The sequence below is a fragment of the Talpa europaea genome (assembly GCF_964194135.1).
Source record: "Talpa europaea genome assembly, chromosome: X".
Taxonomy (NCBI): domain Eukaryota; kingdom Metazoa; phylum Chordata; class Mammalia; order Eulipotyphla; family Talpidae; genus Talpa; species Talpa europaea.
In genome coordinates, this window is record NC_140081.1 from 84,462,947 (window position 1) to 84,535,035 (window position 72,089).

General features: G+C 42.0%; 2 protein-coding genes across 2 annotated transcripts; one reads left to right on the forward strand and one right to left on the reverse strand.

Moving 5' to 3' along the window:
- Positions 1-5,406: 5,406 nt before the first annotated feature.
- HPRT1 (hypoxanthine phosphoribosyltransferase 1) lies at positions 5,407-33,850 on the forward strand (the record flags this gene model as incomplete). The annotated part of the gene is made up of 9 exons (XM_084258600.1): positions 5,407-5,433; positions 12,096-12,202; positions 13,613-13,796; positions 22,980-23,045; positions 25,738-25,755; positions 30,200-30,282; positions 32,999-33,045; positions 33,210-33,286; positions 33,803-33,850. The coding sequence occupies 9 exons, from the start codon at positions 5,407-5,409 to the stop codon at positions 33,848-33,850; spliced, it is 657 nt and encodes a 218-aa protein (XP_084114726.1).
- A 37,297-nt stretch (positions 33,851-71,147) lies between these two features.
- PLAC1 (placenta enriched 1) lies at positions 71,148-71,771 on the reverse strand (the record flags this gene model as incomplete). The annotated part of the gene is made up of 1 exon (XM_084259025.1): positions 71,148-71,771. One exon carries the CDS (start codon positions 71,769-71,771, stop codon positions 71,148-71,150), a length of 624 nt encoding a protein of 207 aa, XP_084115151.1.
- Between the last annotated feature and the right edge of the window lie 318 nt (positions 71,772-72,089).

Below are 72,089 nucleotides of genomic sequence, written 5' to 3' on the forward strand. Positions count from 1 at the left end.
AGTCTTTTTAAAGGTATGTACATGTTTTTTAGATACAATGTTTTTTTTTTTAAGATTGATTTATTTATTTTATACAAGAACCGGGGTACAGGCCAGATGCGTGGGGTGGGGGGGTGAGAGGATTCACCGGAGACAGAGCGGGAACAGAACAGGCAGACTGACGAAATACACTGCTGAGGGGAGCAGCGGGTGCGACAGGAGAGGTCTGCTGCGCCATGTGGGACCCTCACAGGCCAGCCGGGATCAAACCGGCGTTGCAGGCTGCAGACAGCTTTACAGCGTGGCGCTCAACTGCCTGTGCTACCAGGGGAGGCCGTAGATACAATGCTTTTTGCACCTTTAGACTACAGTGTAGTATAAACATAATTTTTATATGCACTGGAAAACTAAAAAATTCATGTGGCTCTTCTTATTGCTGTGCTGTGGAGCCAAACCCACAATAACTCTAAGGTAATGGGGGGGGGGTGGAGAGATAAGGGAGGGGAGAGGGAAAAAGAGAGATTCATTTTAAATGAATTGACTCACTTGACTGTGGAGGCTTGGTGAGTCCAGAGACTGGGGAAGAGTTGCAGTTCCAGTACAAAGGCTGTCTGCTGGCAGAATACGTTCTTGGGTTAGGGAGGTCAAGCCTTTAAATGATTGGATGAAATCCACTCACATTGCGGAAGGTTTGCTTTACTCAAAGTCCACTGATTTAAAGGTTAATCTCATTGAAAACAACACTTTCACAGAAACAACCAGAGTAATGTTTATCAAATATCTGAGGATCATGGGCCAGCCAAGTTGACATGTAAAATTAACCGTCACGTTAGTTACTTCCAATAAATGGTTCAATTTTTCATCCAAGTTCTGGAATCAAAGTAAAGTTTAGGGAAGAGCAAGTGAAAAATGCTTGGGGTTGGAGTGTGCCTGCTCTAGTGTAGAAATGCCAGTGTAGCAAGGAGGGAGAGTGCTAGGTAATAGGTGCGATTTCCTGGGCATTGTAAAGATAATGAGCTTAACTCAGAGTGAACTGGAGAGACACTGGACAGTTTTGAGCAAAGGACTAACTAGATTTTTATAAATATTTTTATTTATAGATATCTGTTTTAAGAGGCAATGAGGCTATTTCAGTATTTCAGGCAAGAAATGGTGAGGAATGGACCAGAGCAAAAAAAGAAAAAAAAAAGAGGGAATTAATTTTGATGACAGTGAAACAAATAATCTGACATTACCGAGAAAGCTGCTGTAAATTCAGTTTAAAAGTTCAACATTAAAATTAAATATTTATACGGTGATAATTTTTTTTCATAGAAACACAGATTTTGGTGGCTCACAGCACCATAGTAAAAACATGGTTCTTATTAAATGAAGAAACATTTTAGCAGAACTATATTGCACTTGGGGCTTCCCTGGTGGTGCAAGGGGTTAAGTCTCAGCGCTATGAAGCTATCCTTAGCCACTGCAGCATGAGTTCCATCCCTGGCCAGGGAGGTGACCCACATGGCGCAGCAGACCTCTCCTGTCTTGCCCACTGATCCCCTCAGCAGTGTATTTCAGACAATCTGCCTGTTCTGCTCCCCACTCTGTCTCTGGTGAACTCCCTTACCACCCTCCTGCCCTGTACCTCTGGCCTGCACCCCAACTGTTGTATGCATAAATAAATAAATCTTTTTTAAAAAGAACTATATTACACTTTGTTGTGATACACAAATAATTTCTCATCGTGTGCAAACAAGCAGACTACATAATTATTTCTGGAAAGGCAGAAATGCGGAATGTATTCTTGGGTTACATCCCATCCATGCTTTGCTTCTTTCTGCTTGCAGATATTCTAGAAAAGAACAGTGGCATACCTAGGATAGCTGACACCCAGAGTAGACAATTTTTAACAAAAAGTGCACAATTATATGATAAAATTATTTTGCTAATGACAAAATTATTTTTGTAATAATTATTTTTTGTAATAACCATTTTCTTGATTTCTTCCTTATTTTTAAAACAAGCTTTTAAAAGAATTCATTTCAATTTTAAATCTATCGTCCAAATTCAGTAAACTCTTTTATACATGAACCAGATTTTTACTTACCAAGCAAAAGTATTATCTTGCAGATAGTACTCTTTTAAATTTTATTTTATTTTTAAAGATTTATTTTTATTTATACAAGAACCGGGGTACAGGCCAGATGCACGGGAGGGTGAGAGAATCCACCAAAGACAGGGTAGGGAACAGAATAGGCAGACTGATGAAATACACTGCTGAAGGGATCAGCAGGCGAGACAGGAGAGGTCTGCCGCGCCATGTGGGTTGCTCTGGAACTGGCTGGGATCGAACCGGTGCTGCAGAGGCTGCAGACAGCTTCATAGCACTGCGCGCAACTGCTTGTGCCACCAGAGGAGGCCCTGTTTTAAATTTTAAAGACACTCATAGCAGCACCGTCCACAATAGCCAAGCCATGGAACCAACGACAGACAACTGGATAAAGAAATTATGGAATATATACTCAATGGACTGCTACTCAGCTATCCAAAAAGCAGGAAATAGTGCCTTCTGGGACAAAATGGATGGATCTTGAAGTGATTACATTAAGTGAAATAAGTCAGAATGTGAAAGACAGACACTGGATGGTTTCACTTATTTGTGGTAAATAAATAATGAAAGAACACACACTGACAAACTACAGTAAACATAATTCTTAGACCGAAAAAGCTGCTGGTTACCAGAGAGGGAAAGGGGAAGGGAGGAAGGAATCAGGGGAGGAAGGGCTAGGACATTGGCACAGGAGGTTTGATGCAGGGTGAGTGAAGCATGTATATGTATGAGGTACAATAATGTACTCCAAAGTTATATAGATATGAAAACAACTGTCAAATTGATATTAAAATAAACTGTAAACACAAATAAAAACTCCAAGTTCCAATAAAAACTCTATTCACATAGAATAACAGTACTGAAATAATAATACTCTTCTTTGTCTTTATAATCACCAGGCTATCGCTGTTTATTTCAAATCTCTATTAAAATACAATATATCATCTTCCAGAAGTTGGAGGAGGAAGTGTAAGTCAGAAGCAAGCTGAAAGGATTCTAAACATTGGGGACCTAATTTAGAAACAAATGAGGGTTGCTGAGTTGGGATAACTTCCCAGTAGAACACAATGTTTGCTAAAAGATAAGTAATAAAAATGCTGATAGGAGTTTCAAAGGCCAGACCCAATAGAAACACATTCTTGTGTTAACAAAAAAATACATAGTAATTATTTATAGCAGCACTGTGTATAATAATCTAAATGTGGGAACTGACCAAATATCCATCAACAGGACAATGAGTAAGTCTTAGAGGCTGGAAGGATAGAGTGAAAAATAGTTTAAGACAAAAACATGGACTACCTAACTTTGGTAATATCATTTATTGAGGCTAGCACTATGCTAGGCAATTTTTGCATTAGAAACTGAGGCACAGGATCCTACCCAAGGTCACAGCACTAGTTAATGGTCAATTTAAGATTTGAACTCAGATACTTTGAGTATCTGAGCCTAGGACAATGGCAAGGTCCCTGCCTTAGAAGCCACTGTGCTCACATTCCTCAAGGCTGCAGTAATGTGTTGCTTAAGGAAGTATTTTTGTGCCTTTTGAGAATGCTGATAACATCAGTGCCTGATGAGCACATGAGGATTGTTTTAAATTGATAATACAGAAGAGAGCAACTATGCAGAAATATCATCAACAGTCTTGTGATTGACTGCCCCTAGACTGCCTGGTGCCCTCCCAGACCTGAGAATAAAAAAACCTCTCTCCATGCCCAGCAAGTCCCTGTATTGCTCTTTCCTATATAATCTTCCATCACTCACCAGTCACTTGGGGAGATGGACTTTTCTGGACTATACTCACCCTGCCATTCTCTGGGGTGGTGCACATTGCCAGTAAAAAAGCTTCCTTTGTGGAGGGGCTTTCCTGGTAGCCTAGGGGTTAAGTTTTTTCCCTATCATGGCTATGGTCTCAGTTCAGTCCCTGGCCAGGGAGCAACCCACATGGCACAGCAGACCTCTCCTGTCTCTCCGCTGCTCCCCTCAGCAGTGTTATTTCAGTCAGTCTGCCTGTTCTGGTCCCCACTCTGTCTCTGGTGAATCCTCTCACCCCTCCACCTCTGGCCTACACCCCAGTTCTTCTATGTAAAAATAAATAATTAAAATATTTTAAAAAATTCTGTTAAAAAATGTTCCTTTGTGGAAACAATTTGGTTGTTCAGAGTCTGACTTCCTGGTCAGTTACACTTTCAGTCCAAGGCTCATTACAAGTATAGCCTGCTGTCTCTCTGTGATAGATAGTGACGACAGAGACTGGGGAAGTATGGAGAACATACATTTTTTTTTTAAAGATTCATTTGTTTATTTATACAAGCACTGGGTACCGTCAGAAGTGCAGGAGGGTGAGAGAATTCACCAGAGCCAGAGCGGGGAGCAGAACAGGCAGACTGACGAAGTACACTGCTGAGGGGAGCAGCGGGCGGCAGGAGAGGTCTGCGCGCCATGTGGGACTCTCCTCTGGTGGCCGGGGACCGAACCGGCGCTGCAGAGGCTGTGGGCAGCTTCGCAGCCCATTGCTCAACCGCTGCGCCACCAGGGGAGGCCCGAGAACTTACATTCTTAAGAGCTCAAATTATAACCGTTACCATTTCTTGAGCACCTACTGTGTGATTGTGCACCACCCTCAGCACTGTACCATATATACATACCTATCGAGATACATATTCATACGTACAGACATGTAGGATCTCCTCTCTCCCTAAGAAGGATCATGCTCAGGTCAACAGAGAGGCTCATGGAGTCTGATTTGCACAAGGTCAGAGTACAGTTAACGGGATCATTTCCTATATGCACACTGCTCTGGCTGACCTTAGGACTCTAAGTCCCAACCCACAGAATCCTTCAAGGGTTTTTGGAGGAACTGGGTTACGAATCAGGAAAAGGGAAGCTGCAGTGCAGCGCCTGGTCTGGCGGAAGGGACGTCCAGCGAGAGGAGCCATCTGGTGACTGGAGCCCCAGAAGCCGGTCCCCGGTTTAGGGCCGCTATAAAGAAACGCGGGGGACGCTAGGTGGAGAGAAAACTGGGGGAAAGAGGGATAGAAGCTGCGTCGCAGGAGACGCCACGGCTTGGGGAAAAAAAATCGCCACGGCCACCTCGCGAGTGGAAACCGGTCGGCGCCGGCAGCGGCGCGGGGGCGGGGCCTGGGCAGCGCGGGGGCGGGGCCGGGGCGGAGCCGGCTCCGCCTCAGCGACCCGCGGTGGCGTAGAGCTTTCGGGCGCGACTGTGGGCTTTCCCGCCGCGGCGCCTACTCCTGCGACGCCTCTGCCTCCTCTAGGACTCCGCCGCCGGCTTCCTTCTCCTCAGACTGCCCTCAGGCCACGCGACCGCTATCTCCGTTATGGCGACCCGCAGCCCCAGCGTCGTGGTGAGCAGCTCGGCCCGCAGCGCCAGCAGCGGCCCGGCCCTGAGGCGCGGGGGCCCGCAGGACGAGCGCCTGCTGGACGCGCCGAAGGCGGGGGACGACCTCAACTCCCCGGGCTGGGCCTGAGGTCACCCTGGGGCGGCGGGACGGGGGAACGTGGGCGGGGGTTTGGCGGGGCGAGGTTTGGGGTGCGCTCCGCCTCTGGATCGCCGGGGGGCGAGGAGGGCTGCGTGTGGGCAGAGAGGGAGGCAATGGCGTTGGGATTTGACATGTGCTCTGGCGAGCGGGCGGCCGCCGGCCGGGGTCGGGTTCGGGAAGAATCTGGAGGCTGAGGGTGGGCGCTGGCTCGGGAGAGGCCCTTCTCTGGCGTCGGGATGGCGGCGAGGCTCCCTGGGTAGCTGGAGAGGCGGCTGGCGTGGAAACGCCACATGGAGAGCATGTGAGGACCGGCCCTTTCATTGGGGTCTGCAAATTCATGAGGAAGACTTGTGGGCACGCGCGTGGCCTCATTGAACCCCCTGCCCCCCCCCCCCCCCCCGCGGTCGCAGTCGTCGTCGCCATGCCGAGCTTGTTTTACACTCAAGAAAAATCATGAAAAGATATTAGGTAATCTCCCCACCGCCCTGAGGAAGCCAGGCCTCGGATTCCCTTGCGCCTAAGTCCGGATCCCTTGCTCTTTAGGCTTCAGGGGACAACAAACGTGTTCCTGCTCCTTCCCGTCAAGGACATTCGTACCGTCAACAGCATTCCTATCCTGTCTGCAGCTTCATTGATTCTTTTTCTTGTTTCTCTAACAGGCCGAGCCGCCCCCTTTCTGATTCTATTTGCTAAAGCATCCCCTCCCACCGCTTAGCCTGCAGAGTCTCCATCCTCATCGTCCTTGCTGTTTTAGCAGTCATCTGATGACCTGTTGATTGTCGCTCGCACTAAAGCATAAACTTTATCGCAGGAATCACAACTGTAACCTTAAGCATAGCACCGGTTGCCAGGCTCATAAGAAATTCTCACTAATGGTTTGTTGAATGAATAACTTAAATAATTAACCACTCATGCCCAAGAAAGGGAGGATTCTGTTGCATACTGGGCTTTGTGACAGTTAAAGAGCTGTGGACCAGCAGTGTGGCCTTTGGCAACTTACTTTACCCTTCTGGGCTTAAGGATGCGATCTCATGCTATTGAAAAGATTGTAAGACATGCTAGGGTAATAAACCACCTCTAAACTGTCCTTAACTGGGAATAGCTATCCTTATGTTTACCCACACCGTCCTATTTAGTTCTCAGAACAACCCCATTATTACCAGAGAGGTGAAATCTCTGAAGCCTTAGAGAGATGAAGTGACCTGTTAACACGTGTGTGTGCGCCTAGCTCCCACGTTTATTAAAGAGGGGGCTCAGACTGAAACCTTGGCAGCTCTCAAGAGCCTTTGCACTTAAGTGCTCTAGTAGAAACTCAAAAAACAGTGGTAGTGGTTTTTATTTAGTTACTGAGGAAGTTGGAGGTACTTTTCACTTTGAGCTATGATGCCTGCCCTAGTATACACTATTATTGCTAGAACTGGCTATTATTAGTTTTGCTTGAACATCAAGATAGTCTTTGTGTTTTTAGTTTGCAAATTCCTGTTCCTTTTTGTATTTCCTTCCCAGAAATTGTCTGCATGTTAGTAATAACAAACATTTAAGTAGTGCTTACTACCTGCTGCTCTAAGCCCTTTACATATATTAAAAACTGGTATGATATGAATGAAAAAAGTGATTTAGTAGAGAATTTAAGTGACTTGCCCAAGATCACTCGGCAATGCTAGAATTTGAATCTAAGTTATCTATCCCAGAATCTGTTCTTGATCTCTCCACTGTCAAGTCCATAGTGACAATAGTAGCTGTTTTTTTCTTTTAAGTGCTTACTGTATTTCAGGCATTGAGGTTAATATTCTGCAGACATTATCGAACATAAATGTCCTAAAGTTACACAATATGGACCCTGTGAGGTAGATAAACACTAGTATGACCTTGGAAGCACAGATTGATAAAGTAATTTGCCCAACATCTCCTGGAAGAACTGAGCTCCAACATCTGCCTACTATAACCCATGCTGTTTGTAACTATCATAGTAAACTGCCAGGGTAAAGTTGACATGCTTGAATTAAGACTAAGTTCTGAATTTTTGCAAATTAATGTGAGAAGCATCAGAGATGCATTATGTAAATACAGTATTGTCTAAATTTCACAATGGTAGTGCTAGAAATGTAATCCTATACTAACTGGTCTTAAATCTTTGTCAGTTTTTAAAGAATTGATGAAATAATGCATTTTTTTTTTAGTCCACAACCCTACAGTTTTTATCAATAGGGCTTTGATTGACATTAGTCAGAATAGACCAAAATTATTCTTTGTGGCCACCAAGAAGTGGAGTTCAATTTGGAGGTTTCATTCTGCAAATTTTGTACTGTGACACCCATATTGTAGATCTGTTTTGTATTTTGTCCATTGTTTGCAGAAAGTTCATAGGCAGAAGGTGGAAAAAAGACAAAAGGACCAACCAGATCAGCAGAGAAGTCTCAGTATTTCCTTTTAGTTTGCTGTAGTTCATTAACCAGTGGATCATGTCATTTTTCCTGCCTGTGGTGAAGAGATGCTAAAGACGTACTAGTGTACTCATGCTTTTCTGTAATTTTGTATTGTATGGATTCAGTAGGATTTTGATGCTATAAAAGTGCACCACCATCATTAATATTGAGACTCTATTGCTATTTTCCTACCATTGGCTACCAAATTACTAACATTAGAATAATTTGCTACTAATCAGAATTCAGATGAAAACTTCAAACTGTTATGAAACAACTATCTTCAACTCTGTACTTCAGATAATTGATAGGTATTTTTTGTGTTCAGCATGAACATGCCTATTATTCCACTGTGCACACTAATGTAAGGAAAGGTCATAGTGCTGGATAAATTCATGTCCTTGCACATCTAATAGTTATGGACCCAGTTAACTAGATCAGCTAATAATTTATCCCTGCCTTGAATAGTTAAGAAGGCTGGTTTTAATTCTTAAAACCCTTGGATTCTTCTAAGCCCTTTTAATTCTTTAACTCTTGGAATTGAGGGCAGGCAAGTTACACATGTAACTTGTTTTTAAGACTGATATAAAAATGGAAGTTGAAAATACTAAAATAATAGTATAGTTTTCAACTTCCATTTTTATATCAGTCTTAAAAACAAGTTATATGTATAATGTTAAAAATAATTTAACATTTGGAAATAGATGTATCAATAATTCATAATTTTGGTTTACAATTCCCTGAGTTACCACAAATTATCTAAGAGGGAGGCTTATTGCTTGATATGGTGATTTTTGAGAATTTTAAGGTATCTGACTATAAAAGGAAAAAAAAATACCTACCAATTTCTGCCCTTTGTAGAAACTTGGAAGTTTTGGTTATGAAATAAAACAAAAATATGTTTTGTCTACTATTGTACATCTTTTGATTCACATAGCTCATCTAAGACTTATTTTCATTTAATTCTGTTTGAATCCACAAACATTGTCATTTTTTTACCACAGACTTAAGCAGTCCTACTCACAGATTGACGTTGCAAGTGCTGTCTTAACTTGGGTTAATTTTCTTGCTTACTGTAATTTTAGATAATATATCTTTGAATTAGAAATTTTGTATTTAGACCACAAAAACTTTCACTTATGAAAACCATTGTTATTGATGTGACACATAATTATTAAGAATTTGTAGTGTCAGTTTTACTGGAAAGAAAAATTATTTCAGTAATTTATGACAGCGAAAGTATTGACTTTGATTCTAGGCAAACAGAGAAGGTAGATATTGATGTTATATTTTTTCAATGCTCTTTCATATTAATAAATGTACCTGCATAGATTTTAGCATTAACAAGTATATTGTTGATAGGTTACCATTTGAGAGGTGTGTTGTGAGGCTTTGAGGATATGCAGGCAGATTTCTGAACTGTCTGGGTAAATGGTAGGTAACTTACTTGAAACATCCACAAGCAGACGTAATTAGATAATGAGCCCCTCTGTACCCTTGTCCACTTTTGACAACTAGTTCTCCGCAGCCAGTCATGTCTTTCTGACATTAGGACCTCCGTGCGTATGCCCTGCTCACTTATTATGGCAAAATTGTGAATTTATCCCTAAAGTACCTCAAGCGATGCAAGTTTTAAGAATTTTTATTTTTGCCTTTTGGGAAATTGTATTAATCTGGTTTTTTTTTGTATTAATCTGTTTTTTACGCTTGTAATAACAAACAGACCCTTTGACATTAAACATGATCTATAAATCTAATAGTATTATTGAAAACAAAAACTTGCGCATTGGAAATTCATTTGGTTTGTTGACAGAAATAGAATCCCTGTTTGGGAGTATGTACCTGCTGGTGTGTCTGTATTAGAGTGCCTGGGATGAACTCTGGACAGAGTTCACATTGCCTTTTGATGAGACAGACAAGACCCTTGAAGATCTTAGACTGCCTACAGAACCTGTAGCTAAGCACTACGCCATTTTCACAGAAGCAGTGCTCTTTACAGGTGTTTCATATTTCAGAGTCCTAGGTGATCTTTATGCTTGTGGCAAGAACAGTGAGTAATTGGGAAGGAGGGGCATGAGTAAGCTGTAGGGAAGCCTTTTTGGTGCTGTGAATTTTCTTGATTTTCAAGCACTATGAAATGGTATGTTTTCATTCTTGGCAGGTAGTAGATATATTCTGATGAGCCTGACATGAGTGTTTATTCTCTCACTTTATAGGATTAAGCAGGCCTATCTTCTTTTCCCCAAACTTGAACTACATTTCAGTTTATAGTTTACTAAAGTTGTACTCTCAAAATGCTCCTAAAAAGTGACACCAATATCTCATTTCCTTTCTTTTTGTAGTAAATGTGTTCTGATATAAGAATGATGTGAATCTTTAGCAGATATATTAGCACTTCGTTTTAGAGGTTCTGGCTTAATCTTTTTCCCCCGTATAGATTTTTTTTCCTGCTTATGAAATTAATGCACATTTGTTTAAAAACAAATCAGTATTGACTTCAAAGTTCTCTGCACCCCACGTGCTGGGCTATGCCTGGGGGCATATCCTTGTTCATCTAGTTAAATAACTGCCAGCCTCCTGGCCCTATGCACAGGCATAAGTGGTGTGCAGGTATTTCCAGCCTGACATGAAAAATACCCAAAATTCCACGAAGTCTGGATAACTCAAAACAGAGCTTTTGGGACTAAAAGAGAGACAACATGAACCTCAATTTTCTCAGAATGTAATTAGGAATTTCATGAATAACATAAATATTAAATGTGTGTTTTTAAAATTTATTGAAAGCCAAGCTACTATCCTTAAGCACTTTATACATTGCTGCCTGAAAGACTTGATCTTGAATATTGACTGATACATTGAGATCTAATTATGGTTTGACTAATATTTCTTGAAAACTGCCAAAGCTTATATCATCAGTTTCTTGAATGTAATTTTTAATATATTTAGTCTTGAAGATCAGGTGAGATAGATTATTATAATTCTGATTTTTGAATGAGCTTTGACTAGGGTAAATGGGAATTATAAATCAACTATAATAAAAAAGTAAAGTTGACAAATGGAAAAAAGCCAATATACAAGTGTGGAGAGTGGCAAGTTTTCACTTACCTTAACTAACCGTAGTTTGGTACATTCCACCTTATTCATCCTTCCTTCCTTTTTTCTCTCCCTCCTTCCTTTTTTATTCTTATGTATTATACTATTTTGTGTGTATATTTGTTTTAATATATTTACTAATTTCCCTATACTTTTTATATAAAAATATAAAAGCATATAATATAAAAAATAATTTATAAGAGACTTGACTTTTTGAAAAAGCAGTATATCCTCACTGGAGAAAATTTGGAATGTATGGTATAAAGAACTAAGTAAAATCACTAACTCTTCTCCCCAAGATTATAGTTTTTATGATTTTATTTTTGTGTCTGCATAGATGCATATGTAATATTTATAAAACTGTACTCATAGTACATTTTGCCACCATAGGTACCATATCATCAGTGCTATTAAGTATTTTGTATGCCAGGAACTGAGCATTCCATGACGACCAATATGTGTTCCTACACAGTCTTGGAGTATCTACTATAAAGGCACCTCATGTGTTGATCATAACAATCTCAGACTTTTACTTAGCCTTTTATTGGTGATTTGAGATGAGAGAGGTTATTTGGATTTGGGATAGGAAACAACAGTTTTTCTTGTTCAGTGTGATATTCTAACTTGTTAAGTTATGGTGTGTTAAAAATATTTTAAGTTGTCAAATACGCAGAATTGGACTGAATAATATAATGAATATCATACTCATCACCATGTTTAAAATATCAAGATTTTGCCACATTTGTCTTAGCTCTTTCACATTTTTTCTTTTTACTGAACTAAAGGAAATTTCGTATCATGGAATTTGACTTTGACAACTTTAACTATTAATCTCTAAAACATGTAGTTGATTTCTTGTATAACTATAGTTCATTATCTTTCCTACAAAGTTATAGAAAGTTCTTTATATCTCACGCTAAAGTTCTCTGATGGGTTAATGTTTTTCAATACTTAAATCCGATCAAGGGTTTGTGCCCTGAAATCTCATACTGAAACATATTTCTCTTTCAGATTAGTGATGATGAACCAGGGTATGACCTAGATTTATTTTGTATACCTAATCATTATGCTGAGGATTTGGAAAAGGTGTTTATTCCTCATGGACTAATTATGGACAGGTTAGTAAGATCTTAAATTGAACTTTTTTTTTTCTGTTAATTTCAAGTGTCAGCAATTGTTTTGAGTAGTTGATATCGGAACATAAATTAGGCCAGCTTGTCAAATAATAGACACTTTCTTCTTTCTATTTTAAAAGCCCTTGTTACTAAAAAAGGGGAGTACTGGCTTATTAATTACCCAGTATAAGTCATGGTATACTGGGAATCTGTGGGGGAGTAGAATAAAGTAAACCATGAAGGGAGATTAGAAGAATGAACTCTAGTCATTTTCTTTGTTTTCGCAACCTGAACAAGGTACTGTTGTTAGGGCAGAATCACATGAAAACAAGGTCAGATTTTGATTATTTGGCACATCTAGCTTGAAAATTTCCCCTTAAATGAATTGCCATGAAAAGACCTTACTTGGTATTTAAATACTTGCATGTGTGTCTTGCTATTTTGTTCTTGATTTTTAAATTATAATATTGTAAAATATTGTAAATAATATTGTAAAATATTGTAAAATATAATATTGTAAATTATAAAATTGTAAAATATGACTATGGAGGCTATAAATGAGAAGGGTAAAGTTCTTGCCTCTCAGCTCTATCCATATTTCCTCTCTACGTACTGGCTATGCACATGTACTATGTGTAAATATATAGATACAGTTTAACACATAAATATATACTATCATATAGATCTAAAATTTATTGGACTTTGTTCATAGCAGTACATCCATAGCTGTACCTTATATTTTCTTTTTTTATATACAATCTTTTTTTTAAATAAAAGATCTATTTATTTATTTATTTATACAAGCACTGGGTACAGTCAGAAGCGCGGAGGGTGAGAGAATTCACCAGAGCCAGAGCGGGGAGCAGAACAGGCAGAAGGACTGAAGTACACTGCTGAGGGGGGAGCAGCGGGCGGCAGGAGAGATCTGCGCGCCATGTGGGACCCTCCTCCGGTGGCCAGGGAGCAGCCGGGAATCGAGCCAGCGTTGCAGAGGCTGCGGGCAGCTTTGCAACCCAGCGCTCAACCTCTGCGCCACTGGGGAGGCCCTGTCCCTTATATTTTAAAGGTTGCATAGCATTCCACTTTCTGGATGTACCATAATTCATTCAACCAGTCCCCTATTGATGGACATGTAAGTTGCCTCTATTATTTTGCTTCTACAGATCTTTCTAGAAGGGAACAAACATCCTTTTACATGTTTGGGCACTTCCAAGGGGCAGGTATTCATTGGATGTTTTAATACTGTGAAATTACCCCCGAAAGGTTGCATTATTTTATATTTCTGAAGCAGGAATATACTTCATGAGGTCAAAGAATATGTTTAGCGGCAGTTTGATGCATAAGGATGTTTGTTATAAAGTCTAAATATCTTCCTATCATGATATCAATTAATTTCTGATTTTATCTCTATAGGACTGAACGACTTGCTCGAGATGTGATGAAGGAGATGGGAGGCCATCACATTGTAGCCCTCTGTGTGCTCAAGGGGGGCTATAAATTCTTCGCTGATCTGTTGGATTACATCAAAGCACTGAACAGAAACAGTGATAGATCGATTCCAATGACTGTAGATTTTATCAGGCTGAAGAGCTACTGTGTAAGTATATTTAATTTTTTTTAAATAACAACTGTAGGTTTTCCTGCAATTTTTTAGAGACTCTAAACTATACTTACGTGTTCATTTCTCTTGGTGACAGTGAGATTTTCTGATGCATTTATTTCCAAGTGAATATTACCTTTTTTCAAACTAGATACATGTATTATATTTATTTTAAAGGTTTTTGTTTTGCTTGGATTTTTAATTTTTTAATTTTTAAAATTTTTTTTTAAAGATTTATTTATTTATACAAGAGCTGGGGTATAGGCCAGAGGTGCAGGAGGGTGAGCGAATCCACTAGAGTCAGAGTAGGGAGCAGAACAGGCAGATGGACCGAAAACACTGCTAAGGGGAGCAGCAGGCGAGATAGGAGAGGTCTGCTGCACCATGTGGATAGCTCCCTGGCCAGCCAGGACTCAAACCCATGCTGCAGAGGCTGTGACAGCTTCACAGTGCAGCGCTCAACCCACTGCACCACCAGGGAGGCCCTTTAATTTTTTTTTAAAGATTTATTTATGCATACAAGAGCTGGGGTGCAAGCCAGAGATGAGGTGGGTGAGAGGATTCACCAGAGACAGGGTGGGGAACAGAACAGGCAGATCCATTAAAATACACTGCTGGGCCTCCCTGGTGGCCCAAAGGGTTAAGCACCACACTATGAAGTAATCCACAGCCTCTGCAGCATGAGTAGGATTGCCAGCCAGCCAGGGAGAAACCCACATGGTGAGGCAGACCTCTCCTGTCTCACCCACTGCTCCCCTCAGCAGTGTATTTCGGTCAGTCTGCCTGTTCTGCTCCCCACTCTGTCTCTGGTGGATCCTCTCATCCCCCACATCTCTGGCCTGTACCCCAGCTCTTATATGCATAAATAAATAAATCTTAAAAAAATACACTGTTGAGGGGAGCAGTGGGTGAGACAGGAGAGGTCTGCTGCACCATGTGGGTTACCTCCCTGGCTGGGGATGGAACTCCTGCTGCAGTGGCTGTGGATAGCTTCATATTGCTGCATCTTAACCCTCTGTGCCACCAGGGAGGCCCCTTGTTTGGATTTTTTAAAATCCCTTTCAGGAATTGCTATTGAACTCAGGGGTTACTTTAATGACTATACTTACTGGTGACAAATATCCTCTCAGGATTTATTTGTGGAGGGTATCATAGTCATTTGGACCCAAGACTTTGACCTTTTCAACATTTTCATCAGTCCTATTGGTGATTAGGCAACCATTTAAGTACTATCAGATATTTTCCCTAGCCCATTAATATCCTTTATGTTCATGTATCGTGACAGTATTTCATATGTATAAGCTCCTTTTAATTTTTCAGTCTTGCTTTCATTAAAGACATGTTTAAACACAAAATTGGAATTTTTACTTAGAATTAAATGCGTATGTATATTTTTTTGTTGGTTTATACTAACATTTAATTCTAGTTAGTATTGCTATCACTATAGTTGCCCAGCCTTTCATGTATTCTTAGGTTGGAAATATGTACTTACAGTCCATGGTATGATTTCTTTTTGATCTAAAGCACCACCCCCTCTCATATATCATTCTTGTTACTTTATGACTTCTACTTCATTCCTCTGAGGATTTGCACAGAATGTTTTTTCTTTGGAAAGAAAACTCCTTAAAAAATGAGGGGAGTTTAGCTTTAATATTTTGTTTTTGAAAGTATTTTATAGTTATAAGAGTAATTTGAATTAGTGGAAACACTGACATTTTCATTCCGTTTTCTTTTTTTAGTTTTTAAACTAATAGTTTTAGTTTAAGATCTTACAGGTTTATTAAGCTTAACTCTTCAACTGATAAAAATCATGAATCTTAAACATAAGCAATTAGGTTAATTTTCACATAGAGAAAAATATATCAGTTCTGTTTTAGTGAAATCCTGAGTAGATTTACTACTAAACAATAAAAATTAAGATCATTTGTATACTTTCTGTTGATTTGAAGTAACGTTTCTACCCTATTTAATATTCCTTAGCTTGTCATGGAAAATATTCACATAGGCATATTAAAAAAACAGGCAAGTTAATTTCATTAAATTATAAAAATGAAATTTAAGGTTGTTTGCAACATTAGTAACATTGATGTTAGTACACTTTTACATGCTTATTTTGACCAGTTTGAAATAGTGAATTAAATGCTGACTGATCTGTAGTCATCAAAAGAAATGCTGCGTGAACTATTAAATGTTCCCAGAATATATAAAGAACCACAACAGTTTCTCTTAAAAATAAAATTTGAATATATTTTACTTAAAATTTGAATATATTTGTTATAAAAGCATATAAGCACAGAAAATTATAAAGGAATTAAGTTACCTTGATTAAATTTCACTACCATTTTTATTTCTGATAGCTCAAAGAATTTTTTCTCTGTATACATGCACACATGAATTATAGATTATGTGCTCTTTTTGAAGTGTTTTTGCATAAATTAACCCATTTATTATAGGCTAGCAATGTTTCAAATGGTGAAATTTCTATTGGTCTTCACTTTCCTCATTCTTCTGATGGTAGACTTTACTGTGACAACAGAAGTGGTGAGTAGGTCCAGGCACCGTTTTCATGCAGGAAGCACAGTGACAGAACCCCACAACTCACCTCTTTTGACTTTGCCCCAGAAGGAAGAAGTGTACTTTGCATACTGGCTGATTTCAGTTTTTTTCACCATTTTCCTCAGGGAGGCACTGTAATGGGTCCTGTTTTTACCAACAATTCAGACCTTCTTTAGTGCCTTTATCCATGTCTCCACAAACTAGGTCCAAGCTCAGAGAGCTATGTAACTCTTAACAGGATAGATAGGAAAGGTGTTATTGCTTACTGCCTACCTGGGAGATTGCCTAAGAATTCCAAATACCACATTTCATTAAATCCAAGATACCACTGATTTTAACACTTATCATTACTTTTTTAAAGAATTTTTTTTTTAATGCATACAAGAACTGGTGTATAGGCCAGGGGTGTGGGAGGTGAGAAGGTTCACCAGAGACAGACTGGGGAGCAGAACAGGTGAATTGACTGAAATACACTGCTGAGGGGAGCAGTGGGTGAAACAGGAGAGGTCTGCTGAGCCATGTGGGTCAGCTCCCTGGCCAGGGATGGAACTCATGCCGCAGTGGCTGGTGAAAGCTTGATAGTGCTGAGATTTTAACCCCTGTGTCACCAAGGAGGCCCTTACTTTTTGTACCATTATCTTCTTGTAAGAAAGAAGGCATTGTCAGTTGTAGTGGTAAGTTGCCTTCAATTGCAATACATCCATTTCAGAGATATTAAAATGTGAATGAGCATCTTAGAACAGTCACATGTAGTACTATATAGTCAATGATCTTTTCTATCCCTAAGGGTCTGTGATATTCAGAAAAATGAAATAATTCATAAATAAGCAAATGTGTTCTCCCCACTGTAAGTTTAATTCTATGATAATTTTTTTCACTAAAATAGTTTAATAAAGAAATGAAGCCTCAGGAAGAGAAGTTGTCAGAGAAGTAAATTTTTGTGGAAATATTTTTGTGTGGGCCTTACACAAAAGAAAAATTAGCCTGGTTTGTAGTGTGTCCAGACTAAATGGGTTATATTGAAGTGAAATTGTTCTGATTATTTGCACTCTTATAGAAAACCTTTTTTCCTTAGTTCCAAATTATTACTTCCATGTGCATTGGGGAACCATGAAGTACACAGAAGTACTTAGTGAGTTCCCCAAGATCATACAGGTCTTTGGTCTGAACACAAGCCATTAACTCTGTGTATTCCCTACTAGTCAGTTGTTTTGCCTGCAAATAGAGTTTATTTTGCTGGGCCTCCCTCATGGCGGAAGGGGTTAGCACAGCACTATGAAGCAATCCGCAGCCTCTCAGCACAAGTTCGATCCCCAGCTGGCCACATGGCGCAGCAGACCTCTCCTTCCTCGCCTGCTGCTCCCCTCAGCAGTGTATTTCAGTCAGTCTGCCTGTTCTGTTCCCCACTCTGTTTCTGGTGAATCCTTTCACCAACATCCCCCCCACCCCCGCACCTCTGGCCTATACCCCATTTCTTGTATGCATAAATAAATCTTTAAAAAAAAAAGAATTTATTTTGCCAATTATGGGATATTTTTCCCTCAGTCATAGTCAAGGTTCATAAAGCTATAATTTTTGGTCTTGATTGCGGAAGTCACTTGATTTAGCTGTTTAATATATCAGATATGTACATTGCTTCATAGTAAATTTTTAAGAAGGTAGCTGAGTGATTTATTAAAGAAAAATGCAGAAAATATTGCATTTCTTAGTGTCTCATCTTACAAAGTGTCAGTATCTTTCAGTCTGACCTTTTTCTCCATGTATATTTAGTGGCTTTGAGGTAAGCTTTTTTTTTCCCCAGGAGAGTTGAAGTTAAATCCAAGTTACCACTTGGTTTTATTGATGAAAACTTATTTTTACAAACCTATGTCTGTCTGTCACAAGTGTATTGATTCATGCCTTTCTCCTGCTTATTTAATTGAAACTAAAGAATTTGTTTAGTTTAAACTGACAAGAATGAGGATGTGTATTATTCATGGTATAGGGAAACTAACAGAATTAGGGCTAAAAGTACACTTTCTAGCCCTGACCTGTGGGTTTTCACTCTGATGTAGCTCTTGTTAGGCAACTGAGGTTTTATAAAAACTCACCAATACTTAGAACATAAAGGTAGTGTTTAAGTTTGTTTCTGTGAAAACACACACTTTGTAAAGGAAATTAATTCACTCAGGAAACACAGATAGGTCATCTTGTATAAGCAAGGTACTATCTTAGGCCATGAAAAGTGGTACTATTGAATATATTTATTTCATAAGCTCCTAATCCCAAACTAGATCTGGAATGAAAGGATGAAGCTAGGATGCAGTTATTTCTGAAGGTCTGTAAAGGCAGCACTATTAAAGGCAGCACTAACCTTTCAATCTTAGTACTAGGTTGTGTTGAATAGTATCTTTGATTTAATTAGTGTGGTGCTATTAGAGAGACTGTTCTATAATGATGGAAATTTTCTGTATTTGTGCTGTCTAAGAGAGCTGCTAACCACATGTAGCTTGTCGAGCACTTGAAATGTCTTGTGCAACTAGTTTTAAGCAATTTAAGCTTAAATTGCCATTTGACCTAGTGGCTACTGTATCAGATAGTGCAGGGTTAGATTTAAAGACCCTGCTTCAGCACCATGCTTTTAAAGACTGATAAATAGCTTTTTTTAAAAAAAAAAAAGCAGTATGTTCTTTTATAAGAACTCAAAGTACAAGTGAATAAATTAATTTATTACCTGGGTGTATCTTCTTCCAGGCTTATTTTTTCTGCATATATATATTTTTTAAGATTTATTTATTTGTTTGTTTATTTATTTATTTATACAAGCACTGGGTACAGTCAGAAGCGCGGGAGTGTGAGAGAATTCACCAGAGCCAGAGCAGGGAGCAGAGCAGGCAGAAGGACCGAAGTACACTGCTGAGGGGAGCAGCAGGCGGCATGAGAGGTCTGCGCGCCATGTGGGACCCTCCTCCGGTGGCTGGGGAGCACCTGGGGATCGAACCAGCGCTGCAGAGGCTGCGGGCAGCTTCGCAACCCAGGCTCAACCGCTGCGCCACCGGGGAAGCCCCCCTGCATATATTTTTAGAAAATCAGTTGTCTACCAATTTTCATCTGAGATTGCAGTCTGCTTCTAAATATGATTCTAATATTCTCAATTTTGTTGATATTTAATCAGAGCACAGGAAAACTGTTAAAGATCAGAGGGTGGTTGAGATTATGGTGTGAAGAGAAATGTGATTGAGTGTGGTAGACTTGGGGTCTCACTGGATGTAGAGGGAATGGCTATTCCTTGAAGTTCCACCATTCTAGTGTCCTGAAAGAATGATCTAAAATTCATTGCAAAAAGCAGGCTAAATAATGCTAAGCCACAAAGTGCTAAATCTGAACTTCCTACCTCTGTAATACGCCTAGTCATGCTCTCTTAGTAACCCAGCTTTGGTGATTGGCCTCAGTGGCTCCTTCTTTTACAGTCTCAACTTGCTTGTTCCAAGCAGTTCTTTTGCAACCCATTTGTTACATGTTTTCACAGAACTTTCTTATTCCTATACTAACCTCCAGTTTCTTGTTGCTATCTAGAGATTTTCAGAATTCCTAGGGATAAGCAAATAAAGTTCCTTGTTACCCTTCTCATTTTCCTCCCTAACTCAAGAAAGGTAGACAAAATGAAAATACAGGTATGTATTTGTAAACCCAAAAAGCTTCTCTGAGATTTTATGTAGTGGACAGTTAGTTACTCTGGAGTTAAGGACAGATGGGCTTTCTGGGAGGAATGAGGAGATGAGACGGGATGGTAGAGAAGAGGGAAGAGCAACACGAAGGTGGGTGGGGGACACTCCCCTCTCCTGTGCTAGTTCATTACACTACTGTCGTCATCTCAGTAGTGTAATGAAGCAAGTATAAATTGAGAAACTAGTTCTAGGCTGAAAGGAAGGGGGGTTAAGGAGGAAAGCCAACCCTTTTGGTGGAATAATTGATCCATGGATGCCATTTGTATGCAGTTTGGGCACTTAACACCTTTATTCTAGCACAGTGAACTGTAGCTTTCTGAAATGAATCATCTTTATTAACCTCCATTTCTATTTCCATGAAAAAAAGCCTTGAAATAGACTTAAGATAAAAACTTGGGGTGAACAGAAATATGGAACTTGGAGCTTCAGTGTTTTGCATGCTGGGAGTTCTCATGTCTGTTCCTCTGTTAACCTGTAGCCTTTGAATCATAAGGGTTTTTTCCCCATGATGGCTTACACTGTAGTTCTCAGACCTTTTCTCCTCACTTCTTTTTCCTCTGTAAAAAAGTTTCAGTTGGTGTTGACCTGTAATACCAAATTTCTACAGAAGATGTCACTATTTAACTTCATTTACAGTGTAAATCATTTGCTGTAATTCACTGATCTAAAGCTTCAGGTTTTGTATATTTTTTTGATACTAATCAATTCTGTATGGAAACTCAGAATTTTAAGTTAATTAAAATTAAAGGGTGTTTGTAATTTTCTTAAGATGAGAACTAACATGCAAGGGTTTTTGCTATCAGAAGTCATACTTACATCTTACATTTAGTTTGCAATACTGAATGATTTTGGATCATTTGTGTTTTTCAAAAATAACACTGCATACAGTGTTATTTCATATATAACAAAAACAGCAGTATATAAAAGTATTTTTCACCGTTCTCAATACTCAGCAGTAATTGTTATTATAAACTTTAAAAACAATGAACAAAAGCAGTTTCATAGGCAGCACATTATTCATAGGCAGCACTTGGTGTTTGTTTTTTGTTTTTTTTTTAAAGATTTATTTATTTATTTATACAAGCACTGGGTACAGTCAGAAGCGCGGGAGGGTGAGAGAATTCACCAGAGCCAGAGCAGGGAGCAGAGTAGGCAGAAGGACCGAAGTACACTGCTGAGGGGAGCAGCGGGCGTGGCAGGAGAGGTCTGCACACCGTGTGGGACCCTCACAGGTGCCACAGAGGCTGCGGACAGCTTCGCAGCCCAGCATTCAACCGCTGCGCCACCGGGGAGGTCCCTGTTACTTGGTGTTTTTAATTGGCATTGTTTATGTCGGCATGCATAGATTATTAGATTCTTAATAGGTGCATAGTAAGTTTTTCAATGTATGGATGAACTTAAATTTAAGTAGTTCCCTGTTAAAATATAGGTTAGTTATCTCCACTTTGCTATAAACAATTGATAGAGTGAACAGCATTGTATGTACCTCTGCATTCTTGTGAGTCTTTTCATAGCACTAATTCTTGGAGGTGGGATTACTGGGGCAAATGACATGAATATTTTAATGTTAATCGATACTGCTGTATCATTTCCAAAAGAGGTTGCACCAGTTTTATACTCTCATCAGCAAGTGCTTATTTTCCTGTACTTTTGCCAACTTATATCATTAGGCTTATATTTTGCCAGCATGCATGGGTGAATAGTAGAATCACATTGTTTTAGTATTTGTTTCTTAGATATTTTATGTTATGTCTGTGAATTGCCTATTTGTATCAATTCACCATTTTCCTGTCGGGTTCTTTTTGTTGGTTCCCAGTGTATAATAGGATTATTTGCTACAGCTCTTTTCTTTCAGTTTGGGTTCATGTCATGCCTAGGTTTTTACCCTTTTTAAGGATGTGAAAATATTCTACATTTTTTTCCAGTCTGCTTATGGCTTTATTTTTTACATTTAGATTTTAATTCATCTGGAATTTATTTGTGTATATGCTGTGAGGTAGGGGTCATACTTTATTTTTTCCCCAAATGGATAACTAGTTTACCAAACACCATTTATTGAATAATTCATCTTTTCCCTACTGACTTCAAATACCATCTTTATCATATACTAAATCCTCCTATATTTCTGAGTCTATTTCTGAACTGTGTTGTGTTCCTTGATCTCTTTGTCTACTATGCTGGTGCAGCAGTGTTGTAATTGCTGTAGCTTTATGGTAGGGTTTGCTCTCTGGTAGGGCAAATGTAAGCTCTTCCATTCATCTGCTCTTTCACCCTGATTTTCTGTCTTGAATCCAGCACAGCCAAATTATGATCATTATAACCACCAGTTACACTGGTTATAAATTATTTACCTTTCAAATTCCTATAAGGGTTTCTACTGGATTCTGGTCATAGCAGAAAACTGGGAACCTAAGAAGTACGCCTTAAAGGACTACTGATTAGACCTGATTTCCTAAGACTAAGTTGAAGATGACTTGGACCTGAACTAGACTTTTGAGAGAAATGTCCTTGGGGTTGATGGTGATAAAGATCAAACCCTGCAGCTTGCTTGACTCCAGGACCAGAACCTGATACCTGTCATGCTAATAACTTCCCTCATGGTTCAGAAATGACCATGCGTGAAGATGGGTCACTGCTATGATACTACACACTTGAAAAGGGTGCACCCTATTTTTCCTTAAAGCATAAAGTCAGTAGTGGCTGATTAGGACTTTTTAATTTTCACTAATCTCTAGTTGAAAGTTACTAGTTGTTCATTTCTAGAAACATAATTCTTATAATTTGTATCATTTAGAATATCATAATTCTGTGACATTAGTTAGCTAACTTCTTAAATATTCTAGTTCCCTTTGATAATATGAGGTGTGGTACATATAAGGATATACATATTTATATCTTTCTTTTCTTTTTTCGCTAGAATGACCAGTCAACAGGGGACATAAAAGTAATTGGTGGAGATGATCTTTCAACTTTAACTGGAAAGGTGTGTATCTTGAAGAGGAAGAAAGGGGCACTTATATCAACATTCTAAGGGTCTATTAGTAACATTGTACTTTCAATCAATCACTAAAGGGTAGTTTTCATAGTTACCTGTGCACTTAAATTGGTGTTATTTGACCCTGGAAGCAATCTAGTTTACATATGGTTCCCTAGGTCATATAACAAAGAAGCAGCAGAATCCAACCTTAAGCTTAAATGTTCATATTGTCATGTACTGCTGTCTGCCTCTGTGGGGATCTAATTTGGGATCCTTCCGAACAGTTAAAAAAATAAATTCATATTTTATTTTTTTTAAGATTTATTTATTTATGCATACAAGAGCTGGGGCACAGGCCAGAGATGGGGGGTGGTGGTGGAGGAGGATCCACCAGAGACAGAGTGGGAAACAGAACAGGAAGATCAACTGAAATACACTGCTTAGGGAGCAGCAAGCGAGACAGGAGAGGTCTGCCTCACCACGTGGGTTTCTCCCAGGCTGGCCGGGGATCAAACTCTTGCTGCCATGCTGCAGAGGCTGCGAATTGCTTCATAGTGCGGTGCTTAACCCCTTGCACTACCAGGGAGGCCCTAGACTCATAGTTTCTTAGAAGTAGAGAAGCAATGGCTAAAAGTGTGGGTTCTGGAGCCTGTCAGCTTTGGTTCAAAATCTGGCTCACTGAGTGCTTCCTAATTGTGTGGCTTTCAGTAGGTTATTTAACCCCTCTCTCTCCCTTATGTAAAGGTGGAGATGATAATGGCAGCCACTGAGAGTTAAAAGGATTAAGTGAAATAATTTGCATGTAGAACTCTTACAATAGTTTATTGCAGTTAGAATACTCAATATATTCAAGCATGCTTTTATTTTAAGAAAATTTAAGAAATCTTGCAGAGTTTTTAAAATATATCAGAATTCTTCCAATGTAGACAGTTGATTGAAGTTAATAGAGAAGAAGGACTATGGTGTAGGAGTATGGGTACTTTGTTGGTGGGTGTGCTGTGATGACTACATCGAGGGGGGGAAATCCTCTACTTTCAAAATATTAACAAGGATATAAACCAACAGTACTTCAATAAAATAATACATAAAAAACAAAAACTTAAACTATAAGAAAAAAGATTTTTGAATATTATTCTTCTGATATATTAAAACTGACTTCTTAAATATCTCCTACTATACTGTATTACTATATTATCTCAGTTAATCCTCCTGAGGTTAATGCCCTATAAAGAAGATATTATCCATTTTCTGTAAATAAGGAAGTAAAAAATCAAGTTCATGCAGTTAGGTATCAGAGCCAGAGTTTGAATCAAGAAAGGTCTAACTCTAATCTTGTACTCCTTGCATGCTACTGGCATTCATTTGAACAGTTAACATGACTTTTCAATGTATTAATATATTTTCAGTTTAATTAGAATTGAATGGGGCCTCATAAAATTAAGAGACATATTACTCATTTGCTGTATACCTTTGGATTGGCCCTTTTTTGTGTGTGTGTGTCTTTTATTTTCTTGAGCTCCATTTTGAATAAAAAGTATTTTTTTTCCTGCTTGCACAATAGGCTTCTAGTAGGCTATAGTTGTCTATAGTAGCTGGTTCACTAAGCATGTTCTGGTATTTCTTTCTTACAACCAAATGAATCAATCTTGTGTGCTCTACCTTAGTAATCACTGACTTAGAAGAATATGTAGAACAATGAAATTCTGATGCTTATAGGGATGTGACAGAGAAATGAGAACTACAAATAATCAGTAAGCATGAATCTTCTTGTGTCAGTGATTATAACCAATATGTGAAATGCTACCTCATTCCAGTAACTAGCATAACAACAGCTAGGACACTGCTTTATTTTGGAAGTAATTGTTAGACTTTATTTTCTCTAAGATTTCTTCCAAGTATAGAATTCCGAGAAGTAGAAATTGGGTGAGGAAGCATTGGTTATATTTCTTTAGTTTAGTCCAAGAATGTGAACATATCCAGAAAACGCAAATTAGTTTCAACTTAATGAGAAAATAGGCTTTGAATTGGATTCCATATAGTAAGTTGAATGCATAATAGTGGAATTACTGTACAAATTACAGTTCTTAGAATGTTGGGGTTGGAAGACATAGTAGTTGAAGTTACTTGTTTGACACTGAGACCCAGAGAAATTTGATGACTTACCCAAGAGTAGATGTCTCCTTAAGTAATGAATATTAATTGTTAAATGACTGTATAGGTCAGACTTCATTTTTTTAAAGATTTATTTATGTATGCATACAAGAACTGGGGTACAGGCCAGAGGCGCGGGAGGTGGGAGGATCCACCAGAGACAGAGCAGCGAACAGAACAGGCAGATTGACCGAAACACACTGCCGAGGGGAGCAGTGGGCGAGCCAGGAGAGGTCTGCTGCACCATGTGGGTTTGCTCCCTGGCTGGAGATTGTACCCGTATTGAGTGGCTGTGGATTGCTTCATAGGTTGCGTCTTAACCCCTTGCATCACCAGGGAGGCCCCAAACTTCATTTTTAAAAATCCCATTGTGAGAATTTCATATTAATGAGTTCTAAATCCTAACAGATGACTCACTTGTTTAAATCAAAGTTTGATATAGTGAAGTACCCTAAAACAAGAGTTTGGGTAATTCCTTGGAATATGATTTGATTTATAATTGGAAACACTGTCACTGTACTGATTTTTGTTTCTCTTTTTCTCCTAGAATGTCTTGATTGTTGAGGTAAGTTATACCTACTTTTAATATAGTGTTTATGATTTTCTAACTTAGTATGCACAGTCATAAAGGTAAGCCAGGGAAACAAATTCCTGTCCATCAGCTTTAATGGTGGATTTATGTTATGTAGGAGTGAAATTGTTTGTTTGTTTGTTTGTTTGTTTTTGTGAAAAATACTAATTTATGTGTACTGGTGATAGAAAAATTTTGGTATATTTTTTACCCTTCTCTTTTGGGCTTGAATTTTTTTTTTCTTTTAAAACATGTTGTACTAAGTTGTGTTTTACACAATATTTATTGTTTATGTTCTATTTTCTATTTGCTATTATATCCTACAGTATTTTACATGTAATAGCAGCCAGGTTTTTGAGCATTCACTTTGTGCCAGGCACCATTCTAAGTGTTAAGGAAATAAGCAGAGGCTAAGCAGTTTTCCCAAGATTGGCATCTAGTAAGTGGAGTGAAGATTCAAAACTTCACTTCCTTTTCCTTACTGGTTCTCAAAGTGTGATCTCTAGGCCAAAATCAGCCCAGAACTTGAAGAAATGTAAATGACCTATTGAATCAAAATCTCTCCAAGAACAGCAAGATACACTTTAACCATCTGCATGATGCTGATGCACACTCAGGTGTAAGAACCCTTGATTTATTTACTCTTGAGGTCTTATAATCACCTTCTCATTAGGGTCTTCCTTGACCACCCTATGTAAAATCTCTTGTCCCTTCCCCCGCCCCCAAACTTCCTGTCCCTCCCTCGTCTATGCTTTTTCCCCCCTGATCACTTATTGTCTGGCAGCCTCTATATACCTCTATTTATTTTTTGTCTGTAGCCACCCTTTTCAAATCTTATAGCTTTATGTAGCTATATGGAAGACTATAAATTTCTAAAGCACAGCTCTGATCATGCCTCTTGCTGAGATGTTATTTCCCCCATTCTTTAGTCTGAGTTTTTCAGTGTGGCCCCATCATAACCTTACCAACCTCATTCTTCAGCAGCTTCCTTTCATGATCTCTATACTTTGTACTCTTCCCAGAGCCTGTACCCCCATTTTTCTGCCCATGGTTTTTTTTGCTTTTTGTTTCCTTTTTTTAAATAACAATTTTTTTAGATATAATTCACATATACCATTCCCCATTTACATTATACAGTTCAGTGATTTCTATTCACAGCATATCCACAGTTCATTGAAGGACATCTTCATAGCCCACTCCCCATTCTCCCTTCCCCCAGCCTTTTAACACCTGCCAGTCTACTTGATATCCGTAAGATTGACCTATTCTGGAATTTTGTATGAACAGAATCATACAATGTAAATGGCTTTTGTGACTTGCTCTTTCACTTAGCTCAGTGTTTTCAGGGTTCTTCCATATTGTACTGCTGAATAATAGTTCATTGTATGGGTAGACCACATTTTAGCTGTTCACCAGTTACAGGCACTTAGGTTGTTTCTGCTGTTTCCTCTATATTTTTTTGCACTTGCTGTGCTTTTTCCCCCTCCTTTATCTCATATTTGAATCCTCTCATATCCAGCTCAATAGCCAACTCCACAAAGCCTTTCTTACTACTTCTTGCCTCCTCAATTCACTTGGGCCTTTTGCTTTCACTCTTTAATTATGAAACATTTTGAAAGCAGGAAAGAATATGCCTAACAGCCATGTACCCACCACAAACCATAAATATTTTTGTCATTTGCTTCTAGTCTCAGAGTGTTCTTTAAGAAAATTAAACATCGTAGTATAGCAAAAGCTCCATTCTTTACCAGAAGTATGACAGCTGACATTAATGTTATTTCCATATATATGTATAATAGTTCCCATGCATGTCTTTATACTTCTGTTGTGTGTGTTTTTGTGTGTGTGTGTGTGTGTGTGTGTGTGTGTATATATATATAATATACATATATTTATCGCCAATGTAAAATGTATTTTGTTATTTAAAATGTATGTACTGCTGCAGTATACGTATTCTTTCTTGTAACTTGTTTTCACTCAAAATTAGTTTTGAGGTTATTCATCTTGAGATATATTAAGTTAGCCTTAAAATGTAACATACCATTTCAGTGTGCAAATCAACCAATTTTTCTCTACAAAATAGGGAATTTGCTTCCAGTTTTTCCGACTACAACAGAGCTTCTAAGAGCACACTTTTGTGTGTGAGTTCCTTCCAGATATAGGCCAAGTGCATTGTAGAATTTGTACATTTTCAATTTTACTGTTATTGCCAATTTACTTATCAGAGTGGTTGTATGCTTTATACTCTTACCAAAAGAATAAGTTCTTATTTTTTTTTCTGTAAAATGGCTTAAGGCTTAAGAGCAGCAGTAATTCCCCAACTCATTTTTGCTGTTGTCTTTTTAGAAACATCAGATGAAAGATTAAAAAATAAATGACATTTTCCCCAGAGAATTTATATTCATGAACATACTCAGGAACTGGTTGCTTTTTTCCAATGCAGATGATTCATTCATTCTACTTCAGCTTGATTCATTTTCCCTTGGGTACTGCTACCTAGAAAATGCATATTGATTTTCTCAGTTTCTGTGAGTCAAGAGCCTGAGTACAGGTTAGCTGAGTCGGCAGCTCAGGGGTCTAATCAAGCTGAATCAAGGCTGTGACATCTAGCTTACCTGTGACTCCCAGTCCTCTTCCAAGTTCATTCTGGTTGATGGCAGAATTTAGTTCCTATATTTGTAGGCCTGAGAGTCCCATTTTCTTTTCTTCTTTTTTTTTAAAGATTTATTTATTTATACAAGAATCGGGGTACAGGCCAGATGTGCGGAAGGGTGAGAGGATTCACCAGAGACAGAGTGGGGAACAGAACAGGCAGACTGACTGAAATACACTGTCGAGTGGAGCAGCGGGTGAGACAGGAGAGGTCTGCCACGCAATATGGGTTGCTCTGTGGCTGGCGGAGATTGAACTGGCACTGCAGAGGCTGTGGACAGCTTCACAGCCCTGCACTCAACTACCTGCGCCACCAGGGAGGCCCTAGAGGGTCCCATTTTCTTGTCTATTGGCCAGGGATTGCTCTCAGAACCTACCGGCTGTCTTCCTGTCCTAGCACATGGCCCTCCCACATGTCGGTTGACTTCACCCGTAGGAGAATCTTGTGTAACACTGAATCATGGAAGAGGCGGTCTGACCCATTTTCACAGATCCATCTCACACTCATGGGGAAGCAAATAATGGGTCTGTACACCAAGGGGCAGGAGTGTTCGGGGCCATTAGAATTCTGCCTGCCACAGCCCAGAAATCTGCATTTTTGACAAGTCTTAGCCCTAGTGATTCTTATGACTCATAGATCCTACTTTGTAAAGCACTGCTTTATACCATCTATAGAGAAAATTTTGAAGAACTTGAATAGTTTCCTACTTTTAACTAAGTTGGCCAAGAGTCACTTTCATGTAAGATCATTTTATATTATAAAACCTTATTAATTTGGATACTTTTAATATAAAGCATTATTTCTCAAAGTATAATCTGTTAACCTTGGAGAGTTGAGGGATGAGCATCCCAATCTTGAATTTAAGGGAAAAAAATCTAAAACACCTTTTACAATGTAGGGTAGATTCACAAATCTAATAAAACACATATGCATATACTTGCACATATATTTTTTTAAAGATTTATTTATTTATTTATACAAGCACTGGGTACAGTCAGAAGCATGGGAGGGTGAGAGAATTCACCAGAGCCAGAGCGGGGAATAGAGCAGGCAGACTGACGAAATACACTGCTGAGGGGAGCAGCAGGCAGCAGGAGAGGTCTGCGCGCCATGTGGGACCCTCGCCTGGCGGCCGGGGATCGAACCAGCGCTGCAGAGGCTGCGGGCAGCTTCACAACCCAGCGCTCAACTGCTGTGCCGCTGGGGAGGCCCATACTTGCACAAATATTTTTATTTATTTATTTTTAAAGATTTATTTATTTATTTATACAAGCACTGGGTACAGTCAGAAGCGCAGGAGGGTGAGAGAATTCACCAGAGCCAGAGTGGGGAGTAGGGCAGGCAGAAGGACCGAAGTACACTGCTGAGGGGAGCGGCGGGTGGCAGGAGAGGTCTGCGCGCCATGTGGGACCCTCCTCTGGTGGCCGGGGAGCAGCCGGGGATCGAACCAGTGCTGTAGAGGCTGCGGGTAGCTTCGCAACCCAGCGTTCAACCGCTGCGCCACCGGGAAGGCCCATACTTGCACATATATTTTTAAATTTGTTGTCATTGACCTTTTGGTGTCTACAACATGTAGTCCTGAGGACTGACATTCCTGTTTACTGAGAGCCAGATGATTTAAATTCCATAATATCTCAGTGTGAATTATGATGAGAATTACTGCTGAGAAAAATAGCATTATTCCAGTTTATGTGGGGTTTTGATATTTTGTGTTTATATAATGGCTGAATTTAAAGCTATGGTGGTTTTATTTACCATTTAAATATTTTTTTTCTTTTTTGAAAGGATATAATTGACACTGGCAAAACAATGCAAACCTTGCTTTCCTTGGTCAAGCAGTATAATCCAAAGATGGTCAAGGTTGCAAGGTACGTATGACATTTTGACATAGTATATATTCTTCATCTGAAAAAGAATTAAGCAGTTGCTTTTTTGTAAGGGTAAATATTTTCTTTTTAAAAAGTATTGTAATCTCAAATAAGACTCAGTAGACATCTTTTGCAAATAATTTTGTCTTGTGCTACTAAATCCCTTGCATAATATTAACAGTTGGTTTTTGAGCATGTTTTTTTTTTTTTTGTGGAACATTTTTATTTTATTTTATTTTTTTTAATAATAAATTTTATTTTTATATTCCCCCATACAACTGCACATGCCCCATTCTGACCCCAATCCCTCCCCTCCTGGCCCCCACCCCCTAAAAAGTGTCTCTGGTTCATAGTTTTCTGTTGATTTTGATTTTCACTTTCTTATATTCATTTTCCTGGTCCCTTATTTAAGTTTTCTAGATTCCTGCTATGAGTGAGACCATCCGGTATTTTTCTTTTTCTTTTTGGCTTATTTCGCTGAGCATGATCCCTTCCAGCGCCATCCATGTTGCTGCAAATTGCATGTGTTTATCTTTTTTGAATGCTGAGTAATATTCCATGGTATATATGGGTTTTTGAGCATGTTAATGATGATATCAACTTGTCCCAGATAGTATGGCAGAAGATTTGGGACCTTCTTAAAATTGTGAGACCATAGATTTCAAAGAGGAGTTTGAAGATGGTAGGCAATGTTTGTTATATCTTGTTTTATATCTGAATCAAAAGTTTAAAAGGGGGCCTCCCCTGGTGGCACAGCGGTTGAACGCTGGGCTGCAAGGCTGCCCACCGCCTCTGCAGCACCCGTTCGTTTCCCGGCCGCCGGCGAGGGTCCCACCAAAAAAAAAAAAAGAGAGAGAGAAAGTTTAAAATGCCTGTGTCCTTTTCTTTCTTTCTTTTTTTTTTTTAAGATTTATTTATTTATTTTTTCATATAAGAATTGGGATGTAGGCCAGATTTTCAGGTGGGAGAGTATTCACCAGAGACAGTGGGGAGCAGAACAGGTCGATCTACTGAAATACACTGCTAAGGGGAGAAGCAGGCAAGTCAGGTGAGATCTGCTGTGCCATATATGGGTTAGCTCCCTGGCTAGGCATCAAACTCAGCCTGTAGCAGTGATAGGACTGAGACTCAACCCCTATGCCACAAGGGAGGCCCCGCCTGCATCCTTTTCTTCTAAGCCAGCTTCACCTCCTGGCCTACCTGTGGTTGGCTTTTGCTTTAGTAGTTCAACCTGTATTTATTTCTAATTATGGCTTCATCCCACAACAGCTCGGGAGTAGTATTATTCCTACTTTACAGATAAGGATACTGAGGCATAGGGAATTGCCCAAAGTCACAGAGCTATTATTCTATACAGAGGAGAGTTTTGACCCAGGTAACCTGGTCCACATTGCCTATGTGGTTTTTCAAAAATTTTTATTGACGCCATCCTAGTGGGTTTGATACATGGTTTTGATTTGCATTACTGTGATCATCAGTAATTTTGAGCATCTTTTCTTGGCTTATTGGCTCTTTGTATATCTTCATTGCTGTGACTACTCATCTAAATTATGGAAATTGCTTCAGAGATGATTTAGAATATTGCCTTAGCAGATGAAGCTTTATTAAGCATTCATATTTATGGGCATATGAGGTGCTAAGTCACCTGAACTTTTAGTGAGGTTTGCACTGAGATTAGACATTCCTTTTCTTTGGTGTTCCTGAGTGAGCTCAGGCAGAGGAATGGTTTTTGCTGTGAGTGGTTTCTTTCTTTCTCAATGGAAATTGAGTCTAAGTGTAACCTCTAATTAATGAAAGAGAATCATAGGGGATTTGATTAGATGAGCCCTTGGAGTCTTAAGTTTAGGCCAGTGGTTCTCAACTTTGACTGCACGTTGAAATCACCTGAGAATTTAAAGAAACAAAACAACCTGTCTGTGTCCCATCCCCAGCGATTCTGATATAATTGTTAGGGGTGTGGCTTGGGTATCTGAGTTTTGTTTTTGTTTTTTAAAGTTCCCAAGTGATTCTGATGTACAGCTAAGATTGAGAATCACTTCAGGTACTTTACAGCTCTTTCAATATATTTATCTAGGAAGGAATGAAATCATAAGTTTTATTGGGACGGCCTTTAACACATGTAAAGGCGTTCCAAAGCACTGTCTATAGCTTTTTTAAATGGCTGAAAAATTTCAGCAGAAGGCATTTAGGCTGCAAAATTAGTTTTTGTTATTGTTGACTCATCTTCCCTCAACTTCCCTCAACTGCTCTCAAAAATAAATACTAGCTCCTTTATTTAGCATGCTAGTTATTTTTTAACCCAGATTTCCTTTTTGTAAGCTACATCTGAAAAGTCTTAAAGGGGGATGTTCACCCTTTGTGGCTTAGGGAGTTTATTTCCAGGGATTTGGGACTAAAAGCACTTATCTTTTCATTTTGCTCACTTGGCTCTCCCCACCCATTTATCCTCCTGATTATGTCTGCCTTTTGATGGTGGGTTGGTAATCAGTGTGCAGTTCTTAGAACAATCCATTGTGTTTAGGTAGAGATCAACCAAGGGCCTCATCTGTAGTGTGAATTCACTGCTGCCCCTGTCCAGTGATTTAGCTCTCTGTTTCCTACTTTCTTTGGGTGTGTTAAAAATGCAGATGAAACCATGTTGCAGAACATTAATGTTCTCTTTTGCAATGCCCTGTAATGTCTCCATATGTCACATGTCACATTTTGAAATTAACAGCTTGCTGGTGAAAAGGACCCCTCGAAGTGTTGGATATAGACCAGACTGTAAGTGAATTACTTTGTGTCAATCATTTAACCAAACACAAACAAGTTTTATATGAAATGGTTTAGTTAGTTCAGAGACTATTTGGAGAAAAGGCACATTTGCAAATACTATATTTGAAAGTGATGTTTTCTATATCTAAATGATGTATTTTGATTCTTTTTAGTTGTTGGATTTGAAATACCAGACAGGTTTGTTGTAGGATATGCCCTTGACTATAATGAATACTTCAGGGATTTGAATGTAAGTAATGTTTCTTTTTCTCACTCTCATTTTTCAGAACCCATATAAAAATTTACGAAAGAGAAGAATTGTTTTTTCTTTCCAGCACCTCATAATTTGAACAGACTGATGGTTCCCATTAGTCACATAAAGCTGTAGTCAAGTGCAAACATCCTTAGAGCTGGAATTTGGCCAGGCTAGGGTGACACTTCTTGCTGGCTGAAACAGTTGAACAGCTTTAATATACAATAACCATCCCTTTATTATTTCAGATGATAGATATGGTCAGATGTAAGAAATGAATGAACTAGTGGAAGTCTTTTAATTCACTGTCCTTCAAATGCCTGCTTCCTATTCTGGAGCAGGAGTCCCAAGGATGAGGTTATGAACATGGGTGAGGAAGATTAAGATTGCACAAACCTCTTTTAATAAAACCCTGCAGCATAATACTATTTGTGTAAGATATGCAAAATACTGCTCTTGCCTTTCATTTCAGAATACACTTTTCTAATGTGAATGTCTGGATTTTTTTAATAGCACGTCTGTGTCATTAGTGAAACTGGAAAAGCCAAATACAAAGCCTAAGATGAGAGTTCAAGTTGAGTTCGGAAACATCTGGAATTCCATTGAAGTCACCAGTGAAATTATCAAACGTTCTAGTTCTGTGGCCAGCTGCTTAGTAGAACTTATTGCATTATTGCATGTATCTTCTAAAAATTTTATCTGTTACATGTTTTAGAAATGTCCTTGCTGCATTCCTCAACTCTTTATTTGCACTATGTGAGTAATGTTACACTGTAGACTATCAGTTTCCTTTGGGTGGATTGTTGTTTGACTTGTGAATGAAAACTCTTTTAAGCTACACCACTATTGAATGAAAATATTTAAAGAAACATTTAAAGAGAAGATATATTAGTTTTTTAATTGGTATTTTAATTTTTATATATTCAGGAAAGAACAGAAGTTATTGAATATTGTTAGTTATACTACTGTGTGTTTCAAAAAGTAAGAAGCAGTCAATTTTCATAACAATGACAGCATCTATGAGGTATTGTTATGTTGGATAAACCTTACGTCCTGGAATTATTTTAGTAGTGTTTGAGTTGTATTAACTGTATTTTCCTGCTTGTTCAGATTATTTCCAGTGAATATAGGTAATAAATTCCAAAAAATTTAACCACTTTTTGGATTCTTCAGTGTAAAAATCCTTAAAATAAAGGCTGTCTCTCTTTTTTATATTATTTTTTAAATTTTTTACATCATTGTTGATTTTTAAACAATATTTACTTCCCCAACCCCAAGGCTGTCTCTTCAAAAGAAACTATGAATACATATCATTTCTTTACAGATTAAGTCAGTGTAGAGTTCTGTTGGTTACCTTTTCCTTGTCTGTTAAGTTTTAGAAGCTAGTTTAATTGTAATCTTTACCAAGTACAGCAAATAATGATTATCTGGTAGAATGGGTTAGGGGAGTTAGCGAAATTCTTACTTCAGAGGCACTAAATATCACGTGGCATACTTTATTACATTTTACTATGTTGACATAACTTGACTTTCTCTTGCAATTTTGTTAAATTGTTTTGATCACAGTTTCATCTGCATCTCACAGTTTGTTTTCAGACATGAACTGTTAGCTTCTTTGTGTAGATAATACTGTGTTGATTTAAAAGCAACAAAACCTTTTGTTTTCTGGGAGTTGGAAGAAACATTTTAAACCAAAACTTTTGATTCCTTCTATGTTTGAGTAAGGTATGAAGTAGCAAGCTTAGTAAGTACTTCTTACATAAATGATGAAAAGTTAAAAAAAAATTTTGAGAATTATACCTGAATTACCTAGAATTAGAGGCAAAGCTTATATATATATATATATATATATATATATATTTAAGCTTTATTTATTTATTTATTCAAGCACTGGGTACAGTCAGAAGCGCGGGAGGGTGAGAGAATTCACCAGAGCCAGAGCGGGGAGCAGAGCAGGCAGAAGGACCAAAGTACACTGCTGAGGGGAGCAGCGGGCGTGTGGGACCCTCCTCTGGTGGCCGGGGAGTAGCTGGGTATCGAACCGGCACTGTAGAGGCTGCGGGCAGCTTCGCAACCCAGCGCTCAACCTCTGCGCCACCGGGGAGGCCCCTATATATATATATTTTTTTTTAAAGATTTATTAATTTATTTATACAAGCACTGGGTACAGTCAGAAGCGCAGGAGGGTGAGAGAATTCACCAGAGCCAGAGCGGGGAGCAGAGCAGGCAGAAGGACCGAAGTACACTGCTGAGGGGAGCAGCGGGCAGCAGGAGAGGTCTGCGCGCCATGTGGGACCCTCGCCGGCAGCTGGGGATCGAACTGGTGCTGCAGAGGCTGTGGGCAGCTTCGCAGCCCAGCTCTCAACCGCTGCGCCACCAGGGGAGGCCCAAAGCTTATATATTTCTAGGCTAAGCAATAAAAACAAAAACTACCCTATTAATTATGAATAGCTAACATTTATTGAATTACTGCATGAGCAGTGGAAGTGCTGAGCACTTTTGAAACCTTTTGACCACCCCTTCCAGGTGGGTTTTTTTTTTTTTTAAATCATCCCAATTTTACATATGAAGAAATACAGGCCCACAGTGGTTGTATAATTTGCCCAAGATCACATAGCTAATAAGTAGCAGGTGAAGAATTTGAACGCTGACAATACTATTTCAGAACCTGCCCTCTTAGTTCGTTGCCACTTAATTTTTTTTTTTTTAAGATTTAGCTATCTATGCATACAAGAACTGGGGTACAGGCCAGAGGTGCGGGGGATGAGAGGACTCACCAGAGACAGAGCTGGAAACAGAACAGTTTGACTGAAATACGCTGCTGAGGGGAGCGGCGGGCGAGCCAGGAGAGGTCTGCTGCACCATGTGGGTAGCTCCCTGGCCGGGGATCACACTCGTGCTGTAGTGGCTGTGGACAGCCTCACAGGTTGCGACTTTACCCCCTGCACCACCAGGGAGGCCCGCCACTTCATCTTTAGTGCCTAGCCTTTTGTGTGGAAATTAACACACTGATAGCATAGAAGAAAATATTAAACTCATTGAAGGTAATAAGTCCAAATGATTTGTACGTTAGTTTTTTGAGGTCACAGCTGACCTTTAAGAAAGTAAACTGACTCCCTCTGGCAGTGGGAAGCATCTTCAAAGACAATTGCAGAGTTCTGGGATGAGATCTTCACATTTTGCTTCTGGCTTCTTTTATGATCTTGTGGGCAGCCTGAGACAAAATATCTTTCTGGCTTGAAGGATTATGTGTAGTCTTTGCCATTTTTAAATGTGAATTTTATAGACACTTCAAACAACTTGCAAGAGTAATGATTTTTTTTTATGGTTTTTCATTTATTATTTGTAACTTCAAGCATTACTGATAAAAACTGCCAAATTAAATTCCAAGTTTTCTCTTTATACAATATGGGCGTACTTCCTAATGAGCTTCTTCATTATGATGCATGGCTGAAGTGTGACTTTCAAACTTGGTAGCTTTTCAGTAGAACTTCCTTTTACTAATTTTTTTTCTATTTTCATCACACCGTATCTGACAGCTATGAACATAAATCATAGGTCCAGTTTTATTTCACATGGCTTTCTCTGCAACACTTGCCCCACATCTTCCTGTTGACTCCTGTGTCCTCTTGTTATGTCCACATCCCTTTTTGAGCATTTCCCTATTTCCTGGCAACACAAGACATGACATGCTCATTATGTATTTTCCCTGCTCCAGTCTGGAACCACTAGCCTTGCTGGCTACTGGTTCAGGAGCTCTTTAGCCCTACTGGGAAGGAAAGAAGAAGGAGGGCATTTACAAGTGAGAACTTAAAGAGGAAGTGGGTGAGAACCTGGAGGAGACTGGGAATGGAGGCTCGCAACTCCTGTCTGGCTGCCATTCTTTGCTGACCCGGAGTTCTGAGTTCAGTAAATAGGAGCAGAACTGCACTTCAGAGCATCGTCTGTGTGTCAAGGAATGTGTCACTCTAGTGCTATAGGCCAAGAACAGCAGGGCCTTGATGGCTGCCCATTTTGTCAGTGGAATCATTTCTTTGCCTGCTAGAATTGTCCTGTCATTAAGCAGGACTATCATCTTGCCCTCTCAATCACCTTGAGACATCCCAAAATCATTCAGCCATCATGCATAGCACACCTTTCACTGCTTTCAGGTTTTCTGGGGACCACAGTTCATGGAGAGGGAAGAGAGCTCTCATGACCCTATTCAGAGGGTTAAGAGGGACAGAAGGGGAACATCCCTGTTACAATAAAAACATAACCCCCTAAATACCTATTGAATCCATCTACTTCTCTCTAGCCCTCTAGTACCACCCTAAATATTGACTCTCCTGGACTTAGTCCAGTGTCCCTCGTTCTTAAACCCTGAATGACTGGCTAACCCTGGGCCCCAGTTCAGTCTACCCCAAACTCAGTCAGACCCTATCAGCTAACCCTAGGGCCTCAGCTGAGTTTTTTCCGCACCACCATCCTTTATAACCCTTTCATCTTCTCTGCCTCCTCCTGCCCTCTTAAACTTAGAAACCTTACTTTGTTTATTAATATCTGCTAGTGTCTGTAAGTACTGCATGTAATCATCCACTATGCAAATATGCAATATTTGTCTTTGTCATTCTGACTTGCTTCACAACATATAATTCCCTCAAACACCTTCCATTTTGCTGTAAATGACAGCATTTCATTTTTCTTTAACACTAAATAGTATTTCATAGTATGGGTCTAACACATCTTCTTGATTCAATCTTTTACCTGTGGGCCTCAGCATTTTTAAGACAAATGATGATTAAAAAAAGTGTAAAAATTGTAAACTGGGGTTTATAGTGGTTATAACTATCATTATGTAATAGTTTACATTATGTATAGTTAACATATATCATTTTGGGGTACATTTTTACATCTCCATATGTACACATGCTTCCATCATCCTTGAAACCTCCCGTGCCAATATCCTATCCCTCCCACCCCTTTGTTCCCTCTGATAACAAGTGTATTTTTCACAGTCTAAGAATTATTTTTGCTGTTCTCTGCCAGTTTTTCATTATTTATATTCCACAAATCAGTGAGACCATCGGATACCATTCATTTTCTGATTTATTTCACTTAGTATAATAATATCAAGATTGGTCCATTTTGTCCCAAAAGGTACTATTTCATCTTTTAAAATAGCTGAGTAATATTTCAATGAAACAATGGTCTTGTGAGTTTGTTAGATAGTGATGTGTCATGTAAAGTGAGAAGGGAAAGTTGGAAGTTTGATGTTTCAGGCATGAAGTGTGACAGATAAACTATTGATCTAAACAGACTATAAGCTAAAGAAACGTTAAGTAATGGCTACGGAACAACCAAAAGACCTGTAGTCATGAAGACAATAGGAGAAATAACATGAGTCTCTAAAAAATATGTATGTTAACCTAACAGAAGGCAGGACATTTCCAAATATTGGCAAATTAGCACACTCCTCAATAATCCATGACACAAAGAAAAAAAAATATATGAGAAACTATATTTACAAACACCATACTTACGGGTCTATTTTGTGATTTTACAATTTTCAATAGTTTCTCTTGATGATCTACTATTGAAGGTGAGGATTTAATTTTCTTTTTTTTTTTTTACAGATTTATTTATTTATGCATACAAGAGCTGGGGTGTAGGCCAGAGGTGTGGAGAGGCGAGAGGATTCACCAGAGACAGAGTGGGGAACAGAACAGGCAGACTGACTGAAATACACTGCTGAGGGGAGCAGCGGGTGAGACAGGAGAGGTCTGCTGTGCCATGTGGGTTGCTCCCTGGCTAGGGATTGAATTCGTGCTATAGTGACTGCAGATAGCTTTATAGTGCTGAGACTTAACCCCTTGCACCACCAGGGAGGCCCAGATTTAGTTTTCTTACACATAAACCCAGTTATCTTCCCTCTGTCCCTCCAGTGAAATGTTGATAACTTTTTTTTCATGTTTGGGTGTCTTCATTATTATGACTATGTAAAGTTTGCTGCTGAGTGAGGGGTAGTGTCTGATTATCATATATTCCCTGTAGGACATTTCGTTTTTCTTTCCCACATCACTGGCCCCCTCCTTGAGTTTCTTAAATCCTAAGTGTTTTCGTGATGTCTAGTAAATTTGTAAAACAACTTTCATATTGGAAACACAAAATAATCAGGCCTTCTACCCACCTCTCACTTGAAAGTGGTAGCTTGCCAGGTGTTCACCATTGCGCCAACGTCCTTGTATCTCTTCTGTGGTGTATTCCTTATCGATACAGCCCACATCTTCTTTGTAATTGGTTTTCTCACGTTTTGCTTTCCCTCCACCCTCCAATCTCCTGTCTTGTTTCATAGTTTTCAGTTTCCTGTCACCATTATAAAGCTTGGCATTTTTCCTGGAATAGAATAAGCACCGTTGTTTTATAATCATGCTTGGGAAATCCGTTATTTGGAATTCTTGTGTGCTTTCTATTGGCTGTTATTTCTACTGGTTCTTGCTCATCTTATCTTAGATATTTGTTGAATCTTTGATTATGTGTTAGACATTAGGTTTTAATTTAAAGGAATAGCTCGAAGCCTAGGATGTTGTTATATTCCTCCGAAAAAGATGTTGATTAGATTTGCCCAGGTGCCCAGGGCTGTTAGCATTCTGAAATAAGCATAATCCAATTTCCAGTATGAGATTTTCTGTGTTACTCAGATGGATGGAAAGGAGCTTTGCAGTGCTGGTTTACCTCCAAGTCACCCTGACCTCTAGGATATGGCTTTTCAGGATGCCACTCCAAAGTCAATGAGAGTCTTCATTTCTGGACTGTGACTTGTCTGTTCCTGAGGCCACTGGAAGAACTTGGTCTCTCCATTTCCTCTTCCTAATTGGAAAAATCTCCCTAAGCAAAACTGGGCTTATCTTTCTGGATTCTCATACTCTCCTGGATCTTGGCTCACTACTTTCTTACTATCTTGCATATGTCATGCTTTTAAGGATATTTTGAAATTATTTGATCCTGCGATATCTTCAACACAAATGTTGGTCCAGTTACTTCAGGCACCACTTCCAGAAGCTGGAATCTCTTCCTCATTTGGTTGCATGCAACCTCCAGTAGCTTCCTGAGAAAGGGTTTGTAGGAGTAAACCCTTGCGATCTTGCGTATGTGAAAATGTCTATATTCTATCCTCATATTTAATTCTTGGTTTGACTGAACACAGAATTCTAGTTTGGATATTAATTTTCCTTCAGGATATTGAAGGCATTGCTTCCTTATCTTCTAGTTGCCAGCATTTCTCTTGAAAACTCCAAAATAATTCTGATTTCTGATCCTTTGCTTATCATCTATTTTGTTTTCTACTACAAGCTTTTCGAATCTTCTCTTTATCTCATATTTGAAATCTTTATGATGAGTGCCTTCATGTGGGCTTTTTGGATTCACTCTGCCAGACGCCCAGTATGTTATTTCTAAATATTTTTTATTGAGTTAATATTGGTTTGCATCATTGTTTTTACTTTAGAAATGTAGGATCCCCCCTTCAGGCATTGTTGCCATAATGCACCAAAGAAGCCATGGTCCACTGCTGTAGACCCCTCTGCACCCTCCCTTTTTTTTTTTAAATAATAAGAAAAAGATTTATTTATGCATTGAAGAACTGGGGTGCAGGCCAGAGGTGCAGGGGGTGAGAGGCTTCACGGAGGCAGAGTGGCAGAACAGGCAGATTGAATGAAATACACTCCTAAGGGGAGCAGTGGGCAGCAGGTGAGACAGGAGAGGGCCTCTCTCCATCCCCCCCCCCACCCAGTTTCCTCCATTGCATAGTCAGCTTTCAAGGGTTAGTTTTTTGTTTTTTTAGTTTGGCTTTATCTGACCTTTTGTTTAGTTTTTCTATATTCCACATATAAGTGATACTATCCAGTATTTGTCTTTCTCCTTCTGACTTATTTTGCTACCATAATCCCTTCCAGCTCCATCCATGTTGCCAGGAATGACCAGGGTTTCTAATTTTTGATAGCCAAGTAGTATTCCATTATATACCACATTTTCTTGATCCATTCATCTGTTTGGGGCATTTAGGCTGTTTCCATGGCTTAGCTATTGTGAACAGCGCTACTATTAACATAGGGAGTGCAAGTTTCCTTTCTAATTAGTGTAGACACCTAGTGTAGATACCTAGGAGTGGAATTGCTGAGTCATATTGCAGATCCATTTGTAATCTTTTGAGAAACCTCCATACTGTTTTCCAAAGGGGTTGGACCAGTCTACATTCCCACCAACAGTATAGGAGAGTTCCTTTTCCAGTGTGTTCTTTCAAACTGGACATTCATGTTCTTCAGCACTGAGCATTTTCGTGTATTATTTCTTTAGTAATATCCTCTCTACCTTTCCCCCCTGCTTTTTCTATAACACCTGTTATTAATTTCCTGTAACAATCCTCTAATGTCATTTTTCTTTTCTGTCCCATTTCCCTACTCTGGCTTTTTGGTCTGTTCTCTGAGAGATGTCCTAAACTTTTACTTTCCAAGAGGTCTTATACTTTAGAGGCCCCCCTTTTTTTTTTCTTCTTCATAAAGGCAGAAATTATTTTAAGTCTCTGGGCCTATTGTGGAATTAGAAGTTTTTTCTGTATGATTGTTTAGTTTTCATTTGAGGTTTTTTTGTTTTGTTTTGTTTTAACCTTAGAGGCTTTTAATGAATATCTAGGCCAGAGCCAGGACTAGGGCCAGGCAAACAGCACACCCAAAGTGCAAAACTAAGGGGGAGTGCTTCCTTCTCAGGATCATGAAGTGGGGTCAGTCCCTGAGAGTGAGCACCTTCCTGCCTTTTGCACCCTGAGCACCTCACTTACTTCACTCTGGTCCCAGCCCTGGGCCCAGATCCCTATTTGGGGCTGAGACACCACATGCTGATGGGAGGCATCACGTCAGGGCTGGGGCTTGTCTGCACCCACTGGCTTTGCTCTAGAATGACTGGGCCAGGACCCAGACATTTCATTATGGCCATCCCCAAATCGACAGAATCTTAACTTAGTTTCCCTCCAAAGCAGAGGTGGAGAAAAAGATTTGAAAGTAGCTCATATGGGAGCTGCTCCTGCTAAAGCCTATTTAGAAACCACCTAGACCAATAAATCCCTACAAATTAATGTGCATTGCTTGATTGGTTGGTGTTTTTTTCTCTCTAGAATAAGACACTGCTGCAACAGTGATAGACTGCTTCACTTGAATATCATCTAGGCTGATGTTAACTCAGTGGTTTTCTTTAATTAACTTTTCTAGTGTAAATGTACCATTGATCTTTATTGTGATAAAGTATAAGTTAAAAATTATTATTTTAACCATTTTTAAGTGTATAATGACATTAGGTACATTCACATTGTTATGCAGCCACCACCACCACCCATTTCCAGAACTTTTTCTTCAACCCAAACCAAAACTGTGTGCCCATTAAACAGTAACTCCCTAGTTCCAACAACCACCATTTTACCTTCTGTCTCGATGAGTTTGCCCACTCATATAAGTGACATAACTCATAGAAGAGGAATCAAAGTATCTCTTCTCTTGTGTCTGACTTATCTCATTTAGCGTGTCTTCAAGGCTCATCCATGTCATAGCATAGGTCAGAATTTCCTTTTTAAGGTTGAATAATATTCCAGGGCTTACCTGGTGGTGCAAGGGGTTAAGTCTCAGCACTATGAAGCTATCCACAGCCACTGCAGCATGAGTTTGATCCCCAACTGGCAAGGGAGCTAACCCACATGGCGCCTCAGACCTCTCCTGTCTCCCCTGCTGCTCCTCTCACCCCCACACCTCTGGCCTATACCCCAGTTCTTATATGCATAAATCAATATTTTTTTAAAGGTTGAATAATATTCCAATGGTATGTTGAGTCCACATTTTCTTTTCCACTCAATCTGTCCATCAACACTTGGTTGTTTTCCCGTTTTGGCTATTGTGAATAACACTGCTGTGAACGCAAGTGTACAAACATCTATTTTAATATCTGCTTTCTATTCTTTTTTCCCTTATTTTTGTGTAGGACTGGGTTGTAGACCAGAGCTACAAGGATTCACTAGAGACAGAGTGGGGGGCAGAACAAGCAGATTTACTGAACTACACTGCTAAGGGGAGCAGCAAGCGAGAAAGGCAAGGTCTGCTGCACTCTGTGTGAGTCAGCTCCCTGGCAGGGGATCAAACTCAGGCCACAATGGTGACAGCGCTGAGACTTAACCCCTAGGCCAGTAGGGAGGCCCTCTTCTTTCCATTCTTTTGGGTATATACCCAGAACTGAGATTGCTGGATCACAGGGTAATTCTGTTGAATTTTTTGAAGAACTGCCATGCTGTTTTCCACAGAAGCTGTACCATTTTACAAGAAACGCACACGTTTCCAACTTCTCCAAGCCTTTGCCAACTTGTTTTTTTAAGAGTAAATTTATTATTATAAAGCATAATTTTATTTCAGTGTGGTAAACACGCCACCATTCTTATTTGCCACAAATGAAAGGAAGCTAAGAGTGAACACCTTGTACTAAAGTATTTAAGTTTCTACTATCCTTTCACCCACCTGTGGTGCTGATTCGTACTGAACTAGGAGTGCCCAGGCGCGGGCTGTGTCACCTCAGCCACGGTGTTTTTCCCCATCCTCATGGTCAGTCCTAGAGCTTAATAACTCATCAGACTTACACCACCAGGAAATGATAAATCAATACTGGCAAGAGGGAGTGTTCTGCTTACTGATTGCTACATTACAAATCACCCCAAAACTTATTTAAAACAACAGTCATTATGTTGCTGAGAATCTGTGATTTGACAGGCATGATTTGAGATATGGTGGGACTCGACTGAGGAGGCTTGAACCCTTGGGGGTTGGAACAGTTAGGGGTTGTCTGGGCATCTTTCTCTTCTCTTTGGAGTCTTGGGGTCTCATGGTATCTCTCCACGTGATTTCTTCAGCATGAGATCCTACGTGGAAGCTCAAGGTGCTAAGAAACCCAGATAGAAACTGCAAGGTCACTTCCACCACACTGAGCAACGAGCCAATGAGGCCAGCCCCGATTGGAGGGGAGGGACTATAGACTCCCACAGCAACGTGGAAGAATGTCAAAGAGTTTGTGGCCACCTTTAACCTACCAAAAGCAGACTTGTCTGTCTCGCAGGCACACCACTGAAGAATGAGTCCCAGGCAAATAGAACTTCCCAAGAGAGCTGTAGCAGGATGAAGCCAAGACTCTGGGGAGCCAGAGGTAGAGAGGAAGACTCAAGGGTAAGAGGATGAGGGTGGGTTTTATTTCTTCTGGGTGCCCCTGTGAGGCGACATAGACAAGCTGAGGGCTGAAAAGGATCATCAAGCATCAGTTTGCGTCTCATCTGCTGGACTTCCTGCTTATCCACTATCGCCTTAGAATTCTTCCTGGCCCTGGACTGGGCCTGTGTGCCTTTCCAGTCTTTTGTTTTTAAAATAAACTCATTGAATTACCACTGATTACACCTACTATATAAATGATCTTCACCTCTATGTGTGTATAAGCCTCACCTCAACCACCACCAAAGTTCTAATGCCCGTCTCTTTGGGATGTGCCAGCGCTATTTTACCTACACTGGCATGAAATGGTGGAGGCAATAGCTGGATCTTGTGACAGGCTGAACTGGTGACTTGAATGCTTCATGTGCTAGAGAGCGTACAGAACTGGATGCGGCCCAGAGGAGCTCTGACAGAGCAAGCTCAGGTCCAAGTGACTGAGCATGGGGTCACAAAACAGTGCCACTTTGATCTTATAAATATCTTGTCCTGTATCAGGAACCACTTCAGCTTGTCTTTGACAAGAGCCCTTTTACTACTACCCTCCAGATGAGTAGGTGACAATATATTTTATTTTATTTTTTAAAAGATTTATTCATTTGTGCATACAAGAGCTGGGGTACAGGCCAGAGATGCGGGGGGTGGTGAGAGGATTCACCAGAGACAGAGTGGGGAACAGAACAGACAGATTGAAATACACTGCTGAGGGAGCAGCGGGCAAGCCAGGAGAGGTCTGCTGCGCCAATTGGGTTGCTCCCTGCCCGGCTGGGGATAGAACTCTTGCTGCAGAAGCTGCGGATTGCCTCATAGTGCGGTGCTTAACCCCTTGTGCCACTAGGAAGGCCCTACAATATATTTTATCATGGCTTCTGAGAGTGAAAGAGGATGCTATGGGTCATTATAACAGCAAAATAGGACTAAGCCAGCACTGGCCCTGGAAAAGGACTTTAGATGGCCTGGTCCCTGAGCCGATCCACAACCAGTCCCATCAACCCATCTGGTTGTGCACCCACTCTGCTGTGTCAGATGCACAAGGCTCCATGGGGAGGTGGCGTGGAGAGCCTGGCTCTTGTCCTCAGCATGCTACTGAATTGCAGGAGGCACAAGGGAGAAAGGCCGCATCTCCTAAGAGCAGGTGCGTGCACATAGGTGTGGCAGGAGTCCTCCGCAGGAAGGGCTAGCACCCGGTCTTCGAGGTGGTGTGGGGAGAGGGCAGCCTTCCCTGCAGCTATTCAGTTCCGCTGGTGGCATAGGCACTCTTCTTAAAGACAGACATCGTAGCAAGCCATTGACAAGGGGTGTGAAAATGGAGCAGGCCTGGGAAGGGTGAACCCAAAAACGGGCCAGGGAGCATGGAAGATCTGGGCCTGGAGCATTTCTGGGAAGCGCTTTATTTTTCTTCTAAGGTGAGTTGCATCCAGGAAGCTTGTTTCAGGTATGCCATCCTCTTCACAAGAGTGTTTTGAACATGGAGCAAATCAGAATCCTGCTCACTGGAGCCTTTTCATGGCCCACCCGTCTGGTCTCAAAACTAGACTTCCATGAAAGATCCCCTGACTCCTCTGTGCCAAGGCCTCCCAGACTCCCCGTGTCTGTGCGCTAGACCCCCGCTGGTGCTTAGCCCTGCACATAATATCTTCCACCATTGAGCCGGCAAGTGACCCAGAGCAAAGCTCAATCTAGAAAGGAAACTCCAAGGGGACAGGGTCCTTGTCTAGCTTACAGCTCCATTTCCAGACCCTAAATGGTGGCGGGTGCTGAGAAGCCCTGCAATGAGTGTTTGTTGAATGAATAAATGAACTAGTTTAAACAATAAAGGGGACAACACATGCTCTGGTAACCTAGTGAGTAAGGAGTGAGCTGGTCCCACAACCACCCGGATCCAGGGCCTGGGGGAGGCTGAGGCACTTTCCTGTGATTGACAGCCCTTCCAGAATTTCAGAATAGGGCCTTTAGAGGGGCAGTTCACCAAAGGATAAAGCAGGGGAGGTGCTCTGGGGAGAAGTCAAAGACCCTGGTACTGGCAGGAAAAACAAACAAAAGCCGAATGTCTAGAGGCGAGTGCATAAATATTCCCAGGGAAGGAGACTGGGCCTGGAGTCCTGGGACAGACCTTGGGGGCCTGCAACAACTTGAATCAATTCTGAGGTTCTATGCTTATGTTAACAGAAAATCAGTGCTTTAAATGACTCACTTTTGAATCAAATCTGTCCTGGGTCAGATGTATTTTGTGGCTTGTATATCCTGCAGGACACTGTCATGTCCTCAAGGGTCTGCAAAGCCCATGTGGCAAAGCCAGACTTGACCTTAACAGTTACCTGTAGACCTGCCTGGCCTGGTGTGACGTCCCATCCATCCAGGCCTGTGCCTGTGCCCTGTTCTCCCCAGCCTAGGCCTACTTGGCCTCATCTGGCCCTCTTCTACCCACCTTCCAAGAGGCTCGTCAAGTCCCACATCCTTTCCAGACTCTTCCTGGGTCTCTCCCTCTGTCCTTTAGACGTAGCGTAGTGTGTGACCATGGAGAGAGCCTAGAAAATCAAGGTTCAGGGCTTCCCTGGTGGCGCAAGGGATTAAGCACCACACTATGAAGAAATCTGAAGCCTCTGCAGCACGAGTTTGAACCCCGGTCCGCCAGGGAGCAACCCACGTGGGTGCAGCAGACCTCTCCTGTCTTGCCCGCGGCTCCCCTCAGCAGTGTATTTTGGTCATCTGCCTGTTCTGTTCCCCGCTCTGTCTCTGGTGAATCCTCTCACCCCCCACACCTCTGGCCTGTAACCCAGCTCTTGTGTGCATAAATAAATAAATCTTTTAAAAAAAGAAAAGAAAAAATCAAGGTTCAAGTTCTAACCTTGCTACCAGTTCTCTGCACGGCCCTATATAAAATGAGGGAGTTGGTCTGACCCTCTTAGAAAGGGAAGCTCCCGACTTCTTCTTAGTCTGCCTGTCCTCCCAGCCCCTCTTGGCCTGTTATTCCCAACCAGGAGGAGTGCTCTCTGCACTGGCCAAACTCTAGGACACTTTATTGGTTCAGAGTTCAAGGACTGGAGTTCTTTTCACGTTAAAGGAGACGAGTTTACGGTCAGTGCTTAATTATTAAGGTAATTCATCCTACACCCTCCCACCCCCCAATGTTTTTCTTCTCTCCTCTCTTGACTGGACGGGAAACCTTTCATTAGGAAGGGGCCCTCCCATGCTCTCCCTCAATTGGGTTGAATAAAGCAAGTTCTCTGTGTGGCCTAACTTAGCTCCAAAGATCAGAGCCCCGCCTGGGTTCAAGGCTACCCACGCAGGCTTGGTATCACCTCAACCCCCATCTTCCCCTGCTGTCTCCCCACAAGTGACTAGCACAGAGCTAGGCCCCCAGAAGATGTACTGACAGAATGCAGCAGAGAAAAATGTTCATGAAAGACTTAAAGAAGATCACAGACACTTACGCAAGAGGACTCTTTGGACTGTATGGGGATTTGTTCTTAAAAGGACAAGGGCACCACACCAGGAACCAGGAAATTAGAGGAATGTTCTCAAATTGGTGTTTTGTTTTGTTTTGCCTCACAGCTACAGCTTCTGCTTGAAAGAAAATGCTGAACATATTTTGGAAGTAAAGTCTTGGAATATGGACTTGCTTCAGCCTTGCACAATTCTCTGGGGGAGAGTGGTTTCTCCAGGGTGCTCCTGACAGGATGTGAGGGACCCTAGGTCCTCTTTTGATGTAGTGTCCTTGTTCAAATCAGGGTTCAGGGACTGTGTAACCCCCTAGTGGGTGTCTCATCCTGACATGGGCCTGGAGTGTTTGTGTGTTTCCAAACGGTTATGTCTCTTTCACCAGAGATCTATTTATGTATCTCATGTGTTCTCCAAAACCAGGGTTGTTCTGGACTAGCAGAATCCGTGGGAATAAGCAGGGGCTTTAGCTGCATCTGCAACAAGTCCACTCAGTGGAATTGGGCTTTCTGTAAGGTGTTTTCCTGACCCAGGCATGCCCCAAACTGACAGGTGTCTTGCGGCCCTGGGCAAACCTCCAAGTCCTGCATCCTGAATTGCTCCTACAGGAAAAGGAGACTTTTTTTTTTAATTATTATTTTTTTAATTTTATATATTTTTACATCATTTTTCATTTTTGCACAATGTATATATTTTCATCTTGGTTATAGTCCCCATACAATTCCCATCCCCCCTTGTTTTGATCCTACTCCCTCCCCCACCCCCCAGTAGTGTGTCTCTGGTTTATAGTTGCTTGTTGATTTTGATTTTCACTTTATTATAATTAGCCTTTTTCCTGGTCCCTTATTTAGGACTTTTTTCCAATTTTCTATCCTTCCTAAAGTGTTATTTTGATTAGATGGGAGATAGCAATATGCATAGCAGTATTACTATTATTACTCTGTCATTACATTTTTAAATTATGATTTCTTTTTTCTTTGCCAAGAACCAAGATTCGCACTGCATATCCAATCTGGATCTGGTTTGCCCAGCCAGGCAGAAATGTATTCTAGGCCCACTGGTATCGAAATCATTCACCATCCCCAGGTCAGGGGCCAGGCATTTTTTTTTGTTTGTTTAAGTTAAATACGAACTCTTTTATAAAATAAAATTTATTATCGCTATACAAGTAATGCATTCTGTGGTTTACACAAGTGCTACTTAGAAAATACATAAAAGTATAAGAAAAATATTTTATCTATAGTACTAGATCCCAAAAGTAAATACATTTTGGTAAATTTCTTCCTAGCCTTTTCTCTAAAAATTGATACAAAACTATGAATGCAAAATGTTCCCAATACACTTATATTACATATTCAGGAACATATTGCAAATATAACTTTGTACCTCACTTTCATCACTTTATCATATGGTCATCCACGGATAATCATTATTAGAATCTTGTTTCATTTCCTCCAGCCTTTTGTCTGTATATTGATACAAAACCATGCATGCAAAATGTTCCCAATACATTTATACTGCATATTAGGAACACATCGCAAAAACAGTTTAGCATCTTTCTTTGATCACCTACAGTACCACAGCTCTGAGTTCACCGATGTTAGATGCTCAGTGCACCACCTACCTGCGACGCTCCTTGCCACGTCATTGACACAAAACTATAGATGCAAAATGTCCCCAATACACTTATATTACATATTAGGAACACATCGCAAAAATAGTTTAGCATCTTCCTTTGATGACATATTATACCACAACTCAGAAACAATAACCCCTGCTAAACTTTTGATACATTTCTTCCCAACCTTTTATCTGTATATTGAACCAAAAACAAGCAGACAGAATGCTCCCGATATACTTACATTGTGTAGATGGGAACCCCGCCCCAAAGTTGTGTGTTTCTCTTATCACTAAATACTTTAGCAGGAGCACATGCTCATGTTGCTTGTTACATGCACCATATTTTACTCACCCAATTCTTTGTTGTGGGTCTGTCAGTATGTTCCCAATTTCCATCCCTAAAAATAACGAAATAAGCATCTTGATGTCGTCTTTTATGCCTTTGAGTAAAAGACATTTCATTCATGTCGTTTTTGCTATTTCTTGACCACTTATGTGAACTCAACATAGTGAAGATCACCCTGTGCTGTGTCTGCAGTGCTCATTGCTAGTACTTTTTCCAGTTTTGCCTGAGATAAATTCTTGGTTTAATGGAAAGTAATATAAAATCTTAGGCCTTAAATACACTTCAATTCATTAAAAAGAAACTGAATAGTTAAAGACACAGTCTGAGCCCCACCTCCCGTTAAACTATTGAACTACAACTGGTCCCCCTCCTCCTGCCACGGCAACCACCTTCTTCCTTTCTTAGGGCCCATTTTTCTCCTGATATTTTGGTCAGCTGGTTTGCTGATACTTACCGCTTGTATTGCTGTGCAGGTGAGCGGCTCCCAGACCTTTCAGTTATCAATCTGTCACAAGTGCACAGTGGTATCTCGTGACATGATGATCCCCGAGATGTCTGAGGTCTCTTCATCCTTGACCCAAACTTCCTGTGTTGCCCATGACCCCTAAAGACTTTTCAGAGAATTACATTCGACAACATTACACAAAACATGGCATAACACAAGACATGGAAAAGTAACAGGACAGGATGCTCGCCTCCCACCGCCTTAAGCGACAAGTATCCCTGTTTGGCATATTCTTTCCAGTTTCTGCCCCAACGCAGACCTGCTTTGCAGTCATGGTAACTTGATGCCCCAGTCTCAAAATTTGATCTCATATGCCTTTCCAGGTTTCTGCATAATCTGTATAATTATAATGTGTAATGACTAAAAAAGATTCAACCGAGTGACTAAACTAAGTTAAATCGTACAATGGGTATTCCATTATTTTTTTAAAGATTAATTTGGCTGAATCTATAGATAGTATCAAATAAGGGCCAGAGATTTTAAACAAACTTAAATCACACTTTTTTCTTGGTTTATGCACGTCTACTTGAACACAGCTGGGTAATTTACAGTCACTACTTAGTCATCTGCCTCACCCAGGGGAGGGGCCAGTGTGCAGGCAAAAGCTCATTATAAGACTGATCACTTCACTTTCATCTCAAAATTTTCTAACCAAATGAAGTCAACTCCATTTCCTGCTCTACTCAGTGCCCTGTAGTTGGTTCTGATGAACAGGTAATGATGCAAGAGGCACAGTACAAGGTCAGGGGAAGAGGACCCAGGCTAGTCTCTGTGTGTGTGTGTGTTGCGAGGGTGTGTGTGTGTGTGTGTGTGTGTGTGTTGGAGGGAGGGTCCTTAACTCCCAGATGCCCCAGTTTTCTTGTCTGCAATTGATTTTCTCACTGCTTTTTTTTCTATTTATCTCTTGATGTTGTTGAAATAGAACATATGAGAGCACTTGAGAGCATCTAAAAGCTCCATAAAAGAGCGAGATGTTGTGGTTATTATGATTCTGATTATGGCTGTTTGGGCCAGGTCTTTAACAGATCTGGTTTTGGGATAACAGACTGGTCTTTGGGGAACAGGTGAGGGAACTGCCTTAAGAGAATCATAGTGGAGAGCAATCCAGACTCAGTAGGCCTTTGGTTTCTCAGCTCCAAGACTCCAGCAACCCAGCCAGAGCCACCTCCCCAACTCCCACGGGTTGCTCAGATTCTAGAGCTCACTAGGGTAAGGGAGGGCTCCAAAGCCTGAGCAGTCACAGGAAATGGAAGTCTTTTCTGGGCTCCTCCCTAATGGCTCAATTTCCTATCCCCACAGGGGTCTGAGCTTTTTTGAACTTGCCAAAGAGATCAATTGTAGAACAGGGGAGGGACTGCAAAGGGGCAGAGAGGTGAGATAATAGGAGATAGCTAGCAGATAGGTTCACTCACTTAGCAGTAACGAATGGGCGGGTTGAGTGGGATGGGTGTGGGCAGGGAGACACACGTTGGCTATCATTGGTGTACATATACTTTGCTTTTCAGTTACCAGTAATGTAATCATTCCAAATTCAAACATGTATAAAGTTCGAGGGTTATGAAGATAAGTTACACTGCAAGCTGATGGGAAAACACATCTCTAAAGATTTCTGGCAACTCGGACGTGCATAGCCCCATACTCGAGGCTTTTATCAATAAACTTTCATTGATCTTCTAAAATATGTTTTTTGAACTTTTTTTATTTTCATCTTGTATAATCTCTCAGGAAAGTTGCCTAGAAGTAACTCCCACCTGGGTAGACTGCCCTTTTCCTCCAAGGGTCCCCCTAAATTCTAGATTCCAGAATTGGGGGAGCAACCCAGCCCCCTGCTGCCCCATCTGCCCTGATGATTTATAGGTATTGTGTTTTAAAAACAATCGGCAAAATAATTTGCACTGCACAGTCCTTATTAGGTGTTTTTAATTGGACAGTTGCCCGTATTAACGGAAATCAAAAGCAGATACAATCATTCAATCTCCCCACACTGGAGCAGATCCAGCTGTTTTGCTGTTTGGGGTTCCACTTTAGTCCTGGTCTGTAAGCACACACACACTTTTACAGAGTTGCAACCACTACCTTTTTTTTTTTTTTTGGTGGCCCTGGTTATTGGCATCTAGTTTTCCAAATAACATTGACACACATCTGTTCAAATCAATTGACGTTCCCATCGTGACTGACTCATTTGGCGGGAAAAACAAGTTTACATGCCAATTGGAACAAAGAGGCGTGGGTAGGGGTGAGCAGCAGGGAGAAAGAAATGTTGGGAGAGGGTTATTTCGACTTACAGATCATAAAACATTTTCCAATAACATTTTTAAAGCACGTATAATATTACACTGGGTGATTGATTATATTTTACCCCATGTTGTGGGACACTTGGGTGGTTTTCAATACCGAGTGAGTTAAAAATGCATATAAATTACAGACTTTGAGAGATGATTGCATTTTCTTGAACCAGGAGTCTTCTGAGTCCAGATCCGGGCCAACAATGTTTCCTTCGTGCTGCTTTGTTGGGAAAAAGTCAATACTCCTAACTGGAGATGCTGGGTGCCTTCAACATTTTTCTCCCCTGTGATTAAAATTTAAAAAAAAAAATTATGTTCTCATTTAGAAAAGCAGCCGGTATATCTTGTCCCACAACTTACAGATATGCCAGATTTTAGATTTCCAACTAGACTCAGCTGTTTCCTAGTTTAAGGACCATGTCTTTCTAATAAACTTAAATACAATGCCCTGTGCACGCAGCTTCCTCACTAACAAATAACATGTGCTGGGGGCGGGCGGGGGGTGGGGAGGAAAGAGAAAACGAGGGAAAGGTGCCTTTTCGAAGGTGGTAACGTTGGGCCAATTCATCAGCTGACATCTCCCACACATTATGATGCATATTTAGCAATGTTGAAAAAACAATTTTAAAGAATACCTTAGGGAGTTGTTAGGGAGAATTTATAGTCTGGAACGAATTGCCATCTTCTTAATTGACACAGAAATGTTTGGCTAAAATATTGCTTTATTCACATTTTTGTCCTTGGAGGAAAATCTAGGCACATTGCAGCTTCGATCGTGTAAATAAATGGTGCAAGATGAATGTTTTAAATCAGAAAAGGGCACCGCGCACTCAGAGGGTTGGGTGGACACCCTCAATTTCGATGCCTCTGGGGGGCCCTGGGCCAAGAACCGCTGAGCTTCTGGAAGGCGACGCCCCCTAGCTGGGATCACTGCCTCCCTGCCCTTTGCCCTGCTTTGTCCCCCAACCCGCCGGGTCTCTCACCTGGGTCTGGCAGGGGCCCATTGGAGGGAGCCGGCTGGGGCGGGCGGGGTCTTGCCGCAGGGTTGGGTGCCGGGGGCCACAGGGCGTCCTTCTGGCTCCAGGGAGACCCGTACGGGGCGGAGAGAAAGTGAGGAGGGAGGCTGGTGAGAGGCAGGAGGGCAGGCTCGAGGTGCCTCCCCGAACCTCAAGCGCAAGGAAAGGCGGGAGGGTGCGGGAACCTGTTTGCCGTCCAGGCTCTGGGATTGCGGGCCAGAGGGGCCCTGGCAGGCCGGGAGCCCAGGTTGGAACGGCACGACCTGGCGATCGCGACAGGGGCTAGGGCCCCGGGTGGGGCAGAGGGAGGTCGCGGGTAGCCCCGGGAAGCAGAGGGTCGGTGGCAGGCGGGAAGGCCCCGGCCCCGGGCGGGAATAAATCTGGGATCACAGAGCCTGACGCCCCTCTCCCGGGTACCTGAAACCTGGCCCTCCACACACTGGAAAGCTGGGAGCCCCACGAACGCCCTTCCCTTCAGGAAGACCAGTTCCAGGCAGCACAGACAGACCAGAGCGGGTGCTTGGTGTGGTGTTTCAGTTAAGCTGACAGTCAGTCCCGAGAAGTTTGCATGCCCCCACCCCCTTGTCTTGGCCAGAGGTCCTTTTCATGCCCGCAAGCGCCAGGTCAAGAAAAGACCTAGCGATTTTCGCAGAAAAAATGAGACCTGGGCCTGACAACTTGCCCTCTCTTTTCTAGGCCGCTGTCAAGCTTCTGCACAACTGGGGACTGCTAGTGAGGGCCGAGCTTAAAGGTCGGCAGATGTGCAGCTCTAATGAGCAGCACTGCCCTGACTTTTGGAATCACCCTGAGTCGAAAGCTTCGGTGCTACCATTTTTTTTCAGGATGTGTCAAGCCAGTGACCGGCTGGCAGCGCGGTCCCTCCTGTGAGACCCCTGGGGCGACAAGGAGGCCTGGGGCATCGCCTCCAGAGTGGAGTTCTGGGACTGGATTTGGGGGATGCGGCAAACAGCAGCTAGAAAAGCAGATTCCCATTCTGAGGCCATGCGCAGGGGAACCCGCTCTTCCTACAGGCCTCAGCGCGGGCGGGTCAGCGCCTTCTCAGGCCGTCTGGGATTCCTGGCCAGCAAGGCCCCGCGCCTCGCTCAATCCTTCCTGGTGGACCTCGACGGCAGCGACCCTCAACATAGCTCGGGGGCGGGAGGCGGGGGGCGCGGATGTGGGAAGGGGGCAGAAACGTTCACGTTTCCTGGGTTCCCAGGACCTTTCGGTGCACGGGACGTGAGCCCTTAGGAACCCAGCCTCCTGCCACCTCTGACTCCGCTCCCGGCCCCGCCACCGTTTAGGGGTGGCAGCCTGAACGCAGTCTCTCTTCGGTTTTGCCGGGTGGGTGGTATTGGATATGATCAGGAAGGATTTGTTTTTGCAACCGGTGAGATTTTACCTGGCCCCTGGCCGGGGGAAAGGCTGCTACAGCGAAGCCGCTTTCACATTCATTTACAAAGTCAGACACCCGCCAGGGTTTGGGGGAGCGCGCGCCAGTTCCGGGTCTCGCCGCTCCAGGGGTGGACGCTGGAGGCGCTAGGCTGGGACTTACCTGCTGGGTGGGCCGGTGCGGGAGTCCCAGTCTTGCCCGGGCAGCAGGAACAATACTCCAGAGCCCCGATCGCTCACTGCAGTACTGTTCCCGCTGCTAGGGCACGGCTGAGTGTGGGCCACCGCGTTCTTCCACCGCGCGGGTCGCTGGGGCGCGGCCCGCTATCGCCCCAAACCCTTCCCAAGCAGTGGCGCCCTCCCCCGACTCTAGGGTGCTGGGTGGGCGGGGAAGGGCGCCGGGGGTGCAGGTGCGGGGCAGAGGAAGAGCAACTCACGCCCCCGCCCACCTACCTGCTCCAGAGCCGGCCTGGGGAGCGAGCGCCTCTCCGGAACACGCGTCCAGCGACCCCCACCTTCTCTCTTCCCCGCGAGGGGGTATAGCAGCGCCTCACGTTTTGAACCATTTAAAGCACTTCAAAACATGAATTGCTGCTGCATCCCCTCGGAGTCCGCGAAGGGGGAGGCTCTGGGATACCTGCAGGCGGAGAAAGACATGGAGTCTGGAAAGAAGCCCGTCGGGCCCCGCCCAGTGGCGAGGGATGAAGTCAGACGTGCGCCCAAGACACCTCGTTCCACTTGGACGTACTTTTTATAACGTATCCGTTTGAATTCCAGGATGGGCAGGTGGAGCAAAGGGTGTGCCTCTCGATTTTTTTTTCCTCCCAGAGGCTGAATATTGGAAAAGTGCAGTGAAAGGCAGAGGCCTGGGAGATGGGCTATCAGGGTGGGAAAAAAATCTTACTTCTGAGACTAATAATAAAAAAAATAAGAGGTACTTGGGCAATATCTGACACTCTTGCCAGTTTCAAAGTCTTAGTGAAATGTCTTCCTCCTGGGTATTCTAAATCGTTAAGTCTCACTCCATGCCCTCATTCAAAACAAAACAAAACAAAACAAAACAATTTTCATTTATTGACTGAAAGGAGATAACCCAAATGTCCTGGCAGCTTCAGCTGGTTCTAACACCATCACTGGGAAATAGTTCTGTCCGTCCGTTGTCCTCTTTTACTCTCTCAACGTGTTATTCTTACAGCAAACACCCTGCCTTAAGTTATTTTTAAAAAGGTATCAAGGACTAATAACTGTTCCCAGATGAAATACCTGGGTATTTACATATGAAACTGATTACTCAAACTTATTTATAAATAATTTATACTTTTCAATGTCACCTATCAAAACATAAATCAAAAAGTTTAAATACTTAATGTCAAATCACTCCTTCCTGTCTCCAGCAGCTCCACAGAAACTCTCATATCCTGAAATGGCCGGCACTGTGCATACTCTTAATGATTAACTCATTAGATACCACTTTTTTTTCTTTTTAAAATGCACAGACATTAGCAGTAAGTTACACACATTCCCTCCCCGCCATTGTATAAACGAAATATTTAATTAAGCACAGAGAAAACAACCCTGTAGCCCTCAATCACAGACCTAAAAGTTAAAAAAACAAAAAAAAAAGCAGCACAAAACTTTAATGGTTTTCAAAGTTATAATACATTGGTAAAAGACTTAAAGTACCCAAGTGTTTTGGTTCATTTAAAAATTGTTGGCTTTTCGAAACCCGTTCAATGGATGTTGTGTCCTCTTTATTAGTTAATAAAATGTGCAGAGTATTTAATGAGAGTAATTACAAAATTCATAAGGCCAGACTGAGATTCACTGTTACCAAATACACTATTTGTGTCAGGGTAAACAAAGTTTTAATAATAACCCCACTCTCTAAAATGGGACATGCAATTAAGTATCTCTAAATTCCATCTTGTTTTGGCTATGTTATTTACAAACAACTGTTACATTGGCTTTTGGGAATTAATGGAGAAAAACGTCCTTGGTTGCCCTTAAAAAGAAGAAAAAAAACATGTTTAGCAAATGTACAGTTATATTTTAAAACTCCACAACCTTTTCCCAATTACATATTTATGTTTCACACACATATGTGAACCATCACATCTGATGTTAAAGTCATCGCTAATTTAGCATTTCTTTGACTACTCAAAAGAACAGAAGTTTATTCGAAATAGCAATGGTGTCAAAGGCGAAGGTCCCTTCCAGATCGTTCTGCAAAGTCACTGGAATCGAATTCATTTGTACCTTTCATTTAACCCCTTTCTTCTCTCCCAGTGACAGTACAACGACTTACATTCCTAGCAAACCATGTCGTTCCCCTGTTTTAGGGAGGTCCCCTTAGACTGAAATTTACTTACGAAAACAGATCACAAAGAGGCGTCTTGTCACTTCTGGAGAGGGTCAGTTGCTGATACAATAGACAAAGAATCGATACTTGCGAGTTGCCCATGGCCCCACCCCCTTCAGAACAGAACTGTTTGGCCAAATCATTCAGGAGCCAAAGCATACGCCTCTCCCTCTACTCATACTTTACAACGTTTTGTCTTAGTTTTGCAGATGCCGTCTCCCCCACACCCCAAACCTACAATGGCCCTTCCCTGGGCGCTTTTGTGCCAAACTTTCTCAAAGTCAAGTTTCTTATAGGGCAAACTAAACAACCTTGAAAGTTTTGATCGGGGGGAAAAAAAAGCAATGCAAATTACTCACACATTTATTTCCAGGACGTATTTGAGTGCATGCAATTAAGAGGCATGAAAAGTCCATCTAGAGCCTGTCAAAGCCAGTCACCGCCGACCCCGAGAAGGCTGACAGTCGGCCCCCGCCCCTGACTCCCGTTTCTCTGTCTGCCCCTCCATGTTAGTTAGCTCTTTCCCAGCCCGTTTCCTAAGAATTTTCTCGGCGGCATTTCTGTGCTCAACGCTTGAAAGGTCTGTTTCGCCCGCACCCCCAGCCACCCCCTCCCCGCAACGTGCCTTACTAGCCCAGAGCAGCACAAAACTTTCCCGGCACGGCCATCAGCTTTTTTCCCCGTCGACCGTAACCAGTGCTGCTGGGGGGGGGGGGGGACAGCCACCAAGTCCCTTTTTTTAAAAATCGCATGTCACCTCTCGCTCCACTCGAAAATGGCGCCGAAATCGAAGAACTTCTTAAATTTCATTGTCAGCTTTTTGCAAAGGTTTCTGGGATTTTCCTGCGAAGCTGCACCGCCGCGTCTGAGAGCGAGCGAAAGAGCAAGCAAGCGAAAGAGAGAGGAGGAAGGAAGGAAGGAAGGGGGGGGGAGGACGGACAGACGGCGAGAGAGCGGGGCCGGGCGGGAGCTGAGCCGGGACGTGGGTGACGGCGAGATCGCGGGGCGCGGGGGGAGCCGGGCAACCAGCCACCCGACCGAGAGGGACCGAGCGCCGGGGCCGGGAGCCGGGGTGGCGGCGCGGAGGGCGCGCTCGGGCGCTGGCGGCCGCGAAGCTTGGAGAACGGCGTGGCGGAGGCGGAGCGAGGGGCTGGAGCTGAGCACTCGCAGGAAGGCGAGCGGGCCGGCCAGCGGACAGGCTCCCGGGAGCGGCCCTAGAAAAAGCCGGCTCCGGGGGCGTGGCCAGGCGGGGCACACGCCGACCCCTCCCCCCCGCCTCGGTGCCCCGCCAGCACCCGGCCCCCGGGGCGGAAGGGGGGAGGGGAAGCGCGAGCGCGGTGGGGAGCGGGGGGTGCAGGCGCTCGACGCCGCAGCCTTGGCCGGTTGCCGGGAAGGGCCGAGAAGGGCACGGGGCGCCCAGAATAGTCGAGACAGAGCGGAATAGCCAGGGTTCGGGGACAAAAAGGAGGGAGTGGAAAATGGTCAAGCCAAGGGCACAAGGTAGCACAGCGCGCACCCAGAGATGCACCCGACAGAAGCCACCCGGCGCCCACCGGTCCCCTGAGGGTGCCCTGTCAGCTCCCGGGAGCGAGCAAGGTGGCTGAGGCGACCCCCTTGCGCTGGGCTTCCCCGGGGCGCCTCTCATGGTTGGGGAAAGAACTAGGGGGCCTCGGAGCCCGGGAGGGGAGCGCTCTCCCGCGCACCCGAGTCTCCCCTGCTCGGGACTCCCCTTGACCTGCAGAGCGCTCTGGGAGGGGGATCCCCGGGACCCGGCGAGCCCCGTTTGTGCCGGCACTCACTTTGAGGAACAGCACAGAGGGAGGGAACAATTGTCTGCACATGTCTCACTCCAAGAAGGGAAACTGATTTTAAGGCTGAAGTGGGGAAACCAGAGGGAAGCGGGTGCTGGATGCTAGATGCTGTGAGGGACGGAGACTTAAATGTCTTAGGTGTCAGGACGGTACGGAAGGTAAGTAGGAGGGTATCCTGGACGCCTGACGGACGCGTGCTGAAGCTCAGTGTCACGATCTCGGCAGTTTTCAAACGATGCAGCTCACACAGCCACGCGTTCCGAGAGAGAGGAAGCAAGTGTTGCAATATGTTCAACAGTTGTTACGTCCACGTCTGGGGTGGGGGCGGGTCGCTGGACGTTCGCTCCACGGTCCTTTCAACTCTCCTGGATATTTGCAACATGTTTTAGTAACAACTCACTGAGAAACCCCTTGTCAAATAGCTTCTGGACGCTGTCGAAGAAAACGTGCGCGGCTGCTTTCTCTCTCCCGGTCCCGGGTGGGACAAATCTGCGAGCCAGCAGGGCTCCGACCCGCGACTTACGCACGGGAAGGGCAATGGGTAGCGCAGTCCTCCCTCAGCCAGCGCCCCGGGCTCCGGACGCGAGCCGGGAGGCCCCCCACCCAAGCCTCCGGGCAGGTGGGCGGCCGGGCGCGGAGCGCGGCGCAGGAGCCGCGGTGCGCGCTCGCCGAGGAAAGGGGCTCTGCTGGAGACTGTCGGCCAACCGGGGCTGGATCCTGGGGTCCCACCGTGCCCGCTGCCTGCCCCGCAGACGCCGGGAGTCTCGCCTCGCGCCTGGCGTGGCCTCCTCGGCCCGGTCCCCAGCACCCCCTGAGGGAGGACGAGGCTTCGTGGCCTGTGGCCTGTGCACAGCGTAGTGCAGAACCTCGCGCGGGCGCGGAAAAACAGAAAATCAGGTGCCCCCAAACATGGCAAAACACACACACACACACACAATCAGTGTACAAAAGTAAAACCAGGGATTCTGCCATGCTAGCTCTCGAGTTTCTGAACTACTTAACTCTCGAATGCATTTTACTGTGATGTTTCTGCAGATTTCATGTAAAATCTTAATTTCTTTGCCAGGGCGATCTCCCAGACCCAAGGCATTGGGAGCTTTGCGAGGCCTTTAGCTGGTGTCCACGGGTTGTTTTTTTTGAGGGTGGGGTGGGGAGAGGAGGGTGGGGGAGGAAGAGTAGTCTTGCAGGGTGTGCAAAGCTGTTTTTCAGTTAACTGAAAAGATTTTACAGACCAACAGTTGAATTTGCAGGACAGAGCTTGAAAATGCAGTGATTTATACGGCTTCGGTGGGCGCTAAAAACTTACTCAACTACAGTTTGCCTGTTCAAGTCCTCAGAACTTCGTGGACCGGGCTGAAAGCTTGCTTGGCTGTCTGATGTGACTTAACAAGCTTCTAAATCCTCAGATAGATCATTTATAAAACTTCGGTGTCCTTGGGGTGAAAGCCTTTTCTGGGCTTTTAAGGCTCTGCCTCGTGGGTAAATTTGCTCCGTGGATGTAGCTGCACGTAAGCTTTCATTTCTCTACAGAGGTTAGCAGAAGAGCCGAGGATTCCAGCGCTGAAAAGATAAAAGTGGAGTTTGTGGCCTGTCCTCTAAAGAAAAATTGCAACAGCTTTCTTTATTAAACTCTTTTTGCTACATCAGCAAATTAGAGGGCCAGTTGGATATTGATGAATTCTTTGAGGGTGAGTAATATGGCTACAGGCCGTGGAAAGTGAGGGAGGGCAGGCTTAAGTATTTACTCAAGTGAACAATCTTTAAATATTTTTCAAATATGATGCCTCAAGGATTTTCTTAGGTTTTCTTAGGCCCTCTGAAGCAGACCCTGAATCTGCAAAGGGCTTCTCATTTTAGCAGACCCTCCCCGCCTTGATAAAACTCGGACAACCTAGTAAATTGCCTGAAAAAGTGGCAACTCATCCTGGGATTAGAAACGGGGGTGTCAGGGAGGCCGGAAGGAATGGAAAAGGACACCATCCATTGTGGGTTTTTGTGTGCCATTTCTGAAATAGTGTTTCAAAGTGGGTCTCTTCAGGAAAATAACACGAATTTCTTCCATGAAACATTCAGAAATTACCTTGATAAGAAATAATTCTGGTCAGCCAAGAGTAGAGAGTTTAGCAACAGTTTTGAAGGATCTAAAGCAGCAGGTGAGAAAAATAAATTAAGTCTAGACTGGAGACGTCCAGCAAGGAAGCTATGCATAAAAAAGCATTTGGAATCATTTTTGGAAGGTGTTTTCTGAAAAGCCATTGTGAATAAATCTTGGGAAATAGATTCTAGGGCGACAAGTTGAAGGTTCTTTAAAAATATTTAGAAAGAACATGTCTAGAACTTAGCGTTTTAATCTTAAATGGAAATGCCTTTTATGATTATGTTCTTCATGAAGGCCTGGAGATAGGGAAACAAGTCTTTCCTTATGCTGTAAATATCCAGAAGTCTTCAGAGAGATAAAATCAGGGTAGAGTTACAGATTTAACAGAAAGAAAACAACTGGAATCGTGTTATGAAGCTCTACTGTGTTGTTTGTAAAGGCTTTTTGTCAGGGTTCAAGCAAAGGCTAGTAGTGAGCAGTAATAATAGAATAATGCTTGACCTACTGTCAGATTAAACAAAAAAGATAGTGCCCTTTGGTCATTTTTATTTTATGAAATTAGTTATGATAAAAAATAGTTCTTTGCAAAATTTAGAACTTTGGGGAAAAATCTCAAATCTTAACTTCTCCCACACCCTCATGATCTCACCAAGAAAAAGTAGAATGAATTAGTAAATTTTTCCTTTCTGCCAAAGAGGAGCTTAGTAAGTCCTTGATGGCTGTTGCTGTTGATTTCTTGGTTCTCTTTTCTGTCCTCAAAGGCACAGACTCACTGCCCTTCATGCTTCTGAGATTTCTTCTTTAAACACAGCATGTTTTTCTTGTTGGGTGTGTACTATTATTGTCTTAATTATTCCTGGATTTTTGCCCATTAAATCAAAGACTGTCTCAGATGACAGAATGGTCTGTGTGTAAAGCAAGGCCACGACCCAAGGGCATAGGGTGGCCTCAGTCTCTAAGTGGTGCTGGCCCTGCAGGGTAACCCTTCCAGAAGTCAGTATGACTCCCTCTCCTATGCAGAGTGTGAAGGGACAGAGGAAAGTGCAACCACAGGGGCATGGAGATGGGAAACCCACCTTCTGTGTCCAAGAATGGGAGTTCAAGTTGGCGTCCTAGGCTACTTTGGGTCACTTGCTTTTACCATAAACATTATGACCATCAGTTTGTAAACTGACACTTCTAGCATTTTCCCTGAGCCATCCTTCATTAAGAGAGAAGAAAAAGACCCCCGAAAAGCTGCACATTTACACTTCCTGTGTAATTGTGTTCATGGGGCTAAAGTGTATTGGGACAGTTGGTTGCACCATTTAGATCAAAACCTAAAACAATAACAGCCCCAAAGTGACTAGCACCAAGGAGGTCCTGTAAAAAGCACAGGATTCTGCCAAGTCTGAATGACATCACTTTTAGGATCTTGCCACGTAAAGGGAAACTGCTTCGGGGGTCAAATTATAATACCTTGCTGGGTAGAGAAGGGAGGAGGGAGCGGGGCAGGCTAAGGGGGTGCTATCTGTGTTTAAAACCGAGATGCAGCTATGTGTGATTCAAGCCACGGAATATGTTGAAATCGGGAAGGAGGGAAAGTCAATATGTATAACTGAAACATTTCCATGAAAGCTGTTAACACTGAACTACCCAGAACTCGCCAGCAGCTCTCCTTGTCCCTAGAACTATTTGCCATTTAAAATATAAGACCAAACAGGTAGAGCTGCCAGGACTGGTGGGCTGGTAGAAAATGTTTCTTTTATCTCCTGTCTCCTAAAAGAATTCCTGGGTTTGTAATTGGATGGGATTTGCAGTAAACAACGACCAGAGGGAGTCCCATCCATTGGCATGAAAGGGGAACTGGAAATCTGCCTCCAGTTTTCGACTTTAGCATTTGCCCTAAACCCAAGGCTCAGTGGTTTCTTTTAGCTCAGAGAACGCCTGGGCCATAGGTAGGGAAGAGTGAAGCGAGAGTGAGGTGGAGAATGAAGGCAAGGGCGAAAGAGAAAAAGAAGATGAAAGAAGACAAAGGAAACATAGTTCTTCCCCTCCATTCCTATCATCCATTGTCTATCTCCTAGTTCAAAGCCTGCTCTTGCCACCCCTGTTCACCCGGGTAACCTTCTCTGGCTCTCCATTCGGTTCCCAACTGAGTTTGGCCCCTTTTGCAGGAGTCACCTGAGTTGGCTCTGCAAACAAACTTCTGAGCATCCTTGGCCCCCAAATCACACAACTGAAAGCAGGACTCTTGAACCTGGCATTCAAGGTGCTCTCCAACCTGCCTTCAATCTGCCTCTCTGGTAGTAACACCCACCCCCCCCCACCCCCAAAGCCCCTCACCCCCCTTTTCCAGCCACTCCTACTTTATGCTTCAAGGGGATGTTTGTTCCTCCCCTTTCCTTATCCAACAAGGCCTTGCTCAAAGCCTGCCTCTGCCTCGAAGCCTGCTCAGATGATTTCAGAGTTGGGGCTCCCTCCCTGTTTTGTTCTGTCTGAGCACTTTCATAAAGCCAGTTATTCTGAATCTCTTCCCAGCTGACCATAAGCTCCCAGAGAAGCAGGGACATGCCTGTAATGGGGGCTTCGAGGCACTTTGCATGATAACATGCATCGGTTGGCGTCTAATCCACATTTGTCAAATAAATACATTCCCGAGAAGAGGAAATAGAGGGCGTGAGAAGATGGTGTTGGGTTGTTGAATACGCCGGCCACTGTCCTCAAGAGTGGGCTTAAGTGCCCTCTGTGCCAGGATGAAGGCGGTTGTTTAACCCAGAGCTGGCCTGTTGGCTGAGCAGAAGTCAGTCTGGGACTGGCATTTTGAAACACATCCTCTCTGATAATATGAAATTACTTTTATATTCAGTACTATGTAAAGCTTTTCCTGGAAAACTATCACCATTCATTTTATATTTTTAAGTTTCAAGCTGGTCCTCGAAGAGAAGGCAGAATTTGTATGAAATGGGGGAATTTCATCTATTCAGAGGCCTAGTGGGGATAAGAAAGCCTGGAAGTCGTTACATCTATTGGAGAATCAGCTGGAGACAGCTGGACAAACAGGGTCTAGACTGCAAAGATGATGGGGGCATGGAAGTAGGCAGAGGAATTTTGAAGATGCAGGATGGTGTGGAAGCTTTAAAGGTACTAAATAGAGGTGTGATGTGAAGAGAGTGAGTTTTTTTTTTTAAATTCACAAAGTTTAATCAGTCAAGCTAATGAAAAGAGCAAAATTTATACATCAGTGTATGGCAGTAGAAATTTAATTTTTGTTGCAAAAATATAGTATTTGGTGTTTCCATTATTGACAAGCAAGGCCACAGAAAGAGCAAATGCATTGAATCTTAATTTGGCAGGGTCTGCTCCATAAATTTCTTGCAAGCTTCTGTGACCTCCTCTAAGGAAGGAAAACAGATTCACCCTGGCTTACATGGTTACTTTTATAAACCAGGAACTATGGCAAACATACAACTACCTAAATAATTGAAATATCCATGCCACACAGGAGTGAATTTTCTTTCTAGGGAAGAGAAAGGACGGAAGCTTCACTTATATGCCAACTGTGTATCAGGATATGCTAGGTTTTTTTTGCATATATGCACACACCAAAATATCCCCGACTAAGACTTGACTGACCTTAAATGTAAATCAATTTCCTGTTAAATTACTCATAAAAATATATTTTAAAATGTCTGCAATGATCAGGCAAGAAATTCATCGAAAGAATCCAAAACGTAACGTCGTGGGCTGATGTGATGGGGCAGAGCAATGGAAATACACAGGCTGACCGTTTGGTGGTGGTGGCGGAGATTCAAACAAAGAGCGTTATTTTTCACAGGCAGCTTGAAAAAAAATTGTCATTAAATATTTTCATGAAGTTAAAACAACATTGAAAGGAACTTGGGCGACTTACATCTTCCCAGCAGTTACTGTAACCCAAATATCACAACATATTGAGGGCTTAGGTGCATCTGAATATAACAGAGAATGTGATTTCCCTATCTTAGCAGAACGAAAATGAAGCAGAAAATTTGAAATGAAAACGAGAATGAATGTGTAGACTGGATCATAAACAGCCAGATTTTGAGATCATTTTAGTTTCAGACTGGGACTTATTCCAGGGAACTGGCATAGGAAGGACACCAAGGCTTACTTTGGGGTCAATTTGTTCCTAAACTTCAGGGCCTGGCGTCCAGTAATGAGGAGGGCTGGAATTTCTCTAATCCCAAAGAGAGGAGCCTCACTGGGCACTGGAATAGTCCCTCCATTCCCCATACTGGCTTTCCCTTAGTACTTTGTCATGTAAATGTAGCTTAGAAAACAAACTATCTATTCTTTGGGCATTACCTGGAAAATTAACTTTTCTTTTAAAGATGTGTGCCTGTTAAAGTTGTACACTTACAACTTAAAAGAATTCTTGATAGAAATAAAGAGGTATCTGGCTAAAAGTCAAACATTTTGAAGTAACTTTAAAAGGTGAATAATTTACATTAGCATGGTGTTTATATAAGAGGGTGTGTGTGACAAAGTTAAAATAACATTGAAAATAACTTGGACAATTTAAATAATCCTCCGGTAGCTGTATGGTATAGTTCTAGAAGGCGGGTGTGTGTGGGGGGAAGGGTTCTTTTATGCTCATTTATGTTTGAAAACTGGTGTTAGCATTTCCTTCTGTGACCCAGATCAAACCCCCTAGCCTGTGAGAGAACACCCACTCATGAATGCTGGCAACTCAAGTTGGGAAGAGCAAGGTTCTCCCTTCACTTCTGGAGACCTGTTTAGGGTCCCTCCAGTAATCCCACCACTTCTGGAGACCCACTCAGGCCCTCTCAGTTACTGATTTTTCACAATTCTGTGAGCTATTTGAGTTCATGCTTTACCTTTCAAGTAAGTTGCATAAGTTTCGCCAATGACCAAGCCAAATGGTTTTGAATTGGGAAAGAACAAAGCAAATAAATAAATAAATAAATAAATAAATAAATAAATAAATAAATAAATAAACAAACAAATAGCTAAAGTAAATGAGAAGTAAATGAAAGAAAAAGAAATGGCAAGTGATAGGGAACAGTAAGCAAAATCCCCTGCCATAAAGGCTGCATGTATGCGCGCATACACCTTTCTCCACCTCCCTGCCCTCACTCTGAATTACATAAAAGACTGTTGGTCTGGTCTGAAATGAGCTTCATTAGAGGATTGTTGAGTTTATATGATCACGAACGTGGATAAAATTAGAAACAGCATCAGAATCTCTCCTCCGTGGCATCTTTTATATTATTTACCTTTTACACTTCTTGCTTAAGCTTTACATGTCTTCATCAATGTCCTCTTATAAAAATAAATGGAAGCTTCCTCTGGAATGTTTTTCATCACTCAATCAGTCCTGTAACTTGCAGCTCGTAGGACTTGTTTTTCCTGGAACCGACTGAGGCAAGGGTACTGCAGTGACATTGCATGAGTTTTCCACCCGGTCTGTGGCCCACCGTTAACTGTGTTGACATAATAAATTGAAGATGGTTGTATTGGTGGAGTTTGCCAGTAGGATGCGTTGACGGTGTGGAAGCCAGGGGTGATTCTCAGGGATCCCCCTTCTTATTATTTCCCCTCTGTGTAATCCCTTCCCTTGTGGTGCACAGGACAGAGAGACCCCTTCTAACAAATCGTTAATACTGAACCTTCCTTTCTCCTTTTGGAGAATAAACAATTATCATCACAACATATACAGGACATCATAGAGATCAATCATAGGGGTTAACTAGGGATTAATAATAATTACAATTAAAGAAAAAAATAATTAAAAGAAATTTCTGTGAAAGTCAGCCTTTCCTTTATAATGGACACTTGTCCTTCAGTATATTTCTTATAAACTTGATGTGTGTGTGTGTGTGTGTGTGTGTGTGTGTGTGTGTGAGAGAGAGAGAGAGAGAGAGAGAGAGAACAATATAGTGTTTAGTTTAATGCTTGCCCAGACTTCCATTATTGATGGAGGGATGCAGAGATGGAGATGCTTACAGGTATCTTTAAAAAGGACTATTGGTTAAAAATATATGGTTTGCTCTTTTCAGGTTATAGGAGTAAAAATTTAAACATTACTTTGAGTCTCCCTTTATGGGTGAAAAATCCCAAAATGGCTGTAATTTTTAAATAACTGACAAGCAATTATTGTAACATATTTTTAGATAATTTTGCTTTCACAGAAACAGGTGAAAATGCTCATTTGTTTTAATGGTAATAAAGCATTCCTTATTATTACCACAAATATGATTCACATGGTGCGGTGGATTTTTGTAAATCATGTCACCTTAAAGTGGAATAAATATGACTATAACAGAGGAGGAAGATACTCTTTTAGAATGCATTTCAAAAGGCAAGGAAATCATTTAATTCAAAATGCAGCTCTTTCTTAAGGCATTTTTGTCTTCCCATCTTTTGAATGGTTCCTGGACTCCCAGGTCCGTTTTCAGTACCTATCAGTCTACTTAATTAAGAACGTGCTGCGCAGGGCCTCCCCGGTGGCGCAGCGGTTGAGCGCTGGGTTGTGAAGCTGCCCGCGGCCTCTGCGGCGCCGGTTCGATCCCCGGCTGCTCCCCGGCCACCAGAGGAGGGTCCCACATGGCGCGCAGACCTCTCCTGCCGCCCGCTGCTCCCCTCAGCAGTGTACTTCGCTCCTTCTGCCTGCTCTGCTCCCCGCTCTGGCTCTGGTGAATTCTCTCACCCTCCCGCGCTTCTGACTGTACCCAGTGCTTGTATAAACAAAAACAAACAAATAAAATAAATAAATAAATAAAACATGCCTCTATAAAATAAAAATTAAAAAAAAAAGAACGTGCTGCGCACCTCCACCAAAACCTATGCAAGAGAAAGGCAAATTTATTTATTTTTTAAAAAAGATTTATTTACTTATGCATACAAGAGCTGGGGTACAGGCCAGAGATGAGGGGTGTGTGTGTGTGAGAGGATTCACCAGAGACAGAGTGGGGAGCAGAACAGGTGGATCCACTGAAATACACTGCTGAGGGGAACAGTGGGTGAGTCAGGAGAGGTCTGCTGCGCCATGTTGGCTGCTCCCTGGACAGCCCGGGATCGAACTCATGCTGCAGAGGCTGCGGATTGCTTCATAGTGCGGTGTTTAACCCCTTGTGCCACCAGGGAGGCCCCAAAAGGCAGATTTATGAAACAAATAAGCAAACAAAAAGTAGGAGACAGGGTCCTCCATGCTCAGGAAGCATACAATCAAATTGAGAAGACCCAACATACTCCTGAAATGGTCGAAGAACACTGTCATAGAGTAGTGACATGTCCAAGTCAACAAGTGCAAATTACTCTTGAATTCTGAAAAATTATTGCTCGCGATTCTGAGACTTTTCCCCAGGCAAAATACAGTTCTTGACCACAATGTTGTTTTGCATCTTCGTTCTTGCTGTTCTCCTTGCTTAGAATGTCCTTTCTCTCCATTTCCATCTGATGAAATTCTCTCTCTCGCATTTAAGGTCCAGTTCAAAGGTTTCCAATTCCAGGATACCTAGTCCTACTCTGTTGTAACTGATCTGTTGCACTGGAAAATGTCGCTCACCCAGCTCTCCTCCCGAGGATTCCACAAGTCATGCCTCTCCTTCCGCCTGCTTCTCTAGCCCCATCTCTCGTCACCATCAGCTGCGCGCTGGCCCCTAGTGTGTGTGTGAAACTCAAGAACACTTGAGTTTCTCAGATGGCCACAACCCAGGTCCTCGTGTCTTTGCACAGGCCCATTCTCTGGCTGGGACAGTTTGCTTCCCTGGGCTTCTCTGCTTGTCTCCTCCCACTAGAGTTAGTCTTGTTCACCAGGGTATGTTCAATATCTAACATAATGGTTGGGACATAGGACAAGCTCAGTAAATGTTGGCTGAATGAATGACTGTACTACGTCCAGGGATTATGATGGAGTTTTCCTCAGCAAGAGGCAGAATTTTAAGTGAACAGCTGTGTTTCTTCAACTACCATGACTGCAGTGACCTGAATGCTTATGTCCCGCCCCCTTTCCCAGCCCATCCCAATTCATATGTTCAAGTTTCAACTCACACGTGTGATGGTACCAGGGGTAGGACCTTTGGGAGGTGATTAAGACATGAGGACATCTTTCATGTAAAAGGGAATCCAGAGAGTTTTCTTCTTTCTTGCCACCATGTGAGGACACAACCAGAAGACAGCAGTCTGCAACCTGAAAGAGGGCGCTTCCCGGAACCTAACCATGCTGGCACCTGATCTTGACCTTCAAGGTCCCAGAAGTGTGAGAAATAAATGTATGCTGTTTATAAGCCACCCAGTCTATGCTCCTTTGTTACAGCAGCCCAGATGGACGAAGACAGTGACTACTTGCAATGTCTACTCATACACTGAAGCACTTTGCACACAGCATCATGTATAAACATTGTGCTAACATTGTCTGCTTTTAATAAGTGTGTGGGCTTGGACAAGTTTCTTTTTCTTCTTCTTTTTTTATTTATGTAACATGGGTTGACAGCACTGTATATGATTTAGGGGAAAAGGTTCACTCCGCCTCAGATGTCTGTCATCACATCACACCCACCGCTGTAGCCCTCTCCCCCAGACCATTGGGTCCCTCCCACCATTGCTCCCGCTCCACATGCCCCCCCCCTCTAGTGGCCTCCATTCCGTAGTCATATTTAAGTTTCTTAGTCATTCATGTGAGCCTCGATTTCCTTATTGGTAAGATGGATATACGAAGAGCACTGATCTCAGGGTTGTAATGAGGAATAGATGTTCCTACTATCTGGAATGATCTCCCTCCACATCATCCCAGAGCTAGCACTTTCTTCACATTTAAGACTCAGTTCAAACGTGCATCCTCAGAGGCCTTCCCTGACTATTTTTCCCTTCTCCAACTTTTCTCATATCACCTGGTTTTAATTTTTGTTTCGTAGCATTTGTTGCTATCTGAATCTCTTTGTTTACTAGCTCTGCAATCTCTGGGTTCCAGTTTCTAGTCACTGCCATATTCTCGCTGCCTGGAACAGTGCCTGGAATGTAGTAGCACTCCATCAACATTTGTTGAGTACATTTATTTACCCTTTCCCCCCAAGTCTTTGAGAAAAACCAATGGATATCCAAATTTGGGTGAACATTTTCTGATCATCTAAGTGAGGGAAGAAAATTTCTTTCAAATTCCTATTAGTCTGTGATTGAAGCACAAGATCCAGCTCTTGGCGCAGGAATTTGTCATTTAGTTGGAGAGATGTGACTTGAGTGATTCTTAGAACTGTGGGTGGTTTATAAATCACTAGTACTACACTATCTATCTTCCATGGAAGAAAAGTGACACAGTTGTAGATAAAACTAAGTACTGAATTGAGTAGTGCAGCGTGTAAGAGGAATGGGGATACACAGGGAGAGATTCAGTTGGGGAGGGTTTCCTTGGAGGACCTTAAAGAAGATAAGTCATTCTAGAGAAAAGAAATCAGGCACTAATGTTTGTAAAGCACTTAGAACAGTGCCTGGTCCATAGTAAGAGTTACATATATATTTATTGAATAAAATGTCCAACTGATATTTTTATGCCAAGAGAATTTTATTTTTTTCTTACAAAAAGGTATAAAAATATAACAGGCTTTATTTATGAAATTTCCATAGGCTGCTCTTTCTCAGGAGCACTCATAAGAGAACAGCAAAAACAATTTATGAACTCAAAGCAGTAAATGTTATGTACTAACTTTAGAAACAGCATCTTCAGAAGACCCAAACCTGGGGGTCACATGGAATCAATCAGATCATCTGAGTTAAGGCACCAATCCTCAGAAAAATCAACAATGGAAGAAAACTTCTCAGATTCCCTTCCGTGAGCCCCTGCTTGGGCCTGCCCTTCCTCATTTAAGACACAAGGTGGACAATTGCAGTTGGACCGTCGGCTGGGCTGGCACAACTCAAACACATTGTGGCATGTGTCACCATTCTCATCTTTGGTCCCTTCTCCACTGGCTAATTTTGTGGGGCGGGGCTTAGTGAGCCATGGGGACTTTTGGTGGGTAGCACATGACACTGGGATCACTTGTTTGGATGAGGTGCCCTTAGAAATATAGTGCAAATCAGTGCTGTAGAGAACCACATCATAAGAGATGACCTTGGCCTTGATGCCACATTCAGACACACGGTAGGTGAACTGGTAGGCATATGGCTGAACATGGTTGGGAGGACAACCATGGCCCAAGTGTAACTCATGGAAGTGCACATACACATCACTGTTCAATAGGAAAGGGTGTACTGAGACCATCAACCAATCTATAGAGCAAAGCACAGTTATTGAATTTTGTCCAGAACAGACTAAAAACACAGAGGTGAGGGTGATCATCTCTATGTTGCACTTGAAAACTTTCATCCCTGTAGCTGATCAGGCAACACCCCAGGAAGTTTGCTGGTGTGGATTTCTAGAAAACACAAAAGGAAAACCATCTTATTTCCTATCAAAAGTTTAAATACGAGTGTTTCTTTTAAAACAAATGGCTGTCCCTTAAGTGTTAAGGTTAAGACAGTAGAGCACAAAAAATATTCCCATGCAGAAAAGGGAAATATGTACGGTGATGGGTGGAACTTGATAGGGGGAATCCTTTCACAATGTGTAGTAATATCAAATCATGTTGTATACTTTAAATACCTTCTCTGTCAATTATACTTCCATCAGTGGCAAAAAAGGAAA